This window comes from Myodes glareolus, chromosome 27 (assembly GCF_982192425.1).
Source record: "Myodes glareolus chromosome 27, mMyoGla1.1, whole genome shotgun sequence".
Lineage (NCBI taxonomy): Eukaryota > Metazoa > Chordata > Mammalia > Rodentia > Cricetidae > Myodes > Myodes glareolus.
In genome coordinates this window covers 34911882-34983970 of record NC_142052.1, presented here as the reverse complement: position 1 = coordinate 34983970, position 72089 = coordinate 34911882, and the positions used below count along the sequence as shown (strand labels likewise).

General features: G+C 46.3%; 1 protein-coding gene across 3 annotated transcripts; it reads right to left on the bottom strand.

The window, feature by feature from the left end:
- Positions 1-12691: 12691 nt before the first annotated feature.
- On the bottom strand, positions 12692-57861 carry Nab1 (NGFI-A binding protein 1). Of its 3 annotated transcripts, none has more exons than XM_087902412.1 (8): positions 57621-57861; positions 44192-45026; positions 32873-33006; positions 31474-31525; positions 22082-22171; positions 20142-20301; positions 17394-17510; positions 12692-14591 (listed from the first exon to the last, which is right to left on the bottom strand). In XM_087902412.1, the coding sequence occupies exons 2-8, from the start codon at positions 45005-45007 to the stop codon at positions 14503-14505; spliced, it is 1458 nt and encodes a 485-aa protein (XP_087758538.1). In that variant the 5' UTR covers positions 45008-45026; positions 57621-57861; the 3' UTR covers positions 12692-14502. The 3 variants fall into 3 exon arrangements, with proteins under 3 accessions (XP_087758538.1, XP_087758539.1, XP_048311992.3); XM_087902413.1 differs by lacking the exon at positions 57621-57861 and adding an exon at positions 57268-57402; XM_048456035.3 differs by lacking the exon at positions 57621-57861 and having other exon boundaries at positions 20142-20298.
- Positions 57862-72089: the final 14228 nt, after the last annotated feature.

The following is a 72089-nucleotide window of genomic DNA, read 5'->3' as shown; positions in this document are numbered from 1 at the left end:
AAACATATACTCCAACCACAACACTAGCATGCACACAAACAGAAGGAACTCCTACACCAATGTTCAACTAGCTTTCCTGTCCATCACAGGCCCACATATGCTGGGTTGGCACCGCCCACAGTGGGCTGGGTCCTCCAACATAGTATGCAAGCAAGAAAATGCCCTGTAGACTGCTCACAGGCCAATCTGCTGGAAACACTTCTTCAACTGAGGTTCTCCCTTCCTATGTGTGTGAAGTTAACAGCCAACATTAGCCATTACATGTGCAAAACGCATGCCAAACATACAAACACACACTGACACACAAATACACATGCAAAGGTGTGCAAGCATATGTGCACACACACACAAATCACCCTCACATGCAAACAACACGCAAACATACACACGAACACACAAATTACTCTCTCAAGAAAATCACCTTGAGAATGGGTGGGTTCGTTGTTCTTCACGTCACATCCTCCCTGAGAACTAGGGAGCTGATGAAAGTGCTTACAGAGACGAAAATGTGTGGAAATTGCAGCGACCATCAGGAAAGCTGGTGGTCACAGGGATGCTTAAGTTACTGGCATGGGTGAGGTCTCAACCCACTCCGTCCCTCCACTAGAGATGCCCTTTCATCCTTAAACACCCCTCTTCTTTCTAAACGTGTGTATGTGTGTTTATGTATCTGACACCTGTGTGCCTGTACTCAGGGAGCCCAGGAAAGGGCTTTGGATCCCCTAAAGCTGGGGTTACAGGGGCTGTGAGTTGCCTGATGTGGGGGCTGGGAACTGAATGCCAGGCCTGTGGAAGAGCCTCAGGTACTCTCAACCCCTGAGCCACCTTTCCATCCTACAGCCCTGTGTTCGTACAAACTAAATTTGAGATTTTCCATAAGCTAGCTCAAGTCAGCTTCTATTTTTAGCCACCAAGGCAGTGCTTATTAATAGGGCTTTATAGTTTCAAAGCTAAGCCACATTTCCCCAGCTGTCTTAAAAAAAAAACCACTATAGAGATGAATATTGCAGGCAGCAATATGGGCCAAGGGCTTTCATCACGCAAGTCTGAATTATTCATTGCCACTGTCTTTCATCTGTCCCAGGTGAAGAGTTCAGATTGCCGTGGCAATTTCAGGTCTTCAGGGCTGGAATCATCTGGAAGACGCAGGACCAAGGCAGTAGATTCCCCCGCCCTCCAAGTGCTATACAGGGAATGAGTGTGGTGCCCATGCTAGCTAGCTATTGCCCCGACTCCCAATGGTGATCTGCTTGTCTGGATTCCAGATGTGCCTCTCAGTAGAGATGCGTTCTCTCCTTACGGTTTTCACTCTGACCTGAAACTGATCAGTGGGTAGCCGGGTAAGGTCCCTTCTTGGAAAGTTAGCTCCATATATCCTACTAACCAGGCAGTCGAGTGCTGAGATACCACTCCATTGGGGCGTGGCCTCTCTCTCTTTAAAAAAGCAGGGGCTGTCCTCCACTCTCTCTCTGGCTTCCGGCTCCGCTTCTGGTTCCTAGACTCCTTTCCTGATCATGTAGAGGGGCCGTTGTCTGGGACAGTAATCTGTAAGTTTTTCCCCCTTTGAGTAAATAACCATTCTATTAATCATAATTCCAAACTCGTGTGGGATTGTTTGTGACTTATGCCTTCATCTGGCGCCCAACGTTTGGTTGTAGAATCCCCCCTTCCCCCCACCCAGTACCCCACAACCGGCAAGTCTCTTCTTGTTTCTCACTGGGTCACGTTCACGGCCATCGTGGGAGCAATCACGCTCTCCCTGTGGGGAATTTGGAATCATTGTTAGCGACTTTGGTGAGTGTTGTGAGGGTCTGGTCAGAAAGGCATTGCTGGTCTGAGCAGGATAGCCAGGTACACCCTGAAGCAGATACTGCTGCCCTGAGGTAGAGCAACTGTGCAGAAGGAAGCAGAGTGAGGAGACAAGGCACCCTCTCAGAGAGGGGGAGATGAGAGCCACTGCCTCACAGGCCCTGGCATCCTCGGTTCCAGATGCCCTTGGGGCTGGGTTGAATTCTGTTCTCAGATTCTCTGGGATCTCTTTGTATTCCTTCCCAAATGCCCCTCTCTCAGATCTGAATGTACCGGAATGTATCCTGTAGCTCTCTACAGGCAAGGGATTAATTGATAGAGTTGGCTTGTTGCCCCATCACCTGATACTCAAAACAGGTAAATCAAGAAAAATAGTACAGCCCAAGTTTGTCTCCTCCCTTCCCATGCACAGCATCAGAACAATGAAGGATGTTTCAGCTTCTGGGCATTCCTGTTTAATAAGTTCTCTGATTCCAGAATGTTCAAAGTAGCATTGTGGTTTTAGTTACAGGCCTAGATGTGACTCCAAAGAACGATCTAGCATCAAGGCAGAGCGACTGCTTCTCAGTGCTCACTCTAGATAGTCCCAAAGCCATCCCTTCCATTTCCTCACAGATTCTACTTGTGGGATGAACTCATGTTTAGCTCAGCTCCCTACATCTGATTTTAGTTGCATTTTACTGAATAAAAAAGCCAGCTGCACATGTAATGCCACCATGTCACAGTCAGAGGTAGCTTGGGTGTCATATTCCCAGACACAGTTAGAGGAGATGAACCAGATCAGGGCCTGCTGACCTCCTGGTACCCATGCGTGTGAAGGCTAGAAGGTGATAATGGCTGTCTTTCTCCATCTCTCTCCACCTTGTGGTTAGAGACAAGATCTCTCACGGAACATGAAACTTGCTGACTTGACTAGACTAACTGGCCAGCGGGCTTTAGGAAACCCCCTATGTCTGCTTAAACCCCTTTCACAAAAGGAAAATGAGATCTAGCAAAAAAAAAAAATCATGATGTAGGGGCTGGACATAGTGGCCTGTGCTGTAATCTCAGAGCTCGGAAGGCAGAGACCAGAAAATGTGAATTCAAGACCAACCTGGGCTACACAGCAACATTCTGTCTCTGAAAACCTAACTAAGTAAGATTTGTTAAGTAGCCCATGAATACAGTGGCAGAATCCAGGTGCTGGGAATCACCCAGTTTTCTTCTATTGCATCATAGGCCTTCTGCATGCTTAAATGAAGCCCCCAAAGGTGAGAAGGCAGCAAATAAACAAACCCTGCTCTTCAGTGGAAAGAGAACATTTGTGGATACTGAGAACTCTTGTTTCAATACATGCTAACGATTACTTGGGGGCTGGGGACATGGCAATGGGCAAGAGTTTGGCATGCAGGCCTTAGGACCTGAATTTGACTCCCTAGCACGCAAGCAAAAAGCTAGGGATGGTGGCACACTACCGTAATCACACTTGGCGGGTGGAGACATCAATGGTCTTGGTGGCAGCCAAGCAAGGGTCGATGAATTGAGATTCCAGCTCGTGTTTCCTATGCACTAGTTGTAAAATGTCCTTGCTATTTGTCACCCTCCCCCCTTTTTTTATTACTTTTCTTTTTTTTTCCCATTAGACTTGTTTATTCAAGTATTCGAAAACACTCTTTCCACTTCCTCCCCCCACTCTCCCTACTCCCTCTCCCCCTCCCTCACCATTCCCAAGAGCAGTCAGGGTTTCCTGCCCTGTGGGAAATCCAAGTTCCTTCCTCCTCCCTCCAGGTCCAGGAAGGTGAGCATCCAGACAGGCCAGGATCCCAAAAAGCCAGTCCATGCAGACGAAACAAGTCCCAGTGCCATTGTCAATGGCTTCTCCGTCTTCATTTGGACCTTGGGGGCTCAGTCAGCCCCCATGTCAATCACATTCAGAGAGTCCGGTTGGATCGCATGCTTGTTCAATCCCAGTCCAGCTGGCCTTGGTGAGCTCTCATTCGATCAGTCCCCTTGTATCAGTGGGTGAATGCACCCTTCGTGGTCCTGGCTTCCAGTGCTCCAATGTGGGTCTCCGTCTCTATCTCCATCCATCGTCAGATGAAGGCCCCCTCTGATTTTGCTTTCCTTGCTCACGATCTCCCTCCCTCTGCTTCCCTCTTAGCGCAGTAGGCAGTGCGTCAGTCTCATAATCACCCTCCCCTTTTATACTGAGTTTATCCAGTTTGTGTTGGCTGACTACTTCCGCTGTGAGCACTTGTCCTGCAGTGGGGTGTCGTGGAATAGAACATTTGTTTAGCTATGCAAAGATGTGTTGCAGTTTCACCTTGCCTGTCTAAGGTGTCTGATTGGTCTAATAAAAAGTTGAACAGTCAATAGCTAGGCAGAGGAGGGATAGGCGGGCTGGCTGGCAGGGAGAAAAGGGAGCCAGGCAGCCAGCCAGGGGCCAGGAGGAGACAAGAAAACAGGATGGACGGTTTGTAGATGAGGTCAACGAGCCTTGGGGCAGCATTTTTCGTGAACAGAAACGGGTTAATTAAAGTTTAAAAAGCTAGCTAGAAACAAGCCTCCGTTAAGGCCGAGTCTTCATAATTAATAATAAGTCTCTGTGCCATGATTTGGGGGCTGATGTTCTGAGAAAGCCTGCTACAGTGGGGCCAATATACCACTGAAGAACGCCAACTTTCCCACCCCCAGCAGCAATTAAATATCAATAGTTCTCCAGTGAGGGTGGGACTTCATGTCTGCTTTCTCTCTCCAAGCTGGGATTTGCCTGGCTTGAGCTTGGTCTGACCTGAGCTTGCTGTCCCAGCTGCTGTGGGGTGGCAGGGACATGGCCCTCGGTGCGTCTGGAAACAACTGGACTGAAGTCATTCACCGCCCCTGGCACCTGTAATCTGTCTGGCGTGACATAGACATCCAGGCCGGGCACTGTAAGCACTCTCGTTTTCTGTAGACTGTGGGACTCTGTGTTGGTTGTCACCCTCCGCAAGAAGTAACTTCTCTGAGGAGGGTTGAGTGATGTAGACCTGGGTACAGCAAGAAGCCGGGGCTCATTTTATTGTCATGTTTATTTATCGGAATAATAGAGTAGGTGCTTCCCAAGGGTCCATGACCTGTCAAACAGCAGGAAGGAAACAAGCACGGAACAGGGGGAATCTCTCCAGACTCTCTCACCTGGTGGGGGTGAGACCTTAGCTCAGGCTCCCTACGGACTGGGCAAACAATCTCAGCATTGTATATTCTTTCCACGAAATTTTCTTAGCTTCTCTGGTCTGGATGTCAGAGTCCACATGATAACATTTACCAAATCAGATTGCCAGTGCATTCCCTACTATAGGAATAAGTTGATGTGTTGTAAAGAAATAAGGAGAGAATGAAGAGAATTTTATTTGTTTTATTTGTTTAAGTTCATTTATGGTGTGTGTGTGTGTGTGTGTGTGTGTGTGTGTGTGTGTGTGTGTGATGTGCGTGTGAGTGTGAGCAAGTGGGGGCCAGATGGCTACTTCTCGGAGTGGGTTCTTGCCCTCCACCTTGCTTTGAGGCAGGGTCTCTCTTGTTGTAGAATGGCCGTGGATGTCAGGCCAGTTGACCCCTAAGCTTCTGGGTGAGTCTCCTGTCTGCCTCCCTTTCTTCTCAGGAGAGCTGAGATTACAGATGCGTGCTAGTGTATCCAGCCTTTTGTGTGGGTTCCAGGGTCTGTGTGGGCATCAGGCTTGCGTGGCTAGTGCTCTTATCCATTGGGGCATCTCCCTGCTCTGATGGAAATTTTAAAAGTCGTTGTTAAGTTAGAAAAGCTTCCCTAATTCACAGTTACTTATAAAAATTAATTGCCTTGCGCTCATGAATAATGAGTTGTAGGTTTGTAAAATCTTAGAGTGTTAGAGGTCTTGTCATTCCAGGGTCTCTTCATCCCTAGCTTGTGGTTGGACACACTTGTGCATGGACACACTCCATCTAGGCTGGTCATGTGCACATTTGTGCATGGACACACTCGGTCTAGGCTGGTCATGTGCACCCTTGTGCATGGACACACTCTGTCTAGGCTGGTCATGTGCACACTTGCTTTTAGTAGTAGAAGCTATAAGCAGAGGCAGCAGGTTTACTTTCATGGATTAAATTCATTAAATCCATCATTCATAGAGATTAGGATGGCTATTTTGGCTGTTTAAATTCACCGTGTAGTAGAGGTTGACCTTGAACTCCAATACTGACTCCACTTTCTGAGGGCTGGGATTACAAACGTTGCACTGGGTGCTCAGCCATGGCTTGGTTTTGAAACCATGACAACTGTGTATAAATAGTAGTAGAAGTTTAAAGAAAGAAAGGAAGGAAGGAAGGAAGGAAGGAAGGAAGGAAGAAAGAAAGAAAGAAAGAAAGAAAGAAAGAAAAAAGAAAAAAGAAACAAGGTTCTTAGGAACATCCAGATGTCTACGAGGGTGACCTATAACTCGGGTTAAGAATATTGGTATTTTGTAGTTTAAAATTCATTCTAGCTGGGCGGTGGTGGCGCACGCCTTTAATCCCAGCACTCGGGAGGCAGAGGCAGGCGGATCTCTGTGAGTTCGAGGCCAACCTGGGCTACAAGAGCTGGTTCCAGGACAGGCTCCAAAGCTACAGAGAAACCCTGTCTCAAAAAACAAAAAGCAACAACAAAAAGTCATTCTACTGAAGAAAAAGAGAAAAAAAAAAACCAAAAAACAAAACAAGGTTTCTGTTACACGAATCTGCTCAGCTAAGAAGTTTAGGGGTTGCCCAATCTGTCATTCTGTGGGGTTTCCATCTACCCTTTGAGATACATGTTATGATAGGGACTGGGAGGAGAGGAAATTAAGAGTTATCGGCCCTGAATTCACAGGCATGCATAGTGGATTCGCATATGCCAGGTAGTTCTATCTGACTTTCTAGCCTGTGAATAGAGTCAGGACGATGTGTCTTTTGGTTAGTTAGTTTTATGTTTTGTTTTATTTTATGTGTGTTTTGCTTGCATGTGTGAATGTGTGCCACGTGCATGCCTGGTACCCATGGAAGCAGGAAAAGGGCTGTCAGGTCCTCCGTATGGGATTGGAGTTACAGATGGTGGTGAACTGCTATGTAGGTTCCCAGAAGTGAACCCGAGTCCGCTGTAAAGGCAGACGAACCATCTCTCCAGCCCCGATGGTTAGTTTTAAATTAATATCAATTTGTTCAGCTTAGAATCACCTGAGAGTCTCAGTTGAGGAAGTGCCTATCAGGTTGGCGGTGGGCATGCTTGTGGAGGGGCTGTCTTGATTGCCAATTGATAGATGAATACCCAGGGCACTGTGGGAAGCACTATGCCCTGGGCAGGAGGTCCCGAATGACATAAGACAGGAGAAAGAGAGATGGGAACAGAATGCTGCAAGCAGGGGGCCTGGGTTATCTTAAGTTACCCACACCGTTTCCTCTCAGCTTCTGCACAGCCAGGTCACAGGGACCCTCACACTGGCCACGGGGCCCTGGAGAGGCGACTTACGCTCTTAAACAGTCTGTGTTTCCTTCCTTATCACAGAAAGCAATCAGGAGAAAAGCAACACACAGCATGAAAATGGATTCCTCCTCTCAGTATCAATGGGTTCTTGAAATTCAATGGAATTTCTTGGTGGTTTTCCCTTTCATCACATGAAGGATGCCAGCACCAGATCTACTGGCTTGTAAGCTTTAGGTCATAACTGCGGTGATAACATCCACCTCGCAAGCTTTAAGCCATTGAGTTTCTAGAAATTTCTCACTGGGTGCAGGAAAGGAAGACAGAGTTCAGGATAGTCAATTAACCCTTCCTCCTTGTAATTTACAGATGCAAACGAGGTTAAAACAAACTGCGGTCTGAAATACAACTAACTGGCCGCCACTTGTGGTCCATAAAGAACGCACAAAACACATCTCAGCCATTCACCACAGGGTTCCTGAGGGTTTTGTGTGTTGATATGCGCGGGGCCCAGAAGACAACAGCCTTTCTTGTTCCTTCCACGTGGTCCTTCCTTCATTTTTCTTTTCTTTCTTTCCTTCCTTCCTTCCTTCTCCTCTCTTCCCTTCCTTTCCCTTCTCCTTTCTCCCTCCCTCCCCCCCCCCTCTGTCTGTCTCTCTCTCTCTCTCTCATATAGACTCTCTCACTGACCACCAAGTGGGCTATGCATGAATGCCACCATGCCGCCACACCTGGCTTTTTACATAGGTTTGGGGATCAAACTCAAATGAAGTCCTTAACTTCAGCTTAGATCTTACTCTCTCTTCGGTCCTTTCCTTTCCAGCGTCCACCCCAGTGCTGGGAATTGTAACTAGGGCCTCACCCACACTAGGCGAACACTCCTGATGAACTCTATGTCCAGCCTCCTCCATCATTTCTTGCGGCTTGTAAGACAGCTCTTTCCACATAGGCGAACGGCTCCAGAATTCTCCCAAACAAAATGTTGACTACCAAACTTTCCTTCCTAAATTTCCCTTTGGAAAGCCCATTTCCTAAGTTCCTAACCATGGTTAATGTCTATCCAGGGGTCACAAGCTAGACATTTAAATTATAAAGTCACTTCTGCTAGACAGAGGTGTCCCCGGAGGCAGAGACAGCTAAAGATCTTCTTTACCTACATCCTAATCCTGCGTGTGCCTGGACATCTTTAGGCAAATGTCTTTTTATTTGTTTGTTTTTGTTTTTTGAGATAGGGTTTCTCTATGTCACCAGCTCTTATAGACCAGGCTGGCCTCGAACTCACAGAGATCCGCCTGCCTCTGCCTCCCGAGTGCTGGGATTAAAGGCGTGCACACCACCACCACCCGGCTTAGGCAAATGCCTTAGCAAATGTTTGCTGGACGAACTATCAACTGACTGCACATCCTTTATGCCCTGCTCTGCGCATTCAGTTTGAGCTGAGATTGAATATCTCCAACAACACCCTCACTCCGCTTGCCACAGCCAGAGGCCCCGTTAAACCCTGTGGAGCTTCTTGAAACACTCAAGCATCCAGTCTGTATTATTCTGGGGTATTTCCAGCCTTCTTGTACTGTTCCCCTTCTTCTTCAAAAACTTCTGTTTCTCAGATAATCCTTTGCCCAGAGTTTCTAGGGATCGGGTTTAGCTGGGATTCTCCTTGCTGTTTCTCTCTGATCTTTATTCAGATTCTCTACCCCATCCCTAAGAGTATGGGCCTATTTCACACCCCACCTTGGCGGTTTCGTGCCAAAGCAGTTGGTTTATTTAATTTCTGGCTTCGACCTTGGCCTTCAGTGTGTTGGCTGCCTTCAGGAGTCTCTGCTGTAGTCCCGGAACTCACCCGACTCACACTGCCATAAACATGATCATTCCATGCAAGTCTAGAGTCTCTTCATACGTGAATATTTAAGCCGAATCCGCAGAACGTGTTCTCTGGGCAGTGTTCATGTTCCCGGGTTTCAGAGATGTCTGTTTACGGTGTGAAGGACTAGCACAGGTGTGTAGTAACCATCACCACATCTTAGGGGTGTGTCCTATCTGCACAGCTGAGGTGCCAACATTGAACGACGGAGACTGTAGGTTAAATGTAAGGCTGTTGGCCTGTGCCAGGAAACTGTGGCTTTGCCAACACCCCTCCATTGCAGTTACGACTAGTTTAAGATTAGGTCATCTGCCTCACTAGACAGAACCAGTTCTGTCTTTTAATAATAAAAAACAAAGTGACCCTCTCCCTTGTAAACACAAGCTTGGTCTCGGTGAAGGAAACTCCTTTTTCCCCATCTAAAACATTGCAGTATCAAGCATGTTCTTTGGAAAAACTAGATGATTTCCGTTTATGTCACAGTCAGTGTTAATTCTAAATGGGAACCGTCATTGGCCACCCTAAGTACTGGAATAAAGTGCTTAGCTGTCGCTGTGATAGCCTGATCCCATCGCACAAGCTGCCTTGTGTTTTATCAGCCAAATGAATGAACGAGTTAGCTATGAACGTGGATACACACATACATACACACACACACACACACAAGGTGGAGTGATACAGTAAATACAGTCATGCTTTGACAGCAGAAAGACTGGCTGGAAGGGCAAGGATGGCCTTGTCAACATTGACTGTTGATGGAAAACCACTCTTTCCTAGTCAGGACCAGAGAGGGGAAAGCAAGCGTGTTAAATAAAAGGAAAACGGTGAGACCTACGCGTGAGGACATAGGTCTTCACAAAGAAAGCCCCGTCAGGGAAGGACCAGAGCAGGTTCAGGGCTGGACCACAGGTGACACCTGACAACAGCAGTCAGCTTCAAAAAGTCACCGACGGCTACGCTGAGCTGGTTACTGGCAGGATCCCACCCACACACTACTTAATCATCTCCCCGAGTGCTCACGCCTAAATGACCTGTCAAGATAGGGTGCTGAAGACCGTTAGCGAATGGCCTAGGATGTGCGTGGGTGCTAAACACGGCACTCTCAGCCTAAATTTATGAGGCGCAAACTTTGAATACGAAGATGACTCATAAGGTTTCAGAATGTGTAAATACGAAGCCCCGTCTAATTTATGTGGCTCTCACCCACAGCGAGCCTCGCGCGCTGGTCAGAAAATTGTTTGGACTATCAGGAAACGTCAAAAATGTGGCCCTCTGAGGTTGATGGAGAAGGCCGCTGTTGCAGGATTCCCACCACAGCCTGTGTGGCCATGTACTTCCTGCATGTGAGGCACGGGTCCTGGCGGCAACACCTGCTGTGAATGTCTCTTTGGGGTTGTGAGGAAGCAGGTTGATTCTCTGGAGAATGTACAAGACGCTTAAGCAGACAGCGATTATGAAGATTAGAAAACACGGTGCTAGGAACATAGCTCGGTGACAGCGCTGGACGCAGGAGTCTCTGCGCTTAACTATCGGACAGTAACAATGGACTTAGGTTCTGGAACCAAAAATTGCCTTCATGTCAGGGTCTCAATTTCTATAGATGTTAATAATCTGTTTTGTGATGCTGTGGAGCACGACCAGCTCAAAGCCACTCTCCCGAAAGCTTAGCAAAGGCAAGCAAACTGACCGAGAGGGGTCACCCATGGACGCACCATCGGGGGACACGGTCCCACCTAGGTGTCTTAGTTGGTGGTAATCAGCATGCACTCTACACAGAAATGAAAAGGGCAGGGCCGCTGATGTGGCTCATGGTAAAGGTGCCACGCAAGCCTAGCCACCTGCGTCCAAACCCGTGCCAAGAGAGGAGCCAGCTCCACCGAGCTGTCCTCTGCTCCCATGCACGTGGGCCACGGCCCATGTGCCACTCACATATCATGCACACACAATAAGCATATTTTCAAAAGGAATTAATGGTGGTCTGGTGCACTCGAATATATACACTTTTTATTTACCGATGCACGCTTCTCCTTTCGAGACAGTCTTTCTGTGGAGGCCGAACTCAAAACTCACAGTGATCTTCGCCTCAGCCTTCAAAGACTGCCTAGAGACTGGCCTTCTACTGGCCCAATCAAATATTTTAAAAGTAGAAATACTAGTAGCTAGCATTTCACATGAATGCAGAGAGAAACCCTAAGATTAATGCTGTGTGATAGATTTCAAATGTTTCTTTTTGAAGGTCGTACTGAGTGACTACAGACATCTTAGACAGATCATGAATGCTGAAACCCTAAGATTAATGTTATGTGATGTATTTCAAATGTTTTTTTTTTTCTTGAAGCTGGTACTGAATTGCTACAAACATCTTAGACAGATTCTTTGGTTGAAGATGAACTGGCAGAAACTAGCCTTCCAATCTTCTACGGGGAGGCTTGGACGGAAGCGGAGCTATCAGAAGAACGATTGTGGAAATTGTGACCAGAGAATCGGATCCGGGAGAGCAGACTTCAAAAGGACACTGTTGTAATGCTTAAGAATCATGTGGCCTAACGAACGGGAAAATAGGAAGGGAAGGAGTGAGGGAGGGAAAAAGGGAAAAAAGAGACAGAGAGAGGAAGGGAGGGAAGGAAGGAAAGAGTTCTAACAACTAAATTTATAATAAAACCTGCTCTCATTTATGATTCTTTTAAAAACCGTGGTAAAAACTTGCTAAACAGACAGAACACATGTAAACCAAATGTAAAATTTAAAAACATTAAGAACTCAAACCTCTCGTTCACACGTTCTGATAAGAAACAGTGATGGTTTTTCTTCATTTTCATAATCAGTAGAATCCACGGCAGTTTGGAAGATTGAGCCATCGCTCACTCAGAAATAAAAAATGCTACCACAGTGTTAGCATTTGATCACTTAGGTGTTGCAAAGGTTTGTCTTGAAAGGTCACTACGGAGTCAGCTATCACCAAGGTTTCTGAGATCAATTTGGGTTTTCAACAGCAATGTCAGGATGCTTGGTTAACGTGAAGCCCGCTGGAGACTCTCATTCCTGAGGATGTCCACGGTTAAGAGCAAGTAAACAGGCTTGAATTTCCCCGAAACGACGCTGGCACACAGCTCGACCAGAAGAGGGGTTTGATGATTTTAAATATTTGCTATCTTATCTCCTCGCATTCTGAATCTTCCAAAGAAAACCAAGCACATGTCCCTGCAGTGAGCAGGAGCTCCTACCTGTCTCTTAGTTTTCTTTGGAAGATTCAGAGCAATATCAAAGCCATAAACAAAATGGTGCTGGACCGTTAATACTTAACTACCTCAAGTGTGAGATGTGTGAGCCTCACACTAGGAAGGGCCTCCCAAGATAACCACGACGGCTCTGGTCTACAGAGCTAACTCAAGGCCCGCTCAGGCAAGTTAATAATCCTGTCTCAGAAGAAAAACATAGAAGAAGACCTATCACTCAGTAGTAGAACCTGGTCCATGTGGGAGGCCTCCGTGTTCAGCCCCCAGTGTCACGGGAAGAAAAAAGCTAAGGTTACCTTGGGCCCTGACACACACTGAGGCGATCAGGCAGCGTCACGGCTGTTGAAAGGCTCTAAGCATCGATCCATGAGGCACAGAAATCTTTATTGCCACAGGAAGCAAAGAAGTGCGCTCATCTCATCAACAGTTTTAAGTATCACAAAAAAAAAATTCAGAATCCACACAATAAAGATAATACAGACTTGGGGAGAAATGGTCCCTGGGGTTATATTGGCTGTAATACTGAGGTAACCAATTGACCTTGTTCAGTGAAAATATCTTAAACCAAATGAAGAAAAAAAAAATCACTAGTTATATCATCTAATTTATATACACCGTTCAAATAAAAATATATATTATTTGCTTTAATGTATAGCAAGTTTAATACATTAGTGTCTATAAAATAAAAACTGTAGTCTACTGAACTTTTTTATTTTTTTTTTTGTGCTTCTTTATCTCTAAGCTTGGAAGTCAGAAAAGTATGTTACTCAAGGACACCTACTTCTAGAGCCGAAGACGCAGGGTCTAGGCCTCGGAGAAACAGACCAATACGAGCTAGAAGATTCCATCTCCTAAAACCTGCACGTTAAAATCTACAATCCTGAAATGTAAGACACAAGTTTGTTTTGTTTTGTTTTGTTTTGTTTTCTTAAAAAAAGAGGACCCCATACATTTCTCAAAATAGATTACAGAATACAGGAAGTGGTTCAGGAAAATACTGGGCGACTACTGACCAGTGCTGTGGCTAATGTTAGAAACTGAACGTTCTAGTCATCTGCTCTCACGCTCGCCAAGTGTGCGGGGAAACCACAACAATCAGCATCAGGGTAGCCCAGAGGCCGAGGTCCGGAAGACTTCCGCAGTGGGCAAACCGCCCTGGTCCCATGGGAACGCGGAGGAAGGGAGAGAAGCCATCTGAAGGCCTGAAAGCAGCTTCCCGGCGTTTCTACCGTGACCCTCTTCCACGGGTCACAGCGGACAGCGACAGTGACAGTGGTTAGAGACTGGGGTGCAGACATCGCACAGGACACGCGGTCAGCGGAGTTCCGTAGAGCGGAGTGGGGAACCAGTATTTATCACAGCCGTGATCTACCACGGAACTAAAAACAAGACACACACGCCACGCCGATTCACCCAGGTCGCCATCTTTATCACATTGAGGGTTAACTCACTCTGCCTTAATTTACTCAACGTATTCGGAAACGCCAGTGTTTCACGTCAGGGCTCGCACACCTTAGCTCATTTATTTCAGGTCGTCTGCCCTACTTTCTTACAGCTCGAGCGGCTGTCATACACAGGCTACACATTCCCCATGAACCAACATCGATTTTAATCAAGTAGTCGGTACACAGCCTTTTCCTTGGTGTAAACTGAGTAGTTGCCTTCTGTCTTTCCCCCTGTCTCACCGCCACCATGCCCACTGCTACCTTGCTTAGGCCTTCTCTGTACGACTGCACGCGTCCTAAACGTTGATGGTGACATTGACGGTAAATACGTTGAGACAGAATTTCAAGTAAAAAGAATGGTACCCACATCTATTAGACCTAAGGTTTAGACAAAAGGTTTCAACACCTAGATTGGCTTCTATAAATTACACAGACACGTTGTACACTCTTAAATAGTGGATGCTTACAATATTGAGCCTCTCCATACGAACAACTTACAGAGAAAGGTAACGGTCAGTGCTTATTACATTGCAACGCTCTCTTGATTTCCTCCTCTGTGGCTGCTGCTTTGTCCTGGTTTCCACAGACTGTGTGAGTTCTTATGCTTTGGCTGTGATCTGTTTGAGCTGAATGAGGCAACACTGGTTATTAAGGCTTATTCTATGATGGAGCATTATCCTTGAATCCGGTGCCATTTGCAGAGAACAGTGGGAGAAGGGAGAATCTCAGCTATCTTGGGTCTTCGGGCTCCGTCTTGATAGCTTTCTTTTCCAAGGGGAAAGAAGAGTGAGGGTAGTCTTTTAAGATGCCAAGGCTCTCTGCGTCAAACAGAACCAGAAAGAGTCAAGTTATTAAAGCCCCGCATCTCACAGCAAACAGTTCTGACTAATAACAATTGTGAAATTCTACATGGAATTTTATTTACAGACTCATGGTTAAAAGCGTGGGTTTTGGCTGAACATGGCAGTGATGTATTCCCAGGACATTCCCAAGAGGCTGAGGCAGGAGGACTGCTTTAAGTTCCAGGTCAGCTTGGGCTAAGTGGAGAGTAGCCAGCCAGCCAGTCAGGACCACAAAACAAGATGAAAAACAAACAAAAAACAAAGCAAACAAAAACAAACCACAGTTCCATTTAACCCCCAACTACATCAACTGCTAGCTTTAAATCAGTGAGTTACCAGCTGAATCTTCATGTCCTTACCTATAAAATGAGCAAAGTATCTTACACAGAGCAGGAGGGGTAACCAGGAAATGTATATGAATAAACAGACCCTTCTAAAATGCTCACTGCACTGTGGTCAGTACATGGAATCAAACATGTCACATATAAATTGTGATCGAAATACATCTTCAATTTTAAATACGAAACTACGTCTAGACGCCCAATGGCATTCTAAACTGGGGAATCAAGTGGGAATAAAGAATGAAAAGTTTACTTTCCTAAGCAAAGATTCCATGGAGTTTTATTAATAGTTATTTTAACAATGGAGGCCACTAAATGTGAAGTGCAATCTTTACGCAATGCACTAATACTTGGAGATACACACACACACACACACTACATATGTGCAAACACATATACATATACATAAAGCACACACACACACATCTCTTGAAAGGGCTATACAAAGGGAAACAACAGACTTACCCCATGTGAACACGGATAGATAACCCACTGTTTGCAAGCCTTTCTACACAGAAAGGGATTTAATTCGCACTGAGGGGTAGGAAGAACAGCCACAGTCCTTTGCTTTTTACCAACTGGACGGCTCACACGCTCTTGGTTATGGCTTACAATGATCCTGTGGGAGTACCCACTTTACAGGCAGACTTATGAGAAGCAGGGAGAACTCTGGGTCACATGGAATATGTGTCATTTCTACTTATTTTCCTTAAGAAAAATAGTCTTCGATGGACTGACACGCGATACATATGAGCCACACTCCGGGACAGGTCCCATGTTCAGGACTGACACGCGGTACATATGAGCCACACTCCGGGACAGGTCCCATGTTCAGGACTGACACGCGGTACATATGAGCCACACTCTGGGACAGGTCCCATGTTCAGAACTGACACACGGTACATATGAACCACACTCCGGGACAGGTCCCATGTTCAGGACTGACACGCAGTACATATGAGCCACACTCCGGGACAGGTCCCATGTTCAGGACTGACACACGGTACATATGAGCCACACTCCGGGACAGGTCCCATGTTCAGGACTGACACGCGGTACATATGAACCATACTCCGGGACAGGTCCCATGTTCAGGACTGACACGCAGTACATATGAACCACACTCCGGGACAGGTCCCATGTTCAGGAGTCCCTGGCCAACACGAATCAGACTCCATGTTTTTTGTTGTTGTTCTGTGAGTGTGTAGGAGTGGGAGTAGGTTTTCTTTTTAAGATAAAAATCATGAAGTTGGCTGAGTAATGAGGTGGGGACAAAATGGAAGAAATTGTGGGAGGGGATGGGTATGGTCAATATATTTTATGAAATTCTCAAAAAAAAATAAAAAAATTAAGACTAAAATTAAATCTTAAAAACAACAACAACTCTTTTTTAGGTATTGCTTTGTTCTTTTCCACGTAAAATCCCAGCTTCACTAAATCTTCATGGAGCAGAGACATTAATGTATCGTCATGGTGAGGCAAGAATGATCAATGTAATTGCAGCATTTCTTTTACGGAGGGTCTTCGAAGCCATATGACTTTGTAGAAAACATGTTAGTTTGTTAAAGACTTGAAAGAAGAGTTGGTTTTTCATAGCGATGAAAAGAGGTGACCAATTTGCTATCATTTTGGGAGGGTTCCAGTTGTCATCTTTGGCAGTCAGGTGAAGCAGAGGACTGACGGGCATAAGGGACAGACCAGTATCGAGACGTCAGGCTTTTCCGGAAGCATCTGCTCCCCGGCACATGAACAGAAAGACAGACTCTCGACAGCCTTCCTAGACAATCCTTGATCCACTGTTAGCTCTAAAGCCATGTTCCTGCTGTCTTAACTGTCCGATCCAGTCTCAGCTTCCCTGTCCCTAAAATCAGTGACTGTGCTCAACTGATCCCTAACGTTACTTTTATTCAAAGACTAAATGATACCAGATTCCCCTACATGGTGCTGGCATGGACGCTGTAAGATTCATTTTACTTGCGTAGATACCAGAAACCTTCACCCTACAATGCTTCTGCACGAAAAGTCAGGTTCTGGTAACAAGGCTTTTTCGGCCCGAGAACGGATGTGGAGCCCACCTGTGTCACGTCACAGAACTGTTGGCCAAGAGAGCTAGTCCAACTCATCAAAACCATTATCACTCAGATTGGACCGCCTACAAGTTGCCATCCATACAGAGGCTAGCCCAGTAGTCTCAACTCTACGACTCTTCCCTGTCATCCCTTATAAACACCATAATTCTCAAAGAGGCTGGCTAATATGGGTGAGCGCGCAGATTGCTGTAAATAGAGTGGTGATTGGGCCTAAGCATAATATAGCGGTTAGAGTAGTATCATGTAATTTCCATGGGGGACTGACGTGTTCAGTGGGGACAGGGCGGGGAGAGCAGAGCTAAGGGGACGCTATACAGGCTTTCTCTGGCGGCAGACTGCATTCTCACCTGATGAGTGGGACTTTCCCTCGCTGGAGTAAAGTCTGTTCAGCTCCCCATCGACCACAAAATGATGGGGCTGTCGGTTCTGTACGTTAGGCATTCGGAGATTCAAAGGTCTCTCCCCTAACGGAAGGAAGAAAGGAAAGGAAAATGAAGCAACGATTAAAACATTCCCAGTGGGTTTGGTTCGTTTTTCTGTAGACTTTTTTATCTACAGATAAAGGTTCACAAATTGCTGGAGCAGACCTTACAAAGAAAGGAATGGGTCACAAGACACTGAAGCACTTATGCTAACTGGGAAGAGACATCTAAAATACCCACTTCCGAGGAAAATGGCGAGACCTGAATACTAGTACCCAAAGTGTACAACCATTGGGGTATGTAGAGCTAAGACGAATCTAACAGGAGAGGAACATTTCCAGACACCCTCTAGCACTGTATTAATACAGCTCCCTTGTAAGCCATTTTCCTGGACTCAGCGTGCTATCACGGAACCACACAGGTAAAAGGAGAGCCAGAGATGGCTTCAGGCCAATTATAGTTTTGTTTTGTTTTCTCTTTAAGCACAATCCATGAAAAATAATTAGTGAAATGCCTTATAAATTATTACGTTATCCAACACAGAAAATTGATATCCCGCTGTGAGCTACTCTAGTGTCATAAACGGAGCGCCATCAACTCTTTCTTAATTGTGTTTGCTTAACTGTTAGTTCTTAGCTACTAAGAAGGGTCAGAAAAGTTAAAGGAGACCTCAACTAACACATTTCTGTCACGTTTTAGAAAGAAAATCTTTCTTTTAATCTTGTGTCATGATCTAGGGGGCAAGATTTTATCCCATCGCTAGAGAATGCTTGCTAACACACGATTCTTATTTGGATGGGAAAAAAAATCCTTGGCAAGACACATTATACAAGGGATTAGTATCTAGGACGTATAGAGGAATGCAGAAATCAGTCACCCAAACCTCTAACCTTCCAATTAGTAACTGTATTAATGAAATGATTAGATAACTCTGAAAAAAGAAAAAGAAATACACACGCATGCTCCCCAAGTGTTTGAAAACCTGCTCACCATCCTCGGCTATCACGTAAAAACATACTAAAATTAAAATTGCTTTGAGATTCTCTCCACCCCAGTTAGAACGGCTAACATTGAGAAAACAAAAGCCAACCAATGCCAGAGGGGGCGCAGGGCAAGAAGATCCCTACTCCTGCCTGGCGAGAGCCTATACTGGTACTGCCACACCAATGGACACCAGCGTGGAGGGGTCTCAAAAACCAACAGGACGGCCACATAATCCAGCTAGACCACTCCTGTGTGGACGCCTGCAGGACGCCAGAACTTCTGCCACAGAGATATGCACACGCTTGGTTATTGCTGCACTGCTCATAACAGCTAAGGCATCAGCCGGGCCCAGATGTCCACCGGCGGATTAACGGTAAGGACCACGCGGCACAGATGCACACCAGAGTTGTGTTCGCCGGAAAGAAGAGCGAATCGATAACCCTTGCAGGAACACAGACGGAATGGGAATCATTATATATTATGTTACGTGAAATAAGCCACGTTCAGAAAGACATTTTCTTTTGTACGTTGAACCTAGGTGTGTGTGTGTGTGTGTGTGTGTGTGTGTGTGTGTGTGTGTGAGAGAGAGAGAGAGAGAGAGAGAGAGAGAGAGAGAGAGAGATGAAGCTAGAAAGACTAGAAAGGACAGAATGAGCTGGGAAGAAGGGAATTTAGGGGAGGGGAAGGGGAGAAGAGGGTAATGCGATAACACGTGGCATGAAAGGGGGTGTGGAAGGGAGGAAGGCACTAGGGAAGTTGGGTAAAAAAGAACAACATCTTCCCAAAATGCCACATCAAAACCTGTTACTCTGTATGAACTTAAACCATCTTTTAAAAGATGGGTTCTTACATGGGAAGAGGCGTTACCAACAGTGGCAACCACTTGCTAGAAAGCGACTACATGAAACAAGACAACCTGGAAAGGCTGCTTTCCTTCAGCATACTATACGGTGATATCTGACCTATTTACGGGTTGACATGGTACGTCTCTCTACTCAAAGCTAAGCTGCACAGGAACAAGAATATCTTTTGAGTTTCGATGCTTTCGGGGCTTAGAGGCATGCCTGGCAGACATAAAACACTTCAAAAAATCCTCTGAACGAGTGGATCACAGTAACTTGGGATTTTCTTCAAGATGGAGACATGAAAAAAACTAAAAGAATTTTCACGGTGAAAATACTCACGACCCACTGAGCTCTCTGACATGGACTTGTGTTCTGCACGTTTTAGAAATAACCAAGTCCTTTTAGGAAATAAATACTACATATTTTGGGCAAACTGGTTTTCGGAATTTAAAGAAAGATGTTTGGGTCTTTTTGAAAAGGCGAGGGTGTACCTCAGTGGAAGGTCCTAGATTCAATGCCTGGCAAAACAAGGGAACAGAATTCATCTAAGAACGGTCTTTGATGGGAACTGTTTCTTTGAGAAGTGGCCTATATGCTCACATCTGCATCCTGAGCAAGCCTCTTCAAGACACATGTGCAAACTACAGGGCAGGAAAAAGAAAACTTAAGGACTTCAGAAATGAAGATACAGGATGAATGCTTTCCTTTGAAAAGGAATTAGCTAAAAAAGATTTTCACAGAGATAAAGTAATCCCCTCACAATATTGATTTAGCTCTACTCCATCCTCTCCCTTTCTCTTCGAAAGACGCTGGCTCTGGAGGCCAGGTCACCGCGGAGGCCCACCTTGTCCGTCAGAGCCATCAGAGGGCAGACCGTCTGGGCTGTGCTCTCCGGAGCTCTGTCTGTAGAGCCCCGCCGCCAGTCTCCTTTCCTGCTGCAGCCTCTCGTAGCCGGCCTGGGCACACAGGAGCTCCATCTGCTTGGCCATGCCCTTTTCAGCCTGCTAGAAAGTAAAGCCGAAACAAAACCAGTGACTGCGGCGTTCTAGATCTCCTAACAGCTTAGAGATGCCAATCTGAGATGCCAGCAAAGGTATTTAGTGTTTACTAAAATGAGAGCACACTTTCTAAGGTACGCTTGTCTCCCTAAATAGGAATAAATGTCTGTGTCTTGTGAGATACTGAGTTTCAAAAGGTTTCTTTTCAGTCCCATAAAGGGAGTCCCATGGAAGCTCAGAAACAATAGAACCTTCACCCTTCACTTTGTTTTCCAAGGTCCTGGGTCTTTTAGAGGATTTCCCTTCCTTCAAAAAAAAAAAAATTATCCAAGAGCACCAGCAACATCTGCTATCACCTACTTTGAACACAGGGTGAAATCCTGGCATTTTATTTTAGGATTTGGCGCTACCCAGACTCTGCTATGAAGACAGCCTGCTCGGAGGAGAGAAGGTGTAAAAACGCCCGTCTAGAAGAACAAGACAGACACACCTCCCACCAAAATTAAACAATGCAAATTATGCAGAGAGGCATCCTTGCCAGCAAGGCTTTCTGCCTCCGCCCGACAGAAGCAGCATCGCCCCAGCCAGCACAAATGGACATGTTTAAAACACAAGGCTGGTGTGTGACAGAGAAAGTCATACCCGCATGAATTTCAAAGCCCCTTTCTTAGGCACTGTTCTAATTGACTCGCGTGTGATATTCACAGTAGTGTCTCTATGACATTTGCCAAGGAAGCAATAGTCGAAATGCAGAAGTGATTCATTACCATGTTACATAAAAGTACTATAAGAATTCTGCTGTATAAAATTGGTTACCAAAACCATGATTCACCATTTTAAAAATCAATAGACGGAGCACATAATGAATTAGGTAACTAGGAGGAATGTCCACACTTTTCTAAACGTGCGCAAACCAAACCAAAGGTAACAATAACTTCATTTCACTTGGGATGTCAGCCGATGAATGTCTGACATTTCGGCAAGCAGCTCCGCATGGGAAGCAGCAGGGATCCCTTGGTCTCTCTAGGACAGGTTTGGCAATACTACACGGATACAAACATCCCTGGCGTCTACAAGGGGCACTCACACACGGACTTTGGAAATACCCCTTTCTGAGTACATACAGAGTTAAAAATTTACTAGAATTTGGGAGTAGGGGGAGGGTTCGTGCAGCCTGAGAAGCCACATTCAAACCCGGGCATACACTGCGATCCCAGCCCTGGGGAGGCAGAGACGGGTGGATCCCTGGGACTTAGCAGGCAGTAAACAAGATCCCATCTCAAAAAACCAAGGTGGGTGGCTCCTGAGGAACGAGACTCATGGCTTCCCTCTGGCCTCTACAGACAGGTGCACGCACAAACACACACCCCCTCACATATATACAGAAATTAGTATATTATCCAAAGCTACCCACTAATCTAACAAGTCTTCAGTAAGGCTTTAAATGAGGTAAGAGTCACAATGTTGACAATATGTTATTGAGATCTCATGTTATTTGACTTCAGAATTGTGCTGTACATGGTCACGGTAAGAATGGCTGCTTCCCCCCAATGCTAGAAGAATGTCTTATTTCCTCTAAGTAAAGAACACTTTACCAGACTTTGTTCATGAACCAAATGAAAGCAAGCTGTTTCCGCCACCTTACCGAAATGTCTTGCAGAGAAGACATTTTAACAATAACCAGAAACAAACGCAACCCTCTAAAACCTCAATGTGAAGCCGGCTGAAGCGGTCCCCTCTCTTCCAGCCTACAGCCATCCCCCCAAGGTGTCCACTGTGGGGTTACCTGAGAAGTGAGCGCCGCAAGCTCCTCGCTCTTGGCTCTGGCCTGCTGGAAGAGCGTCTGCACAGATTCCTGGAAATCTGGAAATCCGTCCTGCGGGGCAGATCACAGGGCCTGGGTGTTTAGACTTTGTCAGCACACAAAGGAAAATAACACTGCAGGTGTAAACGATCCGCTGGGTCATCAGTTACTACACCTCACTCTCTACAGTCAGCCACGAGTAAACGAGATGGGAAACGCCATCATCACCGTCACCAGCACGGCCAAGTGGGCTCTGGTTTTATGAAGCGCTGGGAACTATTCCCATGGAAACAGCACTTTCCTATGGGTTCAACGAGCCAGTAGGAAGACCATCACGAGAAGGAACCCTTCATCATGACAGCCTCTGCCACTGTTGGCGGTGGATCCAAACCTTCCTAAAACTGCGACCCTCTAACACGGTTGGTTCCCCCAACCATAAAACTGCCATCATGGCTACTTCATAGCTGTAATTTTACTACTGCTGTGAATCATAATGTCAGTATCTGTTTTCTTACGGTCTCTGCAGACCCCCACGAAAAGGCTGTTTGACCTCCCGGATGGGCTGTTACCCACAGGTTGAGAAGCCCTGGTTAAAGCCACCCATGGTTTATCTGACCTAACCAGTACGGCTTTCCCTTCTGGCGCTGGGTACTGCTGGGCTTAAAGTAAATTTTTTTCTGTTTTGACATCCAAAAAATTAATTTTTTACATTATAGTTGCACAAGCTTCTGTGTTTCCATGACTTCGACTAAAGTTCAAAAGGCTGTCTTAGGAATTCAGTAACTGGCCAAAGTGCCAGTTGTTCAAAAGTTTTTCTTTTTCCAGTTGTTTATTTGCAATCCATCTAGACCTCAGTTATGCATCATGTGATGAAGACCGAAAGTAAAAGAAAAAAATGAAATTGCCAATTTGGATTTCCCAGGACTGTCCAGTGGGTCCCTTTATCATGATGACCATGGAACTGCAAAGAACTCTAGAACCTGCCCTTCCGGGTCAAGTCTCCTTGCAGGGAGGTGAAGACAAGAGAACCTATCAGAGCTGCTGAGATGACCAAGTAGGAAGAGACCATGAGATTGTGCCTTTTGCACAGTTTTTTTGGAGGGCATTCTATGTCTGGGTAACCCTTCAGCTACAGCGGGTCAGGTCGTGTATGTCTGGATGAATCCACCCACCATTTCTATCAAGTTTCTTTTAGCTGTCTGCTTGCTATTCTACATGAATATGAAAGCTACGGGCGACCACGAGGACCTTAGTAACATTAAGGGAGGCCACGAAGGTTCTCCTTACAGAGACCAAGGCAACTTCCCCTTGGTTGGATAAGCTATATACTTTTAACACAGGGTTAACCATTAAAAGACCAAATTTTTTTCCAATAACCAAGTAGAAAAAAAATGCTTCAATGTAATAAAATACTTTACTTTGAAATATAACATATTGGCTCAAAACATTTTCCCATTATGGTCTTTATATGCCATGCTTTCAAATATTTAATCAAATTAATTTAATCAAATAATTAATCAAATTAATTCCCTAAATAACAATGATCTGTTTTTAATTTTAAAATGATTTTATTATTTCGAGACATCTCATCCTACTGCCCAGACTGGCTCAGAGCTCACAATGTAGCTCAGGCTGTCCTTAAACTTATACCCTTTCTGCCTTGGCTCCTGAGGGCTGGGATTAAGGGCATCACAACTACAAGGAGTGAATTATCTGTTTTACATTAGACATGAAGCAACATGACTGGTGACCAAAAGTGAGTAGCTCTGACCCTCTGATATAAGACCATGATCATACATCATTTTCCCAATTATTCCATTTTTCCCTTAAGAACTGTTTGACTCCTAAAACTCTAGCCTCAGCATGAACAAACCTTTCTGTAAGCTTCAGCTAGTGGACTTGAAGCAAGCATCGAGGAGAGGCCGCAGCCAAAGCCCGCTGGCTTGCGGGAGCCCAGACTGTGGTAGTTCCCAGTTCCCAGGCATTTTCTACTTAGCCTCAGAAACGACGCTTGGTTTCCTGCAGCCCACGGCCGTAGATACCAGTTCCAAGCCTGGGCTCAACCCATGCGTTCCAAACATGAAGACATCTTGGAAACACCATCGTTACGGCTGGATTTGTCCCGGGTTTGAAACCTAGTCCTATTGTTCTTGCTGGGATGCAGAGCAGACCCTTCTGCCCCTGGGTATGTATACTGCTCCTTCTGTAGGAGCCACACTCCAGCAGGCAGTCGTGAGGCTAATTTATATCATCATTTTCAGAGGAGCAACAATGCATAGAAAATACTCAGGTCAGTGCTTGGCACATAGGAATTATACAGGAAATCCTCCCCCCCCTTTTTTTTTCCATTTAGACAATCCCACTAAAAAGCTACCACGCTTAATCAAAATAAAACAGCCCAATGTAGGTTTGGTGACATACTATTCCAGTTATATATGGGGGGGGGAACCCATGTTTTAGAGATATTTACAAGGTATAGCTAGACAAGGATGAGTGGGTAATGTGGGAGTCCCCTCTGTGTGCTGTGATTATCATTAATGAATAAAGAACCTGTTTTAGACCTATAGCAAGGCAGAACTTAGGTAGGCAGGGAAAACTAAGCTGAATGCTGGGAGAAAGAAGGGCGGAGTCAGAAAGAAGCCATGGAGCTGCTACCAGAGACAGAAGCTGAAAACTTTACCTGGTAAGCCACAGCCACAGGGTGATACACAGATTAATAGAAATGGGTTGAATTAATATGTAAGTGTTAGCCAATAAGAAGCTAGAGCTAATGGGCCAAGCAGTGATTTAAATAATATGGTTTCTGTGTGATTATTTCGGGTCTACGCTAGCCGGGTGACCAGGAATCAACAAGCAGCGAGAGGCTCCTTGCAACAAGTGGTTAACTCTATAACCAGCAAGAAAATCCTGGGTATGGGCAGGGGTACATGCTGGTGGAAAATACAGTGGAAATCCAGAAGCATCTATTGGACAGAGCCCCAGAACACCAAGGAGGCTCCCTGGAGGGCATGGTGCTTAATGGATGAGAGCACTTCAGGAAAGGATGGTAACTTGCATAGCGGCCTGAAGGCGAACCTGCCAGGCGGCTGTTAAGACAAGCCGTAAGGAAGAGAGCGGCAGGAAGGCTAGAGACGCACAGCTGGATTCTGTGGGGCCCGAGCAACATCTGAATCTCATCTCAAATACACGGAGCAAATATTCTCCTTCGTATAGAGAAGTCACTGACAGACACTCTCGGAAGACCTGACTAAGGCCACACGAGGCACAGCTGAGATTAGCTGATGCCTATATGAAGCAGAGGTCTGGCACCATGTGGGACTTCCACTTCAAGCAAGGCTGCTGGGCCAGGCATAGCTTAGGAGAGAACTAGAGATTGGTTGGAGTCAGTCAAGAGGCAAGACTTCCCCTGCACACAAACCAGGCGTAGTGAGTCTGAACGAAGGGGTGAGGTCGGGACTGGAGACTGCAAGCAGTTACCAGCTCAGCGGCAGGCTCTGGGTGGAGCTGCTCACGCCCCAGATGCCCCCACATCTCAAACATGGTTGGAGGAGGCTTGTGAAGGAGGAAGGAGCTAGCCGGTCTTCTGCTAGGACCAGATGTGTGGTCTCAGCAAGTCAACCTCATTATTCTCGGCATTGCATTCCCATTTTTTCCACAGAGATTACATTACCTGCTTGTAATGGGCCCAGGGGAAAGAGCTGTGGGCATTTAATGAACTAATGCAGATGGCAAATCTTGGCAGAGAGTGCCTTCACGGTCAGGACTGTTCAGCCATGAGAATACCGCAAGGCTGGGGAGGGGCCCTCCAAACTGCACAAGAAAGCTTTCTGGGAAGTGGGTAGCGCTTTGTCCTTAACAACTATCTGGAATGTGTGACAGAAAAAGGAAAGGGAGACCCCCCTCCTCCCCGCCCCAGACACTGGTGCACTGGTGGACACTTGGTCTCCTTCTCTGGGTTGGACGCAGGACTTACTCTGGGTCTCGCTGTCTTTCCAGGCACCAGCTGTTCCACGCTATGAGCAATTAATCTCCATGTCACACTGATGGCTGCTGCCATTAATCACAGCGTTCCCTTGGTGATGAGACTCTGGGCCTCAGCACCGAGAGAATAAGATATACGTTTGGAGGCTGTTCCTGCCCTAATTAGTCTCACCCCTTCGGTCGCCGCCCTCACCGGTCTCCATCTTTCCCGCCAAGCACCAGCGGGCTGTTCGAAAGCACTGCCCAGCTGTCTTGGAGTGACGTGGGGCGGCAGATGTTCCTAACCCCGTGTGTGCTTTCCCCTCCTTTTCTCTATTCACGCTTCCTGGATGAGGAGCAGATTGCGCGGCTTCTGCCTACTTCAGGCTCGCCAGCGCCAGCCTTCTTTCCAGAAGCGCGGCCACAGAGTAGGTGGGCATGCTGACCCCGCCCCGCCCCGCCCCGCCCCGCCCCCCAGCTGCTTCCTCTTTCTGGTTCAGACCCAGTTCTCTGACTTTCTGGGCTCCACTAAGAAATTCAAATCCATTCCACTCAACTGCTTCTGCACTCTCCTCCACAGGGACGGGGCATCCCTGCCCTGTTCCTAGCAGCTCTGGTGGAAGAAAACTAACAGGGAAAAGACGCACAGCAGAGAGTCCATTCACGCAGTCGGCGGCCATCAGGGGTGGGGGCTGTGCTCCTCCTCCCTTTCTAAGAAGCTCTCTGTGACTCTGTCATTACTAGAGATAATGACAGTTTGTCCAGGGAACCTCATGTGTTCTTAAACCAGGAAGAAATGCTACCAAGGGACTCTAGTTTTAACCAGTATTTTATAGTTTAAAGCAGGCCAGGGATTCTGGCTCCTGACTCTTCATATTCTATCTTCAAGCCGTCTGACCCCGTCACAGGTAGAGAATAAATAAATCGGACTGACTTTTATAGGTATGTTCTATCTCATACCTATATGTTCTATCTCATACCTTCTAAACGCATTCTAAACAGGCAGAGTATTACAGGGTGCTCTCTTTCATGTAAATATATTCATTCTGTGGCTACCATCGTAGTCACCATTTTCTGCCAAAAAGTTACAGCTGTTTCCCAGGCAGCCGTCCTTGGACTAGAAAACAGTAGCTGCCCTTCCTCTTCCTCAGAGACCACCAGTTCCGTACACGTTCCCTTTACAAACACGGAGCAGGCGGGTCTAAGCCCAACGGAGCTTTCCTGCGCCATTGAGGTGTTTTGCGAGAGTTCATCACCACCCAGAAAGATACTGTCTGAAGCCTAGGCGTAAGACACAGGCTGGAAACCCTGACTCTGGCCCCTGGATAGCAACATGGCAACTCTGGGTCTGCCGTGGCTATCAAACAGACGTCAAAAAACATACACAAGGAGGTTTGTCACCGATGTCTAGTGGTGACTGGTATAGGGCAGCCTGTGTTAGAAAACCATCATTGTTATGACTGTCCCGCAGTGAGATGCTCCAGGGTCCCTAGTGAAAAGTAAGAACAAGAACACACAGTTCATTCTCTGTTTAGCTAAAGGTGGGCTTCATGCAGTTGCTGACTGGTGCCGGGGTTCCAAGCCTGACTTTCTAACATACAGGGCTTGGGGAGGGGCTTTTCCTGGATGCCCACCTCCCTGGTGCACCCCCCCTCCAGGCTCACCTAGGCGGGAAGGGTTTCTCTCTCTCTCTCTCTCTGTAATCATCTCATTTAATCTCAAAATTGAAGAAATAAGGCTCAAACTCTCTACATATTTTAATGTCTCACATACCTGGTAAGGTAGTATGCTGGTGAAAGACAAAAGATAGATATGTCTTCAGAGTGTATGTTGATGTTTGAGAAAAATCTAATTATGGCCTTTGTTATGGGACGACACTATGTTCTCTGGGGAGGAAAGTCGGGCTATGAGTATTTAAGATTTATTCCATTCGACCCTTCTCGTACAGATCAGGACCCAGCAGTCAGCAATAAGGACGTATCTGACTGCGCTTGGACACAGCGCCGTCTGACGTGTACCCCGAGACACTGATAACGGCAGCAGAACCGTTTCCTCCCTTAGCATGTCAAATTCCTCTGACGTCACTTTTATCTGCCGGACATCACATTTTTGGCTCCGTTGTTCACTACAGAAACAGTCTGCTAAACACGGGAACGAAGGAACAACTTGCACGTGCGCTTCCTGGCGGCTGGAGGAGATTTTGGAACAGAGGGAGAGAAGAAGCTGCTGCATTACTTTTGGCCTAAGCAACTAGGACTCTGTCCCGCGTCTGTTTTTATGCTACTACCTTCAAATAAGGAATAAATTCAGAAGCACAAAGAAGTTGGCTAACGGGGGAGTGAAAGAGGTTCCAAGAGTTCTAAAGCCTCTCTGGTTTCAGGTTTCATTCCGAGGTCCTCTGCATCAGCCAGGCATCTAGACAGTTCTATCTGTTGTTTTCCTGAGCATGACTAATATTTTGCTGTCTTTGTCTCCCCCTCATGCCCGTTGGTCTTTACGATGCCACTCTGAATAAGGAACCCACTGGCGTTCCTACCGTCTTTAAAACCCAGCTCAAAGGACATCCCCTCAGGTGGCCCCACTCATACGTTTTCCTATGCCTCAGCCTCCCTCTCCGAGTTGCCTCGTGGAAGACAGGCTCTCCCAAGGCACCGCTACTCGGTGAAGCGTTACAGGAGACAGGTCCATGACAGTCAGTCCTCCCCACCCCAGGAGCAGCTTCCAGAAGCAGAGGAGCAGAGACAACAACCTGACCATGACTCCGAGCAGAACCAGGCTAGGACAATGCCGGACCGCAGACTGTGAAACACGTCACGACACACAGCGTGTGCACAGGACACACCCTGAAGAGGCTGACGACAATTCCTAGGTGCCTTTACAAAACAAAGCGAAACGAACAACGAGAAACGATAAAAAGGGAATCACGGTCCTAAATTCAAGCTAAGGTCTCCACTTGTTTTCTGGGAACAAATTAGGAGTCTGGTGTTCACGCGAGCTCCAAAGAGAGTTGAGCTAATTAGTCACTGGGCTTATTAGGAAAGATTAGAACTTTCACAGGAAAAGGCAATACTGATCATTTTAAACCTGAACAGAAAACTATTCAAAACTATTCAAGCGGCTTTGTGACCCTAAAAAAAAAAAAAAAAATGATGAGCCCACCACACAGAACTATTCAGCTAAATTCTCTCCAGTGAGATGTATTTCAAGGAATTGAAAATTCACAGATAACACAATTACCCAACACTCGAGTTTCTCACGATAAACTGTAGAAAGAGTTGAAGTTTCAGCTCAGGGACTCTGTGAGGGTCAAGAACCAGCGGCAGCTCCAATCAGCCACGACTGCACATTTCAGCGTGGAACAGTTGGAAGAGCAGACCAAGTCATGACCACACTGAGGTCCCGTGCTGAAAGGAGACACGGGAAGGCCTCTCTCCCCGCAGCAGCCATGGCTAGGGTGAACGGCCCAACAGCATAGGCCAGGCAGTGCCTACGCTCACCTGTTCTCCCTCAGTAGCAGCGGCAAGCCAAATCTACAAGGATCTTCTCCAGGCCCTTACTGTGGTGTGAGGTAGGATTAAACGGTCTCACCACCTTTCAACACAGCCCGTTAGACAATGTCAACAGACCTCCTGAGTGGTTCCCGAGGCTAGCCCATCTCCAGGAGTTCTCTACAGTGAACACCAGGTCAAGATGACAAACAGGAGTGCAACTTAAAAGAGAACTGTCCCTTGGGAACAGAACACTCGCCTGAAAACCTTTACTTGAGGGCGAAGCTTTGAGAAACCAAAGCTACTTCTCCACAGTCACTCACTGTTTTATCCGGGAGCTGTTAAGCATGTCTGGCCCACAGGCAAGAACCCTTCTCGTCTCCAGCGGGGCAGACTGGCCCCGAATTAAACACAAACATTCAAGTAATCGTAAGCGCTATGAAACAAGCTGGACAACGGTCAGAGGGTGATTTGGGGTACACCAGCCCCATTCCCCGAACTGGAAGCAAGGGAGTCAGAAAGCTCAGGCATAAACCAGGGATGGGTAGTAAACGCCGCCGCGCACAGGGAGCCTGGTCAGCGCCAGTCAAGGCCTTTGTCAGTCTGTGCGGGTGGAAGAGTGGGTGGAGCAACGGGAAGCAGCAAAGAGCTGAAGCCCAATTATGAGGGTCACAGATCTGTGTGGTAAGGAGGTCGCTTGTTTGGTTCCAGGCTGCCCGGCTAGCTTAGACCCGAAATAATCACACAGAAACTGTATTAATAAAAACACCACTTGGCCCATTAGCTCTAGCTTCCTATTGTCTAACTCTTACATCTTAATTTAACCCATTTCTATTAATCTGTGTACCACCATGTGGCAGTGGCTTACCGGCAAAGTTTCAGCATGTCTGACTCCAGCGGAGGATCCATGGCTTCCCCCTGCCTCTGCCTTCTTCCTCCCAGCATTCAGTCCAGTTCCCCCCGCCCACCTAAGTTCTGCCCTATCAATTGGCCAAGACAGTTATTTTATTCATTAACCAAAAAAAGCAACACATAGACAGAAGGACCTCCCACTCCAGATCTGGGAGGGTTTAAGCAAGAAAAAAATTATGTTTTCTCAAGATAATTCCGGCTTGGTAGCAATAAGGGACTCTGCCACTAACATAGTGACAGAAAGTCTGCTTTGAAATCTCTGAAGAGAGCTATGTTTTTCCTGCTCAATTTCCACCTTACCATTTACCAGTTAAAATTACAATAACAGTCTCGACCAGGGTCCCTTGAGAAATGTCTGAAGTCCAGTGATGTTTCCATAATTGTCGATTTCCTCAGAAAGAACAAAGTGCTGTACTTGGCTCCTGAGTGGCTTGCAGCAAGATGGTAAGAAAAGCCATTTGACCAGTGAAGACTTACAAGTCCGTCAGACACTGATCACTAAACTAACCACTGATAAACCAGCTATCAATCTGTCAATAACAGTTTCCTTTTAAGAATCTTCTGGGGGAGCGGGAAGAGACCGGACAGATGGCTCAGCGGTTAAGCACACTGGCTGCTCTTAAAGGACCTGGGATCAACTCCCAGCAACCACATGGTAGCTCACAACTCTCCAGCACTAGGGGATCCAATGCCCTTTTCTGGCCTGCATGGGCCCTGCATACATGTGATGCATAGACATACCTGCAGGCAAACCACCCACACACCTAAATAGAAATAATAAAATCTAAAAAACATTTTTAAAAAGCAATCTTCTTGGTTTGCTCAGTGAGATGACCACAGGTACTTCAGGGTAACAAAATTCTATATTGTTTTTAAGATTCTGTAATTTCTTTGTTTAATAAATGGCAGGGCCATTCTTTTTTGTCTGAACTAAGAAGATCTTACACTGTTTTTGGTGATCTTATAAATGAAGCAAAGCTCATTCGCACGCACATATATTCCATGCAGCCATACCTCCACTTTAATTCTCTTCGGAGACAATTCTTCTCGCTCGCCACATTTTAGCCTGAAGGGAAGGGAGAAAGAAAAAGCTTGAGACAGCAGCAAACTTCATTCCCGAATGATCTCAGTCTGAAATGCTTCCTAGGAATATTTAATTCTGAAATCACAATGTGAGAAATGACATACGGTGACCATTTACATAATCAAAGAGACAGCCTCATTGTTTCCAAGTCAATATGAAGGGATATCTAGGTAATAGTAAATTCTGCAAACTTGAGAACTCTACCAGAAAAAGCAGTATTTCATGACAATATAACAAAAAAAAAAAGCAAAGAAAAAGGAAAAAATATTCAAGGGATGTGTCTCTTTAAGAGTTCAGCAGGAACCATTTAAGGTAACATGATAAAAAATGGTCGTGTGAAACAAAGGCTATGAGGCTTACGAAATAAGATGGGTGGGCTGTGCCTGTCTCTCGACACTTCGGACACTCTTGCCTGACTCAGTCTCCCTTCTGGGAGCTATCCCAGGGTCACACTAACATACCTAGGCCACAGCACCCGTCAGCACTAGGGCATCCCATGCTTCAAGGGTCCATCTTGATGTATTCTAGCCAACTAAATTATGAGAAGTCAATCTAACTTATATGTAAAAAAAAAAAAAAAAGGCCCTAAAATGTAAAAAGTGTATCTTGGAATTGGCAAAACCCAAGTTTACTTATTGTGGCATTATTTCCAATAACCAAACACTACAAACAGGAATCCACCCAAGAAGGGGACTGTGCTAGGGAGATCTCATCTTCTTACACAACCAGCAAAGGAATCAGCGTCTTCACGGCTGTCTGTGAGTGTGTCCATGTGTCCTCAGCTTCATACTCAATGCTGAGGTCTGTGTGAGGCAATGTCTACCCGTGGCCAGAACACTACAGTCTCAGAGACCGAATCTTTCAGACATGGGGACACAGAAGAGGATTACACAAAATCAAAACCTGCTGTTAGGATCAGAAGGCCCAGTGGCCACCAAGTAGTGGGCTGCTGTGGACACATTACACACAGCTTATTTATTTCAAACCCCAGAGAAAGGTTTCGGGATGTCTTCATTAAGAACACATGTTAAGTGCTTGAATGAGTAGAATTAACAACCGATTTCAACATCATACAATGCATACATGTATTCCAATACCAAGTGGTACCGATTGATACAGATACTTTTAATGTTTTTAAGAGCCAGTTAAGAATAATTTAATTTAAAAATTTCTTTGAACACTGTTTTGAAAAGTGACTGCATTACTTAGCGCTGTTTAATTCTGTATTGATCCTATCTTACCTTTTCTGGAACACTCACATGTTAACCACGAACGATGTTTCTAACTCTGTTCCTACCCAGTGTGCAAACGCACCCCTCCCCGGCGTACCTGGTGGTCCTGTAAGTGTACTTGTAAGTGACTTCTCGAGAAACCTGTCTGGCCAGGGCAAAGAGTTCATCTCTTCTCGTCAGCAGGGCGTTGTCCTTCACGCAAAGTTGAGCGGCTGCTTCGTTAACAGTGAGCTGAGCACCCATAAATAAAGAATGAATGAATGAATAAATAAATAAATAAACACTTCTATCTCATTAGATAATAGAATGCTCCACTTAATGTGAAAAATTCACATCAGTATGGGAAGAAGTATCTCAGAGAGCTCCATTCTCCCCGTGTCAGACTGCAGAAGGGGCAGCTGGGCTTAGTCTTCTGGAGACCAGCCAATTCGACATACTTGTTTATATCTACTTGCATTTACTTATTCTGTATTTCTGACTAGGCAATTGATGAACGGTCAAGAAATACGCTACAGCTCATTTCTCTTATGAAAAAAAAACTTACAAAATTGATTTTTGTAACGGTGACCATCTTTGCTTCGTTAAGCAGAGACGCAGCGGGCTGAATTTCTCACCGGCGCGGACACGAAAATTCCTAACGCAGCACTCATCAGATTAACGTCAACAGCCCCGTAATGACGAGTCAGGGTGGCACTGGAGAAGCGACGTTACAGAGACTAACTTTCTCTGTCGACTCGATTCGGTAATTCTTAAAATACTGCCAGCAGCATTGCTGGCTGGTCAGACACCTGTGCCGAAACTTCAAAGGGCACAGGAACTCGCTAACAAATCTGCATGCCTTCCATAGTTCTGCCAAGCTGATGCAGGGAGCTACTGGCAGAGAAGCCACACATCTTCCAGAAAGCAGATGTCCTCCATCACAGTGTGGGCAGTGGCAGGAAGGGGGGCTTGGTGCTGGCCAGACCTGGCGTTAATTCTGTGCTGCCCACCACTCACGGCGGGTGCGTCTGAACAACAAAAGGCTCTGTCTCCAGCCCCGGGGAGACAGCACCCCTCAAAGGCTCTCACAGGAGGTTGAGAGGTGTTTGGTTCTCATTTTTGCTTTAATGAGAAAGTTCAGGCATTTACTTTTTCTCTCTCTCCTGGCACCTCACCCTCATTGCTAATAACTTCTCTTATTTCTCTGCACTAAGACCTTTAGAGTCCTTTTCCATTTATGCAAATCTATACCTTTTATGCTTTACCATGGTTTATGACGAAAAGTTGGCATATTTACATCGGCACCTGACAAGGGTTCTATGCACAGGAAATATTGCTGGCTTATCACTGGATTTTAAAATCCTTTATGTTATTTTTGCTACACATACCCAGGCCATTCCGGGAAAGAGCAATCCATTCTTTAGCCCAGCCTCACCTAGACAGCCCCAGTCCCTCACGTATTACAGCAGAAAAACACATTCATAAATGTTCATCTCTGCACGCATATCTAATAGTTTACTTGGCATAAACTCCAACAAATGGACTTGTTGGATCATAGAACATGCTAAGTTTTAATAAGATTTTTTTCAAAGATTGATTTTTATTTATGCGTGACTGTCTTGAGTGTACGTCACAAGTGTGCAGAGGTCTGAAGAGGCCAAAAGAGGGTGTAAGGTCCCCTGAAGTTGAGAGCTGCCATGGGCGCTGGGAACTAGACTCAGGTGCTCCAAGAGCAGCAAACCACTCTCAAGACACCGAGTCACAGTTTCAGCCCCTACTAACTTCTTATGCCCTACCACAATTTCCCTTTAGATAAACTTCCCTAAATGACACCATGGGCACTCGCAGGGAGGCTATTCCTAGAATCCTGCCCCATGTTGCTTCCCTTTAAAAAACAAAACAAAAAACAAAAACAAAAAACAAACTATACCTACTTCATGTATGTAACTGGAATTTGGTTTCGGTTTTCATTTATCTGACTAGAAATCAATCCTTTCCTATGTCTATTTCTGAGATCTACTGCTAGCGGCACGCCAGTTTCTTCTACTGTGGTGTTTCGTTTTCCTACGGACTTCAGGAAGTTGAGCACTAACTCTGAATCGTATGTGGTGCAGGTCTCTTTTCTTACGTTTTTCAACAGCCTTATAGTTTTCCCTTTGGATGCTGTCTGAGTCACTGTTCTGCTGTGAAGAAACACCATGTCCAAGGCAACTCTTATAGAAAAAAAAAGGCATTTAACTGCTTACAACTTCAGAGCGTGTCTCTGTCAGGGATAAAACAGCATGCCCAAAGCAACTTAGGGTGGAAAGGATTTATTTCACTTACATTCCCTTCCAGGTAACGGTTCATCCCCGATGAAGTCCAGGTAAGGACTCACACAGGGCAGGAACCCTGAGGCAGGAGCTGATGCAGAGGCCATGGAGGGGAGCTGCTTACTGACCTGCTCTCCATGGCTTGCTCAGTCTGCCTTCTTACAGCACCCAGGACCACCAGCCCAGGGATGGTTCCACCCACAATGGGCTGGGCCCTCCGATATCAATCACTAATTACGAAAATGCCCAACAGGCTTGCCTACAACCCGATCTTATGGAGGGGTTTTTCATTTGAGGTTTCCTTTCGGATGACTCTAGCCTGTGTCAAGCTGACATAAAGTCAGCCAGCCCAGGGGTTTAGTCCATTATCATCATGGCAGGGCCACGGCAGCACTCGAGGTACCCGGAGCAGCAGCTGAGAGCTGTATCCTGAACAGAGGGCAGAGAGGCGGAGAGGGAGAGAGGGAAGGAGGGAGGGGAGAGAAGAGAGAGAGGGAGAGAGGGAGGGAGGGAGGGAGGGAGGGAGGAGAAGAGAGGGAGAGAGGGAAGGAGGGGGGAGAGGGAAGGAGGGAGGGGAGGGGGGAGAGGGAAGGAGGGAGGGGAGAGGGGGAGAAAGGGAAAGAGGGAAGGAGGGAGGGAAGGAAGGAGGGAGAGAGGGAGGGGAGAGAAGGGGAAAAGAGAGAGGGAGGGGAAAGGGGAGAAGGGAGAGAGAGGGAAGCAAGAGGGGGAGAGAGAGGAGGGGGACAGAGAGAGATGGAGGGAGGGAGGGAGAGAGGGAGGGAAGGAGGGAGGGATGGAGCAATTGCACCTGGGCCTGGCATGGCCTCTGAAACCTGAAAGCTCACCCCAGTGACACACTTCCTCCAACAAGGCCACACCTGTAGGAGCCTATGGAAGCCATTCTTACAAAAACCACCACAGGTGCCACGCATGGAAACTCTTCCTTCCCTAGAAACACTTAAAGGTTCCTCTGTTTAAGCCCACCTTACCTTTCCCATGTTAGCATTTAATCCACCCAAAACAGTGTGTTAGTATGACACAGGTGTCTGACATCATGTGTTATGGTATGCAGTATGACACAAGTGTCTGACATCATGTTTAATAGTATGCAGGATGACACAAGTGTCTGACATCATGTGTTATGGTATGTAGCATGACACAGTGTCTGACATCATATGTTATGGTATGTAGCATGACACAGTGTCTGACATAATGTTTAATGGTATGTAGTGTGACACAAATGTCTGACATCATGTATCATGGTATGTAGTATGACACGAGTGTATGACGTGTTGTGGTACACAGTATGACACAAACGTCTAACATCATGTGTTTTGGTATGTAGCATGGCACAGACGTCTAACATCATGTGTTTTGGTATGTAGCATGGCACAGACGTCTAACATCATGTGTTTTGGTATGTAGCATGGCACAGACATCTAACATCATGTGTTTTGGTATGTAGCATGGCACAGACGTCTAACATCATGTGTTTTGGTATGTAGCATGGCACAAACGTCTGACATCATGTGTTTGGTATGTCTACCACCACCCTCCCTGGATTTCCCACCACATTGTAGTACGTGTTCTGAGGGTGCGCTTTCCTGCTCACAGCAAGGCTGAATGTCCTGTGGTGAGCTCACGGCTGAGCTGAGCACCAGGGCAGGAGATGAACAGTCGCCTTCCCATTCCTAACCCAGTATCAAGGATCAGCTGCTTCCTCAAGCATTTCCTCTTGGTTTTTGAGGGTTTTGTGTAGCCCAGGCTGGCCTCGAACTCTCTAAGTAGCAGAGGATGGCCTTCTCCACCGCCCAGCACTGGATTACAGGCGTGAGCCACTATGTGTGGCCCCTGCTTTTGAAGGTTAAAGGGAAATACATTCTACAGAATGACCTGAGGCCCAGCATGCCCGCCGCTACAGTGGCCAACAGGACCCCTCTCCAAGTGCCTTCTGGGTAGCCGTTTTTTATACTTGTCAATCTAAATGGCTATGGAAAAGCCCTTGATTACCAGTGAGACAGCTGGGTTACTCACGTGCAGAATTACTAGTTTAGCTACAACCGCAGAGAACGATTTTCCAACGTAAACTGAAAACTGTTTTATATGCCTTCTGCAAACTGACAGGACAAACAACATAACACATATGCATGTAACATGAGGGCTGGCTTGTTGGGGTTTCTGTCCCGCCCAGTACCCCACAGCCGGCAACTCCCAAGGAAAATCACTCACAAGACTCCATAAGATTATAAACTGATTGGCCCATTAGCTCAGTCTTCTTATTAACTAATTCTTACATTTTACGGTAACCCATAATTCTACTCTGTGTTAGCCATATGGCTTGGTACCTCTTTCAGCTGTCAGCTCACATGTTGTTGCCTCTTCGGTGGTCTGCACAGGAATGGCAGAGGGAGCTTCCTGTTTTCCCAGAATACTCCCAGTCTCTTTGCTCCACCCCTACTTCCTGTCTGGCTTTCCCGCCTATACTGCCTGCCTGGCCAATCAGCGTTTTATTAAAATATGATTGACAGAATACAGACAATTCTCCCACACCATACGCGGTCATGGAATTTCAACGCCAACGGACTGGAAAAGAAGGCAGAACTTCCCCTGCTCTAGAGGCCCCTCCTGGTGAGAGACAGTCTCCCCCTTCAGCCCGTCTGTCAGGGTTCCCCAGGTTCCATAGCCTCTACTTGGCAATAGCTAGTGTAGGACCCAGCCATGAGGAGCTCAACAGAGGCCTGAGTCTCAGAACTTTACCATGAGGCAACACCTGGTTCTGAGAAAGACCACGAATGGCGATCACCCAGGCACTGACCATCTAAAGGAATTCCCAATGTTCCAGTCATTGTAGACAGAATCACCTGCCAGCACACACCCATCACATTTCACCAGGACACCCCTGGACAAATGTCAGCCAATCAGAATTGAACCCATCACCCCACACCCTGCTAGTGTTACTTTTCTGGTTTTTGTCTTTAAATAACGCCCTCAGAAGGGCAGGGCACCTCCTCTTGCCGCTGCTGCACTGATGAGGTCCCTGTTGGCTTGTAACGCGCACACAGTAAACCTTGCTTTTGCATTTCCGTGAGTAGGTCTCCCTGGTGGCCTTCTGGGGTCCCCACGGACTGGGCTTAACATTAGTACATCCGTGACTAATACTTTTAAAGAAGGCTGCGATTGCTGTCTCTGGCACTGCTGGCCGCTGCTGAGTGCCACCACTGCAGTTTTTCCAGGGTAACAGTCAGGGCTGGGCTCCTCGAACGGGCTCATGCATTTCTCCCGCTTCCTGTTTTCATAGCCCCACGTCCTAAGATTCCATTCCTATCTTCACCTCGAAGATGAGCTCTTAGTCATTTACAGCTGAACCGGAAACAACTCATTCATCTTCGTCTTCAGAAAAAAAGTGGTTCACCAATTCTGTGGCTGTTCCTCTCACTGCATTAACATGTTTATCCCTACTGACCAAATTATTTTAACTGCTGTAATGGTAAAAGAAAAATGCTGCAGGTCCCCGAGGGGCTGCCGCGGGCCACGAGTCCCAGGCAGGGAGTCGCATGGTGGGTGAGAGTCCTCGATGGAGCAGCCAGTCCCACGAGGAGAGACAGACAGATGGGCACGCCACGAGACCACTGCAGGTCTCCAAAGGCGACTGGTTCAGGGCAGGGAGACATGCGGCGAGCAAGAGACAGGGACATGGATAGGCATGCCATGCAGAGTGAGGTTGGATATTTAGTTAATGGGTTATGGAGGGAAAAGGAAAAAGGGGGAAAAGAGGAGAGAGAGAGAGAGAAGTGGGGAAGGGAGAAGTGAGGAGACAGAAGCTGCCTCTTGGAAGCTGAAGATCAGCCTGCCTCCGTGGACTGGGGTGGGGAGTGGGCGTGGCTTGTCTCTCAAAGGGACAGAGCAGACCATTACAACTGTCAATGGAGCATTGTTGACATAAAAACTTGACAAATGCTGGGTGACAGAGAGGCTCAAAAGGCAACTGGATTTAGGCGTCTGACCTTCAAGAGGACAAAGGCCATGATTGCCCCTCCCTCCCACAAACAAAACAAACTCTGATGATTAATCTCAATTGTCAGCGTGATGAGACCTTGGGACAAGGGCCTCCAGGTGTGTCTATAAGGGACACCCTAGGACAGTTAGAAGGCACGGTTACTGTGGGAGGCACCATTCCCTGGGCTGAGATCCTAGATCAGCAGTTCTCAACCTGTGGGTTGTTACCTCTCTGGCAAACCTCTCTCTCTAAAAATTATTTACACTACAATTCATAACAGTATCAACATCACAGTTATGAAGTAGTAATGAAATAATTTTATGGCTGGGGGGGTCACCACAACATGAGGATCTGTATTGAAGGGCCGAGGCATTAGGAAGGTTGAGAACCACCACCCTAGACTGTACAGTAAACGCAACCTCCTGATGCAAATGCGACGTGACGGGCTGTGGGCGTGCCCGCTGCCTCGACTCCCCACTCATGGACCGTGAGCCAAATCCAACTCTGCTGAGTTGCTTTTGTCGGGATAAGATACCAGCGAAACCCAAAACAAACCAATAAACAAACAAAAATGCTGAGTAAAGCAAGCAGAGAGGGGACGCAGGAGGGCTCGATGGGCCAGAAAAAGAGCGAGGCACATGAGCAGAAACCGAAGACAGCAGTACTTCAGAGAGCAAGCAAATTCAGGATGCGGTGTCCACTGGGTGAGAAGGTTTCATCTTCACAAGGCTGGAACGTGCGGGAAGGGACCAAGGGGTAAAGCTTGGTGCTCCCCAGAGTGAGGAGTCCTAAGGTGTGTTTTTTCCATAAAGCTCCAAGCATTAGCATTAGAGAGTCAGCTGTTACCCAGGGACATACAGGGAAGTGGCCCGCCTTGAGTCCTAGAGCTATGTGAAAGACAGCAGACAAGTCTCTTGGTTCCCACGCAGGCCTTCAGCCATAATTCCACCACACTGTGGATTCTCACAGGCTTATCCCCAGGTTTCTGTTAACTCGTAGAAGCAAAACCAAATGACTGCTCTGGAAAGCTACTTCCTTCCAGGAGCTTCTAAAAGCTCTTAGGAATATGAGTTCAGGCAAAGAAATCGGACATCACAAACAGGGCCAGTGAGATGGTCCAGCGGGTGAGGAGCTGCACCAAGCCTTCTTGATTAAGTGCAAATTCCGGGATTTTCATGGTGGGGAGAACCAACCATCATGTAATTTAGATAGGAACCCTTAAGAAAAAATGACAGTGGTGGTGGCGGTGGGGATTCACTCATGTTGAGAAACAACAGCAAATTCTAAATAACTCGTGAGTCAGAAATCATAAAAGGGAAACAATAAAAAATATCAAAACTTAATGGCTGTATGCATGGTGAAAACAGAGAGTCACCACAGGTTACATTAGAAATATAAGAACACTAATGAACCCAACACCCAGTTTAATTTATAGGAGACCGTGGACACAACCCAACCCAAACCTCCACTAAGATAACAAGTTCTTCTTCAAATCAAGTAAGCTCTTTCTGTGAAACACAGAGGGACATTTTAGGGTTCATAGGCCAGACGCTATTCAGCTGTTCAACTCTGTCATCGTAGCTTAAAGACAACCACTGACGTTAGACAAAAAAGCACGGACTGTTGCAATAGTTTGTTCACTACAACAGGAGGCAGGCAGGCCTGGCCCACTGACCCCTTCGTGCCTTCTCAGAGAAAAACTGTCAAATTTCTGGGCAAGGGTTGTAGGTGGGGGAGAGACCATATAGACGAGGTTAGGTAATAAATACAAATAACTACGTGCTGGTGTCGGAAGATGACCTGAACAGACCTGTTTAGAAAAACGTAAACTCACCCAATGATTCCAGAAGAAACAGACTACCGAATAGTCCTACAACTAACTTCTTAAAGCCATCCAAAGGAAACCCAACACCTCTTTTCAAGTGTCAGGAGCTGCAAACCACGCCCTCTGAGCGGAAGCATGGAGGAAAGCATCTCTGTGCACAACACGCTCTTATCTGGGAGGGCTGCGGCTCCACTCCCTCTTCTCTCCAAACTGCGGCTGCTGGAATTCTGAAGCCTCTCTGCTCTGGCTTCTTACACTGTGCTGGCACCTGACTGAAGCTGGTCTCACTGGCATGGGCCTGGGGCTTGATCTTGGTGACTTCTTAGCAGCCCGGTCTCCACAGTTTTGACGGAACTGTAATCTACGAGCTTTTCCACTCCGCAGCTCTCAGTTCCTGGACCAGCGACAAACGCCGGACAGGGGAGCCGCGGATGAGCTCATGGCGCTCTAAGTCCTGCATGCTCTCCTGCCCTGCCATTTCCGGTTTCTCGTTTATTTCTCATCATCTGTTGACTCAAGATCCGAACCACACCACCCGCCTTCTTTACCCCCTCCTGTCTCCTACTACAGCTTTGGACAGACAGATCTTCCACTGGCCGAAATCCCTAGTGCCATACTTGGGGTTCTCCCTGTCCTATACCAAGAATGCGAGTGGTTGTCAGTGTTGCCACTGCCCAGCACTGTGTGTGTGTGTGTGTGTGTGTTTGCGCGTGCGCGCGCAGTACACGTGCACACCAACTATCTACTCTGTAACTTTAAAGCTAAAGAACAATGCTCTATTGTATAATTCTTCACCGTATATAGGACACAGTGCTTTGGGGGAACAAATACAAGCATGTTTACAAGAAAAAAGAATTCTATGGACTTGTTGGGGTTAACATTTCCCCCTGGCATCGGAGATGGTGGTTTTAACCACGACTAACTAAAGACTTAAACAAGAGCATCAAAGGTTTTTTTGTTTTGTTTTGTTTTTTCTCACAAAGAAAGCTCACAGAACAGTTAGATGGAGCCAAGGAAGTCAGGTATTTCCTGATGGGGAAACTGAAAATAAATGGGTGGCATTCTTTCATTCTAAATATCTGTAAATATTAAAATGTCTTTCTCTGATTTATATAGTTGATATTTTCATAATGCCTGGAAGGCCACAACGGTGCTTCTACCTTCTAGTGTCTCATTAATTTCAGACTTCCAGTGTCCTCCAAGGTCTGAGAGAGTCGGGGAGTTGGAGAAAGCTGGGTTTGTTAACTTCTACCCCCATCTACAGTGTTCTGATAAATGCACACACTTCAGCCCCAAGAAACAAGAGCTGTCCAAGGGAAATTCTGAGGCCAGAGGACTTTCCCAAAGCTCCGCCCCCATCTCCCATCACTCAACACTTGACTTTCCCATAGCTCCGCCCTTGTCTCCCAGCACCCAGCACTTGACTTTCCTATAGCTCCGCTCTCATCTCCCATCACTCAACACTTGACTTTCTCAAAGCTCTGCCCTCATCTCCCAGCACCCAGCATCTGACTTTCCCAAAGCTTTGCCCTCGTCTCCCAGCACCAAAGCTCCGCCCCATCTCCCATCACTCAACACTTGACTTTCCCATAGCTCCGCCCTCATCTCCCAGCACCAAAGCTCCGCCCTCATCTCCCAGCACTCAACACTTGACTTTCCCAAAGCTCTGCCCTCATCTCCCATCACTCAACACTTGACTTTCCCATAGCTCCGCCCTCATCTCCCAGCACCAAAGCTCCGCCCTCATTTCCCAGCATGCAACACCTGACTTTCCCAAAGCTATGCCCTTGTCTCCCAGCACCCACTGCTCATCTACGACTTTGGATGGCCTCAGGACTTACACACCATCTACACCTAATGAAGCAAAGAGCCCCCCAGCAAAGGCCTAGGATAAACATGATTCTCTCAAATCGTTCAATTTAAGGAAGGGTGTTTTTCATGGTGAAATTGGTTAGGGTTATTAATTTTGTAAAAGTTACTTTGACATTGATGAAAGCATGGGATTTTTACTCAACTGTGTGCTTCATCTGTAAAACTTTAAATAGTATATAAAAGATTAGGTTAAAGTGCGAAGCTAAAATCCCCAGCACGTTTCACCCTTTTCCCTGCTAATTACGGCTTTCTAGCTGGATACCTTTATTCACTGACAGGTGATTAAAAAAAAGCACCGAAGAGCATGCAAACCCTCCGGCGCATGGGCGCCTGTGAAGCAGGAGACAAGGTGACACCCAGTAATTGTTTATGCTAATTCCAAAAGAGATCATTCAGATCGGCCGTTCTCACCGATCAATTCTGCAGTCATAAACTTCGGCCTTCATATCCAAAGCCATTTATGTTAAAAGGCCAGAGGGTGAAACTGCTGAAAACAAGATTAACATTAAAAAAATCAACCAGTGACAGCCATGAAAAGGGTAGTGAGGGAAAAAATTCTCACGCCCTTTTACATCGACTTACACCATTAAAGCAGGGAAGAAAATTAAATCGATGCAATAAAGACATTCAACATACATAGAATCTGACCAAACAAGAAAATACATGGGAATAAAAGAACTACAAAATTTCTTACTGAGGAATGTAAAGGATCTAAATAGGAAAAACCATATACCGTACCTGCTCATAGGTCCCATTACTATAAATATGCCAACTATTATCAAGCCAACGACACAGCAAAACATTTTTAATCAAAAATAACACATTTTTTAAAAAAGAAACTTGATAAATGTATCTCGAATTTTGTTTAGAGGGAAACGTGTGTAAAATTACCAAAACCTTAGAAATCAAACCAAACCCAGAAAAGCTGTAACACAAGAGGACAGACGTACTTGTTTTTCCAAGCGACAGACAGCATCGTAAGGCTACCCAGTTTATACAGGTCCATGCCACTGAGGGGCACAAGACTATTCAGCCGAACAGAACCACATCAACAGATAAAAGTAAAACAGTGAATGCCAAAGGAAGAATGGCCGTATGGGGAAACAGCACTATCTAAGTCAAGGGTTTATGCCCATAAAATACATGATGTTTTCATCAATCTTGGTTTGTTTTTCTGAGATAGGGTCTCACAATAAAACCCTAGATGTCACGCTTTTGTATTTTCAGGGCTGCTCCTCCCCTGAAAACTATAAGCAATCTCCTTGCAGGGAGCAGTAGCACACGCGCGCGTGCGCTCACACTCACACTCACACACACACTCATGCTCTCTCTCTCACACCCACACACACCCACACACACCCACACATCCACACACACACACACACGCAGGCACTCACAGGCTCACCCACACCCACCCACCACCTTCCTTACCTCATGCAAGGTGAGGTGTTTGCCATCCTTTCTCTTGGAGTCGAACCGCCCATAGATGGCGCTGTACTTTCGAATCTCCTCTTCCTTGTGCGGGTCATCATCGCTCATCTCGAAGATGTGACCAATCATTTTGGCCAACTTCTTATTGTTCTTGAGCAGCTCTTTCACTTCGTTCAAGTCACTTTTGGGCAGCGTGGAAGCCATCCGCTCCACACACTCGGCCACAGAGAGCGCGGCGGCAGCATCCAGAGCCTCGCTGCTCTCCTTGGGGGAGGCCGGGGAGCCCAGGTCGGCTGGGGAGAGACTGTGCTCGCTCTCACTGGCGTGGTGTCCTTGCCAGAGCCTGGACTCGCTGACGCTCTGCAGCGCCAAACTTCCCACCTCCGACTTGCCCTGACCCAAGCTCTGCACACACGTGGTGGCGGCGCACTTAGGGATCTTTAAATGGGGTTCCCGTGCACTGCTATTCCTTTCGTAACTATTGCAGGATATGCCGAGCCAGGTTGGTGATCCCTCTGGTAGTTTATAGATGGGTATGCTACTGACCGGAAGGGAAGTCAGTGGCTGATTGAAAAGGCCAGGGTTTGTAACCCAGTCTCTCAAAGCCTTCTGCAGCCTTCTAACGTGAAGGGGCTTGCTTGCCATGCCCACGAGCGCCATGATTTCCAAAAATTCCTCTTCTCCAGCTTCACAAAGTTGCTGGACGTCATCGCCACCTTGTTGGATGAAGGCATCAAAGTAAGAAAGCAGGTTGGCTTTCTGCAATATTCTGTACAGCTGCAGCTCCCCCAGGGTCCTGGGTAAGGCTGTGGCCATCACTGTGGATGGGCTTAACCTACAAAAAGAAGGGAGAGAAGGCTTAGCACACTCGCTTTGAGCTCCATCACATCGGGCTGAGACAATGCGAGATTGAGAAAGGCAACACAGGCGGAAAAAGACGCAACCCAACTGCAAAGCGCTTGATAGTTAAGGATGCTATCTCCCAACATGCATACTTTACCCAACCCTGCACTCAACTCAGAAAGACAGTTGCTAAACTGACCTATGCTTTCAAAGGAAACGGTGATTAAACACAGACTGGGAACTCAGACTAACGCTCGCCAGGTTTAGCCTACGTTCTCAGCTTTACATTTTCTTCCCTTCACGGTGTGAACATGGTGGCGAAGATGAATAAAAATCAGCAGGAAGGAGGAAGCCATCACAATACCACTCGCTGAACTCTTGTGTGTGTGTGTGTGTGTGTGTGTGTGTGAGAGAGAGAGAGAGAGAGAGAGAGAGAGAGAGAGAGAGAGAAAGAGAGAGAGACAGAGAGATGCTATCATATTATGTCTACTCTTCAGGTAAATCCCCTGAGACATACTATGCATCTCAGTCTACAATCCAGCCAGGGAAAGAGACATATTTCAATATGAATTGAAGGTAGGAAAACAGGCAGCAAAGAAGACAGAGTTATCATTATCAATGTGCTTCGTGAGCTCGGAAAGGAGAGATAGCAAGTACTTCCATTAGGCAAAGCAAGCTTGTACCAAGACACCCATAGATTGAAAGGGGCAATCATAGGAGACTGACACCTTCACACCATGGGGGCAGGGGGATGGAAGACCAATTTTACCACAGAGGGCAGCTGACCGGAGGCAACAGAAGCCGAGCTGGGAAACAGCAAGTCGCCATGCCCAGACCTGGTTTCAAAAGCCACTAACAAGAACGCTATAGGAATTATGATCTCAACCACCAATAAAGGACTCTCTCTATTACTCTAATAACTACCTGCTCAGCCATATCTCCTGGGACCTCTGAAACCTACATTTTGATCAACTACCAACCTCCTTCAACTCCATGGCTCTCTTATTTACATGGAGTAGTATCCGCATGGCCTCATGAATTTTCCACAGATTAAAAAACTATCAAGTGTAACATGTCTGTAGTATGAGGGGCTGGCTTGTTGGGGTTTCTGTCCCACTCAGCACTCCACAACCAGCATACCCCAAAGAAAATCATACACAGGACTCCATAAGATTATCAAACTGGTTGGCCCATTAGGTCAGGCTACTTATTAGCTCTTATAACTTTTGTTACCCGATTATCCTTATCTACGTTAGCCACACGGCTCAGTACCTTTCTCAGCTGGGCAGGTTACATGCTGCCTCTTTGGTGGTCTGGGCAGGAATGGCAGAGGGAGCTTCCTGCTTCCCAGAATATTCCTGTTCTCATCACCCCGCCTCTACTTCCTATCTGGTTGACCCACCTATACTTCCTGCCTGGCCAACCAGCATTTTATTAAAATACATGATTGACAGAATACAGATAATTCTCCCGCACCAATCAAGGACTGTTCAGGGGCTTCTGCTGAAAGGAAACACATCCAGCGTGCATCTGAAAAACACTTCCTCAGTCCCTCCGCTCCACTGTGTGAGCTCTGGATTTGGCAAATGATACAAGCTTACAAGATACAAGCTTACAAGATGATGCTCGGTGTCTACATCTAGGCACTGAACACTGCACACTCTGTGAGCGCCTGGCACTTCAGGTCTCCCGTCACAGGCACACCATCTCAGTCCACCCAGGAAAATACTCTGTCTTCTAAATCACCTCAGTGAGGACCCAGGGGGGCAGGGTCCACCACCTAGCTGGACACTGCCCCCCCCCAAACACAGCCTTGAGAGCTAGACCAAGTTTGAGCGTGCATTACAAGTACACTGTAGCACACAGAAGATCTTCTGCATCCTGTCTGAGGTAGAAACAAAGAAACATACTTCCTCATGGTTTACCTAGGTCAGCTGCTCTATGCTTTCACACTAGTGTGGGGAAAAAGCGATATGGGAGTCCCCTCTGTGCGCTGTGGTTACCATTAATGAATAAAGAAACTGCCTTGGCCTGTTGATAGGGCAGAGCTTAGGTAGATGGGGAGAACTGGACTGAACGGTGGGAGAAAGAAGGGCAGAGTCAGAGAGACGCCATGGAGCCGGCAGAGTCAGACATGCAGAATCTTTGCCGGTAAGCCACCGCCACGTGGCGATGTACAGAGTAATAGAAACGGGTTAAGTTAATGTAAGAGTGAGCCAATAAGAAGGTAGAGCTAATGGGCCAAGCTGCGATTTCATTAATAGTCTCTGAGTGGTTATTTCGGTGTAAGCTAGCCGGGTGGCCGGGAAGAACAAGCGGCCCCCTCCTCCTACAAAACAGTCCACACATAAAAGCATGCACATGCAGTCTTTTCTGTAAGAGGACGGTAGCTCCACAAGGTCTACTGAGTGCTACACTAACTCACGCCATTTCTTTTCCAGATCATGGGATATAGGAAACAGTTCACGATAACATTAAGGTGAACAGAACGCTTTAGTCATGTTATAGCAATGAGAAAGATGAGTATTTGTTAAGACAAATATAAAAACACGAAAGGATCTTGGGACCCAAAAGACTTGGACCTAGATGGTAGTCTTCTGAGGCAATGGTTTTACAAACCAGCAGTTTTCAAGTCTTACTCTTTCTCCTGTACTTTAGCAAGCCTCCTGGCTCTTGAGAGAACGGCCTTGCCGACTGGGGAAAGCAGTTCACAATGTAAAGAATGATGTACATTTCCAAAGCCAAAATAACAGATGAAAGATGGACATACTGCTCAGAATCCCAGGAGGCTTTCCAGAGACCCACACCCACAGCGGGGAGAAGAGGTTTCTCCCCGAGCTTTCCTACTGGGAGGCTGCGTCATTTAAATGCCCACGACTTCATATAGTTACTTGATTCGATTTAAAAGCCGATGAGATTTTCTGTTTCCACAACATCGGTAACTATTGGATGAAGGTCAAATTAGCTGAAAACAAACTTTGCCTGGGTCTCTCTGAGCTGGGTACCAAGGGTCCTAACATAAGGATACATACAGGTAGTTGATGATACAATATATCCACTCAGCTAAAAGCTACAGTACCTGGTACCACGAGCACCCATCGAGCCTCTGGGGCTTAAAGAAACCACTGACTCTTCCCCGCTGTTTCCCAAAGGTAACCCAGGCCCTACTGCCCTGCAAAGTATGCAATCCCTACACCTCAGTCAGCGAAAAGAACCGCAGCATCAGAAAGGGGAATTTTAAAAACAGGAAAAAAATAATTCAGAATTAGTTCTAGACCGCTTACTGCTCACTAGACGGTAGCCTCACACAATGTTTCCCACGATGGCCCATTTCTGAGTAGCATGGGTCACCTGCCTGGCTCAGGCTGTGCTGAGAGAAATGAGCAGCTGTCTGGACACAGATCATATCTCTTACTCTGTCTGTAAGAGTAACAGAATCTTCCAGGCCTGCGGACTGACAACTCAGGGTAAGACAGAGAGGGGCCTTTTGTGGGCATCCAGTCCACGGCATAAGAGACCACTGGATTACCCAAAAATCTCAGGGGACTACTGACTTTTTCCCCAGGGCTTTCCTGCAATTTCCTGGTGACTTGCCACACCCTGAGATGTTTTCACTTGACTCTGGTAACGGCATGCGGATTTCCTCTCCCGTCTTCTCCCACTATATCCTAAGTTCAAACACTCTTTGAAGATGTTGGCATGAAGGGGAATTTGCTATGATGGCTAGCCTAGTCTCAGGTGGTCCCCTGCCTCAGCCTCCCTAGTTAGTGCTGAGATGTCATCAGGTGTGGGGCACCACAACCGTCTCTGAGAACTCTGAACTGCATCTCTTTTGTGGGCTGCCGTGGCGTGCCTTGATGATCTGTCCTACACCAGATGGTCAACTGTTATTGTGGGCAGTCACCAAATCTGTGCCCATGGTTTGACCAGGACTTCTTCAACGTCTTCTACTTGCCGCGCCTTCCCACGGAATGGTGAAAGAGATATGCGTGTACGGATATGAAAGACTATACAAACCGAACACTTTCGGATAATAAAATCATAAGGAAGCCTTTAACGGAAACAGTTCTTTAGTAAACGTGCAATTTCACATTTATTAAAGATGAAAGCGAACTTACATGCTAAGGAGGCGGTTATGCGTGTCTTTACACGAAGAGTGAAGCTTTGTCTGAGCGTGTGAAGCGGCGGGTCACACAGCATCTGCACTATTTTTCTGAGCTGATCAATATTTTTATTTCATAATCATTGATGCTGCGTATGAGGCTTTCACATAAATATGTAAAACAAAATGGCAGCATTCTGTTGAGGGCCACTTCAGAAATGGTGAGAAATTCTGCCCCAATCTTAAGCCAAAATTTATCTAATAAAGTTTTGTGTGTGTAAACCTTGTCAGCAACTCACAACAGCGACTTCTAAAGTCAAGCCTCCTAACATAATCAATCCACAGACATTCTAATTAGATACTAACCCACCACAGAATCGCAGCAGAAAAAATGGAGTCTTTGTTTTCTGCAACCGAGCTATTTCCATAAAAGCAGAAAACGTTTTATGTACAGTCAAAACAATGTAGTTCATAACCTATAATAGTCTCGAGTGTGAGTCAAGCGGTTTCCAGTTGCGTCTGTGGGTGCTCCGTGGAGTGAAAGCTACGCAGAGTGAGGGGTGCGTGTTGCGTGTTCGGAACCAAGGCCTCAGGAGAGATGCAGGAGGCAATACAGGCTGCCCAGCCAGAAACACCTTGAATTCTAAACCTTTATTTATTTATCTGATTCTTGTTGAGTTCAGAAACCATTACAACTGCCAAAACTTTCACCACCCCACACACTGAAATACACGATTCCGCACGGGGTCATTACCCAGACTTTCATAACCTGTGGCTTGGTGAGAGTAATTCATGGGCAGAATATGGAGTCCCTACAAAGAAATCTCAAAGTAAAAATGAAGCTTTTTCTTTACAAATGAAAATAAAAGAACACTTTTCTGATTTCGTAAGATATAGACTGACTGAACGTCTTACTTTGAGAATGGTCAGCGTATTGCCAATGAACAATACCAAAACTCACCCTGAGTGGGTGCAGGTTTTATATTCAAAAGCGATTCTCATGTCTGAAATACTTGAGGATGATGAACCTGAATTGGTCTTCTGGACTGGAGACTGGCATCACCCAAGGACTGCCGAACCTAGCCTGGTGTGCTCCCGAACAGGGGTATGGGCTCACCTTCTCCCAGCCTCCCGGATTCCCAGATGAGTTCTTTGCACACCCGGCAAACCTCTTCCTTGCACTAACTTCCCTCCTTCTCAGATGAATACAAATGTTTCGTCCTTGTCTTCTCCATTTCTTTTCTCAAACCTGTGTGCGCTTCGGCCATCCCATCAGCCCCAGCCTTTCCTTGCCCCAAACACCAATTCTGGTTTTTACTGCTTCTTGCCCCGCTGCCCAGTCCCCTCACCGCAGGCCCAACTTTACTTCTTTTCTGTTATGGTGCGGGAGAATTGTCTGTATTCTGTCAATCATATTTTAATAAAACGCTGATTGGCCAGGCAGGCAGTATAGGCGGGAAAGCCAGACAGGAAGTAGAAGTGGAGTAAAGAGACTGGGAGTATTCTGGGACACAGGAAGCCCTCAGCCACTCCTGCGCAGACCACTGAACAGGCAGCATGTAACTTGCCCAGCTGAGAAAGGTACGGAGCCATTATGGCTAACATAGATGAGAATAATGGGTTAAGATAAGTCATAAGAACTAATAAGTAGCCTGACCTAATGGGCCAATCAGTTTATAACTTTATGGAGTCCTGTGTGTGATTTTCTTTGGGGCCTGCCTGCTGGGGGGTACTGGGCGGGACAGAAACCCCAACAAGCCGGCCCTCATGTTACATATGGCGCCTAGACGTGGATAAATGAATCCACAGAAAGCCTGAGAAAGCTTGGGAAAGAATAGAGTAAAGTATGTTTTCTTGGTAGCAGCAATTTTTTGGTTCTGCTCTGCTTGCTAGAGGCAAGCAAATGCTCTCATCTAAGACAAGCTTCTTGACTCAGCCTTAGCTGCAAAACCTTGCAGCTCATTAAGAGGTCCTGCCACGAAACACTTAAATGCTGTTGGTGAAAAGCTGAACACATGCTTTTCGGTTTTCAGTCGTAGCAGGAAAAAAGCTGTGCTGTTTTAAAATGCCGGCTTTCTGGGCTGTCCTGCCAGGGCAATCTCTGACTCTTTCAGGCAGGCAGTCGGACTGAGTGTGGTCTGTGAGCAGAATACTGCAGTTTGCTTGCTAGCAAGGACCTTGAAACGCCATAGAGTTGTGTCATTGAACACAGCTCTGACTGGTACCTCAGCCATGAGGCTGGAAAGGTAAATAATGAGCTGGGTCTAACCGACAAAGCCACGGTTTTAGACTCATGTGGTCAGAAAATAGAGAGAGATACAGTAAAAGAGAGGTTCAAAGACGAAGAAAACCTCTAAATGGTTTACTATATGTTAAAAATATATGCAGGCTAAAAGGTTAAAGTCATTAAAAATAAAAAAAAAGGGAGATGTAGGGTGTGGTGGTACACAAATTTAATCCCAATGCTTGGGAGGCAGAGGTACGTTGACCTCTGAGACTTTAAGGGGCAGAGGTAGTTGACCTCTGTGACTTCAAGGTGTGGTAGCACACACCTTTAATCCCAATGCCTGGGAGGCAGAGACAGACAGATCTCTGAGTTCAAGGTGTGGTAGCAAACACCTTCAATCCCAGCACTGGGGAAGCAGAGACAGGAGGATCTCTGTGAGTTCAAGGACAGCCTGGTCTACAGAGTTATTCCAGGACAAAGATATATACAGAGAACCTGTCTCAAAAAAGCCAAAAGTTAAAAGTAAAAATAAAAGAAATAGAGGTTGAAATAAAGCCACATAAAGATGGAAAATACACAGAGAATCTTAATGCTGTATGCTATTATGCTCTCTTTCAATTGTTTGAATGCTGAGGAAGGAGAAACAGCTGCTAAAAGACTTTTGTTTATAAATGATACTGAACTAACCCAAGATAGGTATTTTGAAAATACCTTGGCTTCAAAACTGAAGTCAAAAGGTATGCTACTTTGGAGAAGAGATTTTGCTTTTGTTTCCACAGAAAACGAGAGGCTCTGGATTTATTCAGAGTTAAGAAAAATCACCTTTGACCAAGGGAGGCCACCTGAAAAATCTCCGACAGGAATAGATGACCCAGATGTCTGAGTTCTTCATTCAGAACAGGTTCAAGACTGCTGCCTGAGATGATCAAGACTCACAGGATACTCTAGTCAGGACTTGATGATAACTCTAAGTTTTCTTTAGGTCCCCATAAGATCATCAGCGCCCCCAACCAGCAGGAAGTAGCCTGAAATACTACGCCCACATTCCCAACAAATGGACTATGGGTATTTTCCTTTGTTTAAAAAAAAAAAAAAGAGGGAAATGGTGCGGGAGAATTGTCTGTATTCTGTCAATCATATTTTAATAAAACGCTGATTGGCCAGGCAGGCAGTATAGGCGGGAAAGCCAGACAGGAAGTAGAAGTGGAGTAAAGAGACTGGGAGTATTCTGGGACACAGGAAGCCCTCAGCCACTCCTGCGCAGACCACTGAACAGGCAGCATGTAACTTGCCCAGCTGAGAAAGGTACGGAGCCATTATGGCTAACATAGATGAGAATAATGGGTTAATATAAGTTATAAGAGTTAACAAGAAGCCTGACCTAATGGGCCAATCAGTTTATAACTTTATGGAGTCCTGTGTGTGATTTTCTTTGGGGCCTGCCTGCTGGGGGGTACTGGGCGGGACAGAAACCCCAACAAGCCGGCCCTCATGTTACACTGTTAGTTTCCCCTCGGCCTACCACAAGCAACCTAACCTACTCACGTGAGCATCCCACTGAAACCCGCCTTCCGTCTCCCTGTCCTGGGCAGCCCTCCATTTTCTTTATCCTTTCCCACAAAACTTTGCACACACAACAGCCTGGTTGTAGCTTTCTCCCGATTTTCAGGCTGCCCACAGGAACGTCTCCCTTCCTTTCTGTTCAACACCCTCCCCAGTTATTATTATTATTTTTTTTTCTTCTTTCATGGACGCTCTGAGTCAGTTCTCAGGACACCAACGAATGGCTCCTTCATGAAGGACCAGTTAAGCGGAAGCAGATGTCTGAGTGTGGTGTGATAAATGCAATGCTTTGTATCGTACCCAAAAGCACTACACAAAAGGAGCCGGGAACAAAGGACTCAACGTGCTCTAAAAAACAAGGTACTACCTGGTTACAGGCACCCTGAGGGTAGGAACTGGGTCTCGTTCATCTTTGCCTTTATTCTCAGCAAACCGTTCTACGTGGAATACTATTTCCAGACTTCTGTAGTGTGAAGCCCAATGTTGGAGCCAGCCTCTGCCCAGCAGACTCCTTTCCTATTTTTCGAAAGGGCTACTACCCTCAGTCAACTGCTGCCTGCCCCAGGAAATGGCCAGTCCAGCAGTAGCATGTTCTTCTACATCCTGCTCTGCCACCCTCAACACTTCGCTTTCACAGGGGGCTACGCTGCAGACGCTGACCCACTCTTCACCCAAGAGATCAAGGGATATATGCCGAGGACCTGCACATGCTCAGAACTGTAACGTGCACCATGTATGAAGTCACCCCCTGAGTCAGCGGTTTTTAAAAATTTAGTTCGATAGGACCAAACTAGTCCCTCTGAATGTGACTGACAGTTCCATGGCTGGGGCATGACTGAGGGGCCACTGGCTATGGCACTGGAATTTATCTCTACTGCATGGACTAGCTTTTTGGGATCCCCCTATTCTCTTTGAATGGATACCTTGCTCAGCCTAGATATAGTACGGAGGGCCTTGGACCTTCCACAAAGCAATGTGCCTTACCCTCTCTTAGAATTAGATGGGGGTGGAGTGGGAGGGTATGGAGAGAATGGGAGGAGGGGAGGGAATAGGAATTTGGATTGGTATTTTTTAAAAAAAAATCTAATAATTTTTTTTTTTTAAAAAAAGAAAAATTTAGTTCAATGAGAGATTCTGGGTCATGTTGCCTGTGTTCTTAAAAATCCAATATGGCATGTTTCAAATAAATAGCAAGCGCCTCATAAATCATCGCTAGCCTTTAATAGATTCATGTCTATTCTTAAGTATTTTCCCTCACTGCTGTAAGAATGATTGACACATACACATTTAGCACCTGTGACTATATGATCTATATGTTTTCTGGAAGTCTGTGGCAGTCCAGAAGATTTGGGACCAAGAGCAAAGCCTTGGTAAGGCCTGACTTATTTATGCAACGTAGCGTGAATTTTCACTTCAAGGTTTCAGAGTTAATAACCACCTCTTGGGAAACATCATGTAAAACCTTAGTGAAGACCTCACGCGTCTCTGACAGAAAAAGAAGAACTAACCCCACTAGACTGTTTATCTCTTAACACCTAAGTGAGGTCTGCTGTCCTCACAAGTGAAATTTTAGAGAGGAAGGGCGCACGGGCCTTAAAGCCTCTGAAGCCCCAGCAAGTTTCAAAGTGTAGCTTGGAAGCAGAGAGGCTTGGGAGAAAGGAGCAGTGACCCCAGCAAATGATGGGACTCCAAAGTTCGGCCTGGGAAAGGAGGAGCCAGTAAGAGATGGCATTTTCTCATTTTCAGTACTGGAATCCAGAACTTGTCTGTGGTTCTCTGTGGTTCGGTTGCTTTTCATGGGCTAAGGCTGCAGAGCTCTCCCAGGAAGCATGGGGCGATGGGTGTTCGCCCTGTCTGGGCTTTGCTGATGCTGGAGACTGGACAGCCAGCCAGAAGCATGCTATGCACACACTCCTACCATGAGCTACACTCTCGGGCCCACAGTGGTAGCTCTGAAGACAATTTCAGGTCTTATTGCTCACGTAGCTATGAATTCATGCTCACCGGGAACATTAAAGTGTCTGTCCCGATGGATTCTTCCCTCACATTTGAATAAAACCGGGAGCCGGTTTTCGAGAGATTCCTTTTAATTCAGTCCGAGCCATCGAAGGGTAAGTTAAAACACATTGACGAAAATTAGAAAAAGATAAATCAGAGTCACTTGGCTACTCAACAACTACCCATCAATATCAACAAACACTAACATCTCATATGACGGCTGGGAATTCTTCAGCCAATAGGAAAAGGCACACGACAGCCACTAAGACAATCTGGGCAGACCGCAAGCAAAACGCAGACACATATAAACCCGATGGTCTTCAGAAGTTCCTCTGTGCGAAGTATTCACATACCATGTAAATTAATACACAGCCCCTAAATACAGTGCGTTGAAGAATGACATATTATTTGAAGGCCTAATGATATGTTTTAGCTGTGAGAATTCTCAAGATGAACATTAGTGCTTTTTCCCCAGCATCAACTTCTGAAATTTCCCTCTTGTTCCATTACTAAGACGAGAGAGTATATTCCACCACTGTAGGAGTTATTGAACATGTCAGACCAGAAAGGAAATTTGCACTTACTATAATAATCACACTAGCCTCCTTTTTTACCTCTCAAGGGATCAAAGGCAGCACGTGAAAGAGGAGAGACCCAAGTGAAGCAGCCGGCGAGCTTACATTATACTCAGGTGGCTGTCTTTTATTCTGTAATATAGTTGATAAAAATCCACAATGAAATGGGCACACACAAAGGAGCTGTACATGAGGTCTTAGACTGCCCATAAAATGGTCATTTCCAGGGAAGTAACCAATAGATGGTGGCCCTGTGGTATCCAGAACACAGCTTCACATGATGTCAAATACAGAGCTTTTCTTTAAAAAAAAAAAAAAAAAGTGGCAAAACCAGGTTTATTACAATGAAAGTTAAGGCCTAACTCTGGGGCAGATTCTAAGTCGCCAAACACAAAATTCTAACACACTTGTTTCCATCCATCCAACCATTTTGGACTCTAAAATCTGTTCATGAATCAATCTCTGCCTCCCTTTGGAATTTCTTCTTTCAAAGCATCTACAATACAAATTTTAATAAATCACTCTGTCCTTCAGTTGAAGCAAAAGAAAATATGAAGTGCTTTAGCCGATGGTCTAAATAACAAGGAGGAAACAAGGCTAGGCTTTCTGTAGGTCAGTGGTCCACTAACCAGCAACCCAAAGGGAAAACTTGTAGTTTAGCTAAGATTACGCAACTACACTCATTTACTTATTTGATGTAATTTATTAGAAGTAATAGCTCACTAAATTCTCCTGGATCGGCTATGTCTTAAGAATTTGCCATCTGAAATACAGTCACATCCAAGGGACAAAATGAAATAAAATGTCCAATGCCTGGGAGTTTTTCTTTACTGTTGTTACTGGTACAGTCCCACACAGCAGGAGGCTCAGCGTCCGGGAGATAAAAGTGTGCTCGGTAGTGGAACTGGCTGGTTAAGCAAAAATGTTCACGTCAAAAACGTAAAAGCAAACAACCAAAAATCTCCCTAACGTTCCTTGAGGTTATTTTCTTTCAAGATGTAACGTTCCAATATCTGAACTGGAAACAGGGATGAAGACAGCCGACCCTGATGCCCAACTACAAATGCTTAACAGCATCTTTATGGTTTATGCTCAATGAGAGAACAGAACTGAAAGTCTCAGAAAGATGCAAGGTGGAGGAAGAATCCTTCAACCAAAGTCACTTGTCCTGGCACATAGGCAGGGCATGAGGCAGCTCCTTCACCCTCAGGAAGATAGCCTCCACCCAAAACATCCTATACATTCTCTCCAATATCTGTTCCTAAAACCGGAACATGAACTATAAATATAACATATATTATACAAAGGAAGAAATTTCAAAAAGTGAATATTTTAAAAGGGTAATTCGCTGCGTGTACAAAACAGCGAGGCATTTCGGATGTGACTAATCTATTTTAAATCCGGCTCCTCTGCAATCTAATATTACCTATTAAAACTGCCAAAATATTTTTAAACGAGATCCCAGAAATCTCCCTCGGAGATTCTGATCTTTTGCACTCCGTAAAGTTGGCAGGCACGTCACTGGCAAACCAATCAGTAGTGACAAGTTACTCCAAACCAGCTCTTTCAGATCAAACTGTAAATTAACAAGACACTCCAAAAATTCCCAAGCCTCCCTGAGCCAGGGCATGGTTCCTCCTGGTCGCCCGCTGCAAAACTTGGATCTGCGCAACCTACGAACGCACAGTCCAGCTCTAACCCCGGGAGCCTCTTTTGCACATCTCCGGTTGGACCGGACTTCGGTGTTTGTCCCCAGAAGGCCACACACCTGCATCCAACGCTTCTATGTCCTACACGTGTCTGCACACTCCCCACTCAGCCTCAGAGGCTCGGCGACTCCCGCTTCCCTGCACCTGGGTGCCAAGTTTCTGCGAGCCACTTCCAAGCAAAACTCTCCTTCCGCTTTGAAAACAGAACTACAGTAGGAAGGGGCGGATAACAGGAAGAAAACGGAGACGGAGCGGCACTTTTAGGAAGTCGCCGATCGCGGCGGCGCGGGGCTCCCCACGCGGGCGGCGGGCGCGCGCCCCTCACCACCGACCCCCCCACCCGCCCGCGGCCGCCCCGCCGAGCCCAGCGCCCGCGCCCCCCGCTCCTGCCCCAGGCCCGCCCGGTACCTACGCGGCCCGCGGCTGCTGCGCGCTCCGCGACGACGGCTCAGCCCGGCTCCTGCGGCGGCTGCAGCGGCCGGGACGCCCCCGCGCCCATCGAGGGGGGCAGGGACGCGGTGGGCGCGCGCTCCGTCCCCCGCCCGCCCCGACGGCGCTCGGTCGGCGGCGCGCACTCGCGCGGGCGGAGGCTCAGGCGGAGGCGGGAGGCGGCGGCGGCGGCCCCGGGCGCCCTCCCTCGGCCTCTCCCGCCGCCCCTCCCTCCGCCTCGCCCTCCCCCGCCACCTCCGCCGCCCCCGCCCCCCCACCCCGCCCGCCGGGCGCGCTGTCACATCGGGAGATTCCGCTCTTGCTCCATTCGCCGCTCCGGCTCCCGCCCACGCGCGGCCGAGTGACGCAGATCCCGGCGTGGGCGGCCGCGGGGCGGGGGTGGGGGCCGGCGGGGCTGAGGCTGGGACTCGGCGCGGTCCCGGGGGTGGCCCATTCCCAGGGCAGCTGGGAGCGCGCGGGTGGGCGCGCGGGGACGCGGGGCCCGGGAGGATGCAGCGGCCGCCTTGGCGCAGACTGCGTGGCCGGCCGAGCCCCGCGCCCCGCCAACCCGGGTGTGTGTGTGTGCACGCCCGGGGAGTGGGGGGGGGGGGGGGACACAGCGGCGGACTGGGAACCGAGCGCGCCCGGGGCCGCCCCACCCGCGCTGGGCGAGCTGGCCGTGCACCGAACACGCCCACAGGTGCGGCGGGACTCCCGCCTCGCCCACCCCACCCTGTCCCCACCCTCTCCCGGGCCTGGGCTGAGAAGGGAGGAAAGGGAACCCTCTGGCCTGGTAACTTAATGCCGCCCTTTTCACCATCTGAAACCCCTGTGGCTGGTCTCTGTTGGCTTCCTGTAGGCAAATGACACCGCCGGTACTGTCTTGGAGTGTGGGTCAAAATAGAGTTCTGGAGGCAAGCTGTAGAAATTTTGAGCTTGGTTTGCATAAACTTTTCTAGCCAAAAGAAAGCATTGAAGCACCTTCAAAATTGAAACTGTTGCCAGAAATTAGAAAAATAAATTAAATCTGTTTTTGCCTTCCTTTGCAAAAAAAATAAAAAATAAAAAAATGTATCCAAGCTTTAATGGTGTGCCCTTCTGCAATACAGGTAGAATCCTGTTTTAATATACACATAAAGCCCCAGTTTTATAAAGGAGGCTGTTCCCACTTCCTGGCTGGCCTCCCAGAGTGTGCCTACTTGGTTGAAGGGGATACAAGGCATTCTTTGAGAGGAGAAATTCTTCAACCACATCTTTATGTTGTAACAATGGATGGGATGATAATATTGAAAGAAAAAGACCTTATTAAACAAATCTTTTTTTCCTTTTGTAAAAACATGGTCTACAAACGAGTGATATCAATGGAATAAATATGCACTTAGATATATAAACGTATAACACATAGTTAAACGCACAAATATATATATTTAAACTGAAATATCTTCTCTGTTAGTGGCAAGGTCTATCTGGAATAATTGGTATTTTAAATAAATATGCTTAGTTCCTCAAATTCTTCAGAAGAAATCACTGCTGGGAGTTTCTCCCCACCGTTCTAAATGTCAAGGTTTAGGCAGCTGTGGCTCTCCGAAGAGAAAGCTAATTTGGGTGGTTGAAGTACAGCCGTACAGTCGAGGCTACCGAGGCAGTTTCTTGGCTGGCGTGGAAAGGCAGCGGTTAACGGATGGTTGGGCAATGAAATCCACAGAATTCTTCTGATTCTTCGCTGGAACCCTGATGGTTTGCAAACATTGTTGGTTCTGAAAAGCTGGGGTGGAGGTGAGGGGGGGAGGCGCTTAATAGGATGTAGTTAGTGAGTCATGGACCGATTCCATCCCCCCCTCACACACACATACACACCACCACCACCATGGCCTTCTCTGGAATAACAACTTGCAAGGCTCTCCCAGAGCGGGTGTCTGTCGGGCTGAAGGTGATGTTGATGAAGAAGTGGGCCCGGAGAGTCTGCCGGGTAGCCGGCTATTTCTCCAGCTAAACACTCAAGTCCTTCCTTGTTTGTTTTCTGGGCACATTAGATAGTGTGTTCTTCCCACATTAAGAATGGCATTCTGGGCCCACTTCGCTTCGCTTAAATGCCCTATGGTGCTGGGCGAGGTGGTGGGAGGAGAGAAAATGAAAAGAGAAAATCTGAAGCTTTCAGGCATCCAGCTCTGTATGACGACACTGGCGCCGACAGGACTTCTGGGAAAGAGCTGAGGTGTTCACCTGTATGTGAGACAACCTGTAGGAGCCAGCCTTTCCCTCCCGTCCCTAAACCCCACCTCCCTAGTCTCCTTCCAGGCACCCCCTGGTGCCCTATGGTTGGTTAATGGTAGGAGAAGGGATCCACTCTGTGAGGTAGCAATTAGGGAGCTGGGTTGTTCTCTGAAGGTCCTCTGGGAGACATTAAGACAGTTTTAGAATTTCTTGGAGGCAGTCCCAGGCAGTTCTAAGAGAACATGGCAACACAAACGGTTCTTGAGACCATTTGGATATCTTTGTTAAAAAAAAAAAAAAAAAAAAATGATCCCTGCATTGGCGGCTTTGTTTCTTCTGTTTTGATTTTCCCATAAATACCTGTACGCTGAAGTTACTCATTTTCTCTAGGACATCTTGTTAAGTGCTAATTAAGTACCAAGTCTAAGGTTGAGTTCTTGGCACGCGAATAACCAGTTTAAAATCACGGTTCTACTCCCAGAACTTTTCTATAAAACTGCAAAAATAGGGAGATCAAAAGAAAGCCAGCAAGCTGAGGACCTTGCTCTGTTTATTTGTAGCCTTTTATTTCCTATATATTCTCACAGATGCGGTGGCTAACAATAACACCATCCTCGGGGGCACAACTTTCAATACAAGCCACAGTGAGATACAACCACAGGTCTTTAAAATGTGGGGGAGCCTGTCTAATATCCCAGAAAGAGCCTAAAGGTTAATGGAATGTCATCTCTAATTGGCAGATGTTTCTGTCTCTTGGTCTTTTGTTTATAGTTGGGGGGGGGGTGCATGCGCTTGCGCACACACTCACTAAACAATGGCTGACTCATACCAGTCAAACAATATTTGTTGAGTAACTGAATGAAATAGAAAATAGCCACTTACTAGCAAACGATTTCTTGTGTACTTTGTAGATGGCCTTAGCATGAATTTCACTTCCTAGTAGAAGAATCTAAAATGTGCATTATCTACTTCCGAGCGAATGCGTAACTCATTCAATACAATATTGAGGTTAAGAATATGTTTACAATAAACTACAATATGATAAGTTCCAAAATAATGCCTGACTGTTGGAATAATTTGTATTACGTTTTCGGCATAATTTTTTTAAAAAAAAAAATTGCCAAGGTTGTTAAATACACCAAGTTCTGAGCTCCGCTTTAGCAGTTTGGAAAGTGGCCTCGGAAGTATTGCCCCTCACCCCTTCTTAAGTTGTGTTTATTCTCAGAACACCATCTGCAGCTATCCCAGGGTTAGCTCTTATCTGCAAAGGCAGGGACAGACAGAGCTGCTTCTCATGACTCAAATCTAAATTGTTCTAAGTTTTGAAAACACTTTTCTATGAAATCTGAAAGTTCTTTTCTAGACTATCATCTTAGCTTTCATCCATCCCCGATAAAGATGGATTCGGGAGCTTTTTTTTTTTTTTCTCCCCCTCGACTGCTAATTTTAGCCGGTGTGAAATGTGTCGTAGCTTACCGTCAAGTCTAATATTTATCCTGAAAGAGAACCAAGTTTTCTCTTCTGAGTTTAGACATTATCATTTTGGAAGAGTTTCTGGATGGGGAATTCAGAATGGTAAACGCATATACAGGATGCCGTCCAAAAGTCACAATGAATGCACGCGGCACACCTTTCGAAACAGGCTGGGTGTAGCCAATGAGCGCTGCCCCTTCCCTGTCTTCTAATGGCTTCCCTAGCATGGGACGCTGGCCCAGAAGAATCCAGATTACAGTAGATGGTGGGTCAGATAGCAGTAAATTACATGCTGAGAAAATGATTCCCTTTGCATTTCTTCTCCTTCTGTCCTTGGAAGGGAGAAATCCAAGTTGGTGCCAGTCTGTCTCTAATCCTCTTACACTTACTAAATTCTGCCAGAGAGAGAGAGAGGGAGAGAGAGAGAGAGGGAGAGAGAGAGAGAGAGAGAGAGGGAGAGAGAGAGAGAGAGAGCAAGCGCAGGTTTTCTTCAGAGCCTCTGGCAGGCCTTAGTCTGTAGTTAGAATCTGAATCTGAAAACATTGTTTCCCTTTTAAGGTTGTCCTCTACGGAGGCAAATGAGATTCACTGAAATAAAGACACCAAAATATCTTTTAAATAGATGTACTTAAGTAAAGGAAACCCAACTGCATAAAAGAAAACTGCTAGGGATCTAGGTTGTGAACTTTGTGATTAAGAAAGGTAAATTATGAAAAACGGTATAAAGGCTCCTTAAAATCCAGAAATAGACTTGCCAAATCGTGTCAATAATCAAAATATGCTACTGGGAATATATTGAAAGGAACTTGAAATCAATGTCAGAGAGATGTCTTTGACAGCCAAGGTATGTATGATCAACAAGTTTCTTATCTGTGGATGAGCAAAGTATATGGTGTATATAGTGCATATCGTATATGCAAGATGCAATGCTATTTAGTCTTTAAAGGGCACAGACCCCTGTCGTTTGTAAACCTGGAACACATTATGTTAAATAAAATAAGCCAAGCACAGAAAGACAAAAACCTCATGATGTCATTCCTGTGGAATCCAGGAAAGCAGCTCTCACAGAAGGAGAGACACAGGGATAGTTAATGGGAGCTGGGGTGGCTGGGGGCGGGGGGCTGCGGAGAGGTTGGCTAAAGGGTGTGCCAGGCTTCATAGGAAAGAGGAGTGGGTAAGTCTGGGAGATTTGCTGATCAAATTAGTGACGGAATTAGCAATATGATATAAGTGTGAAAATGTTTTCGCCACGAAAATGGTAACTGCGAAGTAATAGGGATGTCGCTTAGTTAGATTTGACCATCCCATAGTGTGTATGGATCCAAACGTACTGGAGGGGCTGAAAAGAGGGCTTAATGGGCAAAGTATTTGCTGTGTGTTCATATTTCCCTTGCTGTTTCTGTGACAAAAATACCCTAATAAACGCACCTTAAACAAGGCTTTACAATGGTTTGACAGAAAATGGCCCCCCAACGGGAGTGGCACTATTAGGAGGTGTGGCCTTGTTGCAGGAAGTGTGCCACTGTGGGGGCTGGCTTTGAGGTCTCCATTCGCAAGTTATGTTCAGTGTGAAAATACCCTTCTCTTCGTGTTGCTTGCAGATCAAGATACAGAACTCTCAACTCCTTCTCCAACACCACGTCTCCTGCATCTGCCTTGACCCGCCGTGATGATAATGGATTAAGCCTCTGAAACTGTAAATCAACCCCAGTTAAATGTTTTCCTTTATGAGAATTGCTGTGGTCATGGTGTCTCTTCACAGCAATAGAAACCCTATCTAACACAAATTGGTACGAGAAGTGGGGTCTTGTTATGATAGGCCAGACCATGGTTTTGTTTGAAGGAGTATGGACTTTGGGATTATGGATTAGAAAAGAATTTGAATGCTTTAAGTAGGCTTTACGGGCCATCATAGTAGGGACATGGAAGATAGTGGTGCTGAGGGTTATTTGAACTGTGGTGGGGGGACACTGGTTCAAGAGGTTTCAGAGGAAAAGAACTTAGTATATTGCCTAGAGATCACTCTTGTGATGTTTTGGTGAAGAATGTGAGTACTTTTTGCTCTTGTCCAAAGAGTCTGCCCAAGACTAAAGTGAAGAGATTTGGATTAATTCCGTTAGCAGAGGAAATCTCAAAACAAAATAAGCTGTCGTGTGATTCTGTTGACACGAATGAAGATTTGCCATGAAGAGGAGCAAGCCGGGCCAAAGGAGCCCCAGGAATGGAATTAAAGTCCTGCGTTTGAGACAAGCAGATTAAGAAATGGAGTAAAGGCAGTGATGACCTCAGGGAAAGATCCCACCCAGGTAAGTCTCCAACCTGCAGGAAGTAACTAAAGGAAATCTTAGAGCCCAATGTGATGGCGCATGTTCTTTAATTGCAGAACTCCAGAGGCAGAGGCAGGAGGATCTCTGAGTTTGAGGCCAGCCTGCTCTACAGATCCAGCTTCAGCACAGCCAGGTTTAGGCAGTGAAAGAAACCACTGGACACAGAAAGCTGGTGAAGATGTGATTGAGTGAGGGGGCCATGTCCCAGCTCCAGCAAAGTGGTAGCAGTTGGCAGCTTCAGCCACATGGTTCTGGTCTTAGAGGCAAGGATAGAACAATTGAGCTATGGGATGTTCCTCCAGCGCTAAGGAAAGCCACTGAGGCCAAACTTGTGTCGGGGGTGTCCCATAATGGAAGTCCAGAGAGGCCATTGCGTGAAGCTGTGAAGGAGGAGCCCAGATTGCCTTCGAGACCCCAGGATGTGGGATACCTGTCAGGGAGAGCTGGTCACACAGAGTGAAACTGGTCTGCGAGAAAGAGGCATATTGCGGTCAGTCAACCAACCTGAAAAGGAGTTGGAGATCTGAAGAGAGTTGGCATCGGACATCAAGATGTAGAATTTGGAGTTTGTCCAACCGGCTTTCAGTCTCTCTTTGGTGCAATATTTCCTCACTATCCCACTTTCCCACATTTTGGAACGGTAATGTGTATCCTGTGCAGATATATGTAGGAAGGACGGGATCTACTTTTTGGTTTTGATTTTACAGGGGATTATAGTTAAGAGATTACATGAATCTCATCAGAGACTTGGAGCTTTAGACTTTTAAATAAGTTTGAAGCTATTATAGACTATGAGGACTTTTGAGGTTGTGCTGAATGCAGTTTTTGCATTATGATATGGCTACCGGCTTATGGGGGCTAGGGAGTGGAGTGTGGTGGTTTGAAAGAGAATGGTCCCCAAAGGGAGTGGCACTATTAGGAGGTGTGGCCTTGTTGGAGGAAGTGTTTCATTGCGGGGGTGGCTCTGGGGGTCTCCTATGCTCAAGCTATGCCCAGTGTGGAACACAGTTCACTTCCTGTTGTTGCTTGTGGATCAAGATGTAGAATCCCTAGTTCTTTCTCCAGCACCACGTCTACCTGCATGCAGACATGTCCAGCCATGATAATAATGGACTGAACCTCTGAAACTGTAAGTGAGCCACCCCGATTAAATGTTCTCCTTTTAGGAGTTGCCATGGTCCTAGTATCTTGTCACAGCAGTAGAAGAAACCCTAACTAACACTGGGGTTTTCTGGCTCTCAGTTTAAGGGTAGAAGCCATTGTAGCTGGGAAGTCAGAACTTCTGGAGCTCGAGGCAGCTGCTCACGTCATATCCATGACCAGGAGGCAGAAAATAATGAATGTGCTTATCTCTCTTTCTTCATTGTGTACAGTTCATCTCTCTCTCTCTCTCTCTCTCTCTCTCTCTCCCTCTCCCTCTCCCTCTCTCTCTCTTCAAGACAGGGTTTCTCTGTAAAGCCCTGGCTGTCCTAGAACTAACTCTGTAGACAAGGCTGACTTTGAACTCAGAGACCCTCCTGCCTCTGCCTCCTGAGTGCTGGGATTAAAGGTGAGCACCACCAATGCCTCCGCTGCCGCCTGGTTGAGGCTAGCCCATTTTACATCAGTTAACTAATCAAGATAATCCTCCCAGGCAAGCCCAGAGGCTAACCCAGAAAAATCCCTCACAGGTGTGTCTAGATTCTGTTGACCTGTCACACTGGGCAACTATGGCTGCCTGAGTTTGAACCCCAAGATCCCGCATAAAAGGTAAACACAGTAGCACTCATTTGTAAATGCAGTGTTCCGACAGCAAGATGGGAGGCAGAGACTGGAGGCTGGAAGTTTATGGACCCGCTAAGGTGATTATGCAGACAGAGATACTTCCTCAAGCAGGGTGGAAGGGGAAAACATCCACCGGTGTCCTCAGACAGCCACAAGCACACTGTGGCCTGTGTTGTCCACCCCCAATGCATGTATAACACATACACACGTGCACAACATACACACATGCGTGCACAACATATACACCCAATCACAACACACGTACAAAGTAAATATGCCTCCATGCTTGACACGTTTCGGATCAGTTTAAAAGTAAAGTCAGTAAACACTATTTTAATGTGGAAATAAATATCGGTCACCCACTGTAACACGTTATAAGCATGACTTCTGTTGATCTTTGCTTACAGTAGAAACCACATACTGCCATTCATGTGATCACCTGTTTCAGTCCAGAGGAAATTGGGGGCTGCAGGATGGCTTAATAATGTTGATAATGTGTGTGCATCAGGACCTGCGTTTGACTCCCTAGCATCCTCATTTTAAGAAGCAAGGTGCTGTACACATGCCTGTAATCCTGTTGCTGGGTAGGTGGAGACAGGAATATTTCCTGCTTTGCTGGACAGCCAGGTGACCAAAGCCAAGAGCTCAAACTTTATAGCAAAAGACAATCTCTGAATTCAGGGAGAGAGTGCGTGCAGAAGAAAACAAACTTTGAGCTCTGATCTCTAGACACACACACACACACACACACACACACAGGCATGCACTCATCTATCTCTCTCTCACACACACACACATGCACTCATGCAAATGTACTCACGCACGCAGACGCATGCACAAACACATACACACACACAAAGAGGAGAGTCTAATGCAGAGTACTGAAATACTAACTCCCGTACGAAAGCTAGACTACAAAGTCAAGGATCAGATCCCAAAGCCCATCTCTCTACTGTTCTACCACGGAGCTCTAAAATGTCAAGCCGTGGCTAGAGATGTCAGAAATGCCCACTTGAATGTTTCTGTTCTCCTTGAAGGTCAAGATGCGCCGTCCGTGGAGAGCACAGTTCCTGACAGCTCCCGCATCCCAATAAACTTAGCTCTGGGCCACAGGCAAGGCTCAGTTATTTATGAACCTTTAGTTGCTGGGTTGGTGCTCGGCTTGCTGAAAGATGGATAGCCCTTGGGAGGAGGACCTGTTGCTTTTAATTATTAAAATATTTTTGGTAACTAGTGCATTTCAAAATCAAGGGACTCAGCTGTTCAGAGCATTGGCTGCTCTTACAGAGAACACTGTAGTATGGATCATGAAAACCCAGACACAGATATTAGGGTGCAACCTGAAGATCAGAAAAGCAAAGCAGCCAACTACTACAGAGATCTTTTACCTCTAGCATAGCTTCAAACCGAAAGGAATCCCCAGACTCCACACTCACTGAGTTCCTGTCTCTTCCCCTCTATATTCCTCTCTCCACCCAGCCACATCGCTCCTGTCTCCACCTCCCTAGTGCTGGGATTAAAGGCACGTGATCCCAAGTGCTGGAAATCACCTTTCTATGAGCTCTGTTTCTCTTTCAGACGGATTCAATCTTGTGTAACCCAGGGTGGCCGCAAACTCACGGAGATCCGTCCGCCTCTGTCTCCCCAGTCCTGGAATTAAAGGTGTGAGCCACCACTCCCTGGCCTGTATGGCTGACTAGTGCGGCTGTTTCGCTCTCTGATCTCCAGGCAGGCTTTAGTTATTAAAATACAAATAATATACCACTGCAGAACACAGGTTTGTGCCCAGCATCCACGCTGTAGCTGACGACTGTCTGCAACTCCAGTTCCAGGGGAGTCAACACCCCTCCACGGGTGTGCAGGCAAAACACCAAAGCACATACAATAATATCAAATTCTAGAGATCTCTCCTGATTAACTCGGAAGTCATCTTTAGTGGAAGCCATATGGAAGGTTGTGACTGATAGCTGAGTGGAAATTGCACTGAGAGCTAATTTCTTACTTTAGAAAGATTTCTTTTAAAAGCCTCAGTGACTCAAAACAAAAGAAAGCATAGCAGATCTCAAAGGAGAGAAAGTAAAGCACGCAGGCTGGTGGCCCCTAAAATCCAAGGTCAGTGCAATCCTATTATCCTCCATTACTGTCTCAGAACAGCTCCATGCTTGACGATGTTTCCATTCTGTGTGGCGCTGATCCTGCAATGAACCGAGTCATGCTCCGCATCCGTGTGACCGGAAATGGAATTCAAATTTCCCCTATTTTGCAGTATGAAATTTAAAACCATGAAAGTATATTGATGATGAAATAGATTCATTTTGAACACTTGAAGCTCTTAAAATATATGGAGGATATAAAAAAGCTGAATTAAGAGATTTATTATCTTTCATAAATTAAAGGTAAGTACAGCAATTGATGAACTTAAGAGTCACGAATTAAGAAATAGCTTCCTTTCTAAACAAAACCAAACAAATTAGTATGCATTGTATTTTATTAAAGGTGCTATAGAATTTTAAGGGGTAAAGGTTGTAAAGTTCCCCTACTTCAGCCTCCTTTGGATGTTTAAAATGTATTTAAATACCCCGCAGAATGCAAGTATTCGGGTAATTTGGGCTTCCATTAGTTTCTTTGTAAATCGGTAGTATTGAGCTCTGGACGCAATGCCAGGCAGAATGCAAGCAAATGGAATGGTTAGACTCTTAGGACTGACTACAGAAGCTTGTGGCCGGCAGGGAAAGTTATTCTGTTACAGTGTTTGGGGGAAGTAGACAGGATCTTAGGAGTCAGCTAATCCCCCTAGCTAAGGAAATAAATGTACAGCATACACCACTAATCTGCGGGACGGAACACACCATTCTAGGTAGTTGTGATGGCAAAGGTGTAACTCAACAAATCTGGTCTCTGAGATTTGTTCAAACATCTTTCCCTTGCCCTTCGGCCTTAGGCCTCTTGTGCCTCACTGCTCCAAGTTGCTCCTCTTAGATGGATTTGCTGAAGTTAGCATCCTCTACCCATTTTTCCGGTTGGGTCTCTGAGCTGTCTCCATCAGGAGGTTGACACCCCCAGGAGAGGATGCAGCTCCCAGTTAGGAGCTCCGTGTACGGGCAGGGAGAAATTCTGCTTCTCTCCTTGACAAAAGGTTTCTCTCCTTGACTCAGCAGTCAAAATAAAGCCCCTCTTCTGCTTCATAAAAGGAACAAAGAAATAAGAAGAAAGACTTTTATGAAGCAAGTGGGCAAGAGTTGGGGGGAGGAGGGGAGGGGCAGGGATAGACAAAGGTACCTGTGTGCTTAGAAGAAGCTGCCTGAATAGGGCATGGCTGTCATGGAAGAGGGAAAATCAAAGTACCGAGTACAGCGCTCCTATGGCCAAGACTGCAGAAAAGACTAAATCCCGCTAACACCAGTTTCTTCTGAGAGAGCAGCAGGAAGGTGCTCCTGGCCTGGGCAGAGATTGGGTGAAACCAAGATAGCAAATAACCCCGGGTGACTAGATTAACCGGAGAACCGCAGAGAGAGGGGTCTCTGTTTTTACTGGATCGTATCAGCTATAAGCATGTAAGGAGCAAGCAATGAGACTTGAGAGGCAACTCAGTCACTAAGGTCCCTGCTTGTGAAAGCAGGAAGTCTGAGTTCAGAGCCCTGGCAACACACATATGTACCCCCACGCTGGGAAAGCGGAAGCAGGACAGACCCCTGGAAAGGCCGGCCAGCCTAGTGGGCGCCCAATTCAAGGAGAGACCTTATCTCAAATACTAAGACAGAGAGTGATGCTTACCTCTGACCTGTGCATGCGTATACACACAGCAAAGGGGGTTCAGTCCTAGTCAGACGCATCTGTGTTGCCTGAACATCCAAGCAGCTACCAAAACACTAAGTGATCACGCTGATGAGTCAGGTTAGCTGTCGCAACAAATTGGGAGGCAACATATTCTACATAGACCTGAGCTACTAAAAAGGGTCACCGAGGGTGGCTCTAGTCCCATATCATTGCAGTTACAGTTTTAGAGTTTGTACTGACCCAAGCTTAGCTGATAAATATATATGTCACTAATACGCGAGAGTCAGTGCATGTGTGTATATTTATGTGGGATGGTGTGTTTGTGTGTGGTATATGTGTGTATGTGGTGTATATGTGTATGTGGTGTGTGTGTGGTATATATGTGTATGTGTGTATGTGGTGTATATGTGTATGTGGTGTGTGTGGTATATATGTGTATGTGTGTATGTGGTGTGTATGCATGTGTGTGGTATATGTGTGTATGTGGTGTGTGTGTGTATGTGTGTGGTATATGTGTGGATATGTGTGGTATATGTGTGGATATGTGTGTGTGGTATATGTGTGTGTATATGTGGTGTGTGTGTGTATGTGTGTGGTATATGTGTGGATGTGTGTGTGTGGTATATGTGTGTGTGTATGTGGTGTGTGTGTGTATGTGTGTGGTATATGTGTGGATATGTGTGTGTGGTGTCTATGTGTATGTGGTGTGTATGTGTGTATATGTGTGGTATTTGTGGATGTGTGTGTGTGGTATATGTGTGGATAGTGTGTGTGTGTGGTGTATATGTGTTGTGTGTGTGTGTTGAGATAGGGTCTCACTGTAGCGCTAGCTGACCTGGAACTCACCATGTCGACCTAGTTGGTCTCCAGCTTGTGTTGACCTCCTGTCCTTGCTTTTTGAGTGCTAGGACGCTGACCGTCCTGTCCTTGCCTCCTGAGTGCCGGGACTGGAGTGGGCACCACCACGCCTGGCCCAGTAGTAAAAACATTAAGGATTCTGATTTTGTCATTTCCTGTGTATTGCTATATTTTTTCTCTCTGCTATAGCGAAATCTCCAAGAGTGGCAAATAAGTTCCTTAAGAAATATATCACAGGTACCCTGGGCAGCTTGGGGACTTTCAGTGACTCAATAGAAGGGCAATATGGCAAGATGAACTGCTTCAAAGTGTCCATAAGATCCGATCCAACATATTGCCTTCTAGAATATTATTCCAACTTTATAAATATTTAAGAATAGGATATTTACCACCACATTATAAAATGGGAACACAAAAGCATTCAAAACACTGAGCTGGTTAAATCAGTTATAGCGCTAATTATACTTGAATATAACTATTCAATTAACATGCACTATTATTCTGTCGAATGCTCAGAATGTATCGCTCAAGGTAAAAGTGGAACAGCAAAATAACAAATGATCTCCCTACCCCCAAAACATGGTAGGATGTGCTAGCTGGTTTATGTCAATTTGACACAAGCAAGAGTTATCAGAGTGGAGGGAGCGTCTGTTGAGAAAACGCCTCCGTAAGATCGGGCTGAAGGCAAGGCTGTGGGGTATTTCCTTAATTAGTGATTGATGGGGGAGGGCCCAGCTCACTATAGGTGATGTCATTCCTGGGCTGGTGGTCCTAGGTTCTATAAGAAAGCAGGCTGTGTAAGCCAGGAGGAACAAGCCAGTAGGCAGTACCCCTCCATGGCCTCTGCATCAGTTCCTGCCTCCGGGTTCCAGTTCATTTCGAATTCCTGTCTTGACTTCCTTCCCTCTGCAGACCATGATTGAGGAGATGTAAGCCAAACAAACCCTTCCTTCCCCAGCTTACTTTTCGTTGCGGTGTTTCTTCACGGCGATTGTAGCCCTGACTAGGACAGCAGGAATTTACCAAATGTTAGGAACTCTAGTCCGTGTGACAGCATCATAAACCATGTGTTTTCCTCTTAGGGGTTCTCTCCATTTTCCAATGTCTTAACAATAAACATTCATTAATTTGAAAAGCAAGGAAAATTTTAAATTACGCTCCAGCTTCAAAAGTTAACAGTGACAAAGAAAGATTGTTTATATCCATGAGCTGTTGGAGGGAGTGAGGAAAGTCAGGAGTTTCTCCAACAAGTGTGTATCGAGCACTTAGTAGGTACACATGTGTATTGAGCACTTAGTAGGTACAAATGCATATTGAGCACTTAGTAGGTATAAATGTATATTGAGCACTTAGTAGGTATAAATGTATATTGAACACTTAGTGGGTATAAATGTATATTGAGCACTTAGTAGGTACACACGTATATTGAACACTTAGTAGGTACACACGTATATTGAACACTTAGTAGGTACAGGTGTATACTGAGCACTTAGTAGGTACAAATGTGTATTGAGTGCTTGTAGGTAATCAGTTCCACAGACTATTTTAAAAGTCTACCCCTCCACGTTCTCTCTCTCTTTCTCTCTCTCTTTCATACACACACACACACACACACACACAGTGGCTACTTGCCTGAATGGCTTTAATCTGAAGCCATAAGCAGTCTTTGTTTAGGACTGATCATTCACGATGTCTCTGAGCATAGCTCCAAACTCTCCTGGCTTTTGTGTTTCTCAGAGACATTAACTGAGCAAGAGGAGTGACCTCTGGGCAGACCGAGTGGCCGTTTACCTGCAGAAAGACAGACAATCCCGTCAGTCATGCTCCCCACAGGACCTACCCACAGGTCACCATGGTTCTCTGGGGAACACCGGAGAGCCACTCCCTTTGAGCCTGTAGCATCACTCTCAGCAATTCTTCCATTTTATGTCAACCTTTGAAAGGACCGAGCAAATGCCATGACAGGCTCTTCAGTCTTCCCTCCGAGATCAGGCCTCCATGTCAGTTTCCTGAGACTGAATGAGCAGCTTCTGAGGAAA

Bases quoted from the DNA above. Each gene is read 5' to 3' on its own strand.
- Nab1 (XM_087902412.1), bottom strand. From the start codon at position 45,007: ATGGCCACAGCCTTACCCAGGACCCTGGGGGAGCTGCAGCTGTACAGA. The intron at 20,302-22,081 runs GTAACCCCACAG...TTTACTTTCTAG, and splicing joins TTGCGGCGCTCACTTCTCAG to CAGGCTGAAAAGGGCATGGC. The intron at 17,511-20,141 runs GTGGGCCTCCGC...TCCTTCCGTTAG, and splicing joins TGATGGCTCTGACGGACAAG to GGGAGAGACCTTTGAATCTC.